Source organism: Lactuca sativa, chromosome 5 (genome assembly GCF_002870075.4).
Source record: "Lactuca sativa cultivar Salinas chromosome 5, Lsat_Salinas_v11, whole genome shotgun sequence".
NCBI classification, from domain to species: Eukaryota; Viridiplantae; Streptophyta; class Magnoliopsida; order Asterales; family Asteraceae; genus Lactuca; species Lactuca sativa.
The window spans coordinates 217,356,254-217,428,342 of NC_056627.2; the positions used below are offsets into that span (position 1 = coordinate 217,356,254).

The 72,089-nt window shown below is 37.9% G+C and overlaps 1 protein-coding gene and 1 long non-coding RNA gene across 2 annotated transcripts; one reads left to right on the plus strand and one right to left on the minus strand.

Annotated features, from left to right (window-relative positions):
* Nucleotides 1-43,585: 43,585 nt before the first annotated feature.
* LOC111895145 (protein GLUTAMINE DUMPER 2) lies at nt 43,586-44,263 on the plus strand. Its single transcript, XM_023891244.2, has one exon. It carries the CDS (start codon nt 43,681-43,683, stop codon nt 44,134-44,136), a length of 456 nt encoding a protein of 151 aa, XP_023747012.1. The 5' UTR covers nt 43,586-43,680; the 3' UTR covers nt 44,137-44,263.
* Nucleotides 44,264-67,368: 23,105 nt separating this feature from the next.
* LOC122198069 (uncharacterized) lies at nt 67,369-71,488 on the minus strand. Its single transcript, XR_006191900.2, has 3 exons — nt 71,090-71,488; nt 70,446-70,555; nt 67,369-70,337 (listed from the first exon to the last, which is right to left on the minus strand). It is a non-coding gene; the product is annotated as an uncharacterized LOC122198069 (long non-coding RNA).
* Nucleotides 71,489-72,089: the final 601 nt, after the last annotated feature.

The window sequence follows — 72,089 nt, forward strand, 5'->3', positions numbered from 1 at the left end:
GACAACCGTCAAATTCTGGTCAAGTCAAAGTCAACAAGTCAAACCGGTCAACTCAGTCAACCCTTGTATAGTAGGGTTTACGCTATGTAATTACTATACAACTCGCTATTCTAAGAAGAAATCATCAACTGAAAAGTTTGTATATCTAGATTTCCTTAACCTAAAACTGTGGTAAGTAATGAACCAAACCGGTAACACAATGTTGCACACTCATTTGGAGTGTGTAAGATCCTTAAACATGGCTTAACGGGGCTTGCGGACGTTGCGTTGCGAAGCCAAACACTCAAAAAGGTCACAAAAGAAGCCTCTCTCAATCTCTTTCACTCTATCTCTCTCCATTAAAAATCTCTCCAAGAATGTGAAATCTCTCCTAAATCCCTCTCCGTATGTGAAATCTCTCCAAGTATGTCAAATCTCTCCCAAATCTCTCTCAAAACCCCTTTTGATTTTTTTTAATCATTTGGGGCATCCCGACACTTGACTTGGTGAAAAACCCTTCGAAACGGGAAGATTCATTGGAAATTAGCCTTTTAGGTCCGAAGTCCCTCTATAAAGACCAAACTCTTCTTGAGCCGAAGCCCCAAGAATCAAGTCCGAAGCCTCCTTATGGAACCGCAACCATTGGACCGGACCAGATCTGCTGAGAATCGAGGTTGTTGAAGACAACAACGCTGATCCACACCCACAGTTGAGCACCGCACCCGACCTTCTCTTCGGACCCTCCTGATGAACCCGCCTGCGATACCTGCTCGGACCGTAGTCGGTTACCCTTCGGATCCACTTCAGCGACCAAACCCCACTTCGGACCTAAGGCTATTAAGACCGGAATCACCCTCCTGACTTCGGATTTTCCACTTTTTACCCGGTTTTTCGACCACGACTCCGTTTTAAGCCCATTCTTAATTATTTTAACGGGGGATTTTCACCCAAACTTATATTTTGAAATATAAGGTCCCATATATTCATAAATTCAGCATATTTTCAAGGAAATCCTTATTTAAGAATAAAATCCATTAAGTAAGATCTTGTGGTGGAGTGTTGACTTTGCCATAGTGTTAGACACAAGCAACCACTCCCATACCCACTCCATGACTAACCCACACCCCTCCCCACCATATGTGGTCATTGAAGAGTACTTTACCACTCATTTCTCAGCCATACTTACATTCTTAGAGCTGGAACATCCACCCTCTCACCTCACACTTCCCTCATTCTCTCATTTTCCTCCAAGGATCACACTCCAAATTCTCTCACAATTCTCTCCCAATTTCTAGACTTTCAAGGCTGATCATCAAGCTTTCCTCCACTCTTGGTAAGTATAATTCATTCTTCTTATGATTATTACACATCCTTCTACTCAAAATCATAACAATCTTACACAAACATTGTCACCTTCATGTTAGGTTCTCGGTTCCTCAAGGCATCTTCTAAGTGTTCTTGAGTTGAACACTTCTCTTCTTCAACATCCATCCACTGAAATCACATAAGGTGAGTTCATACCCCTATCTTTTCACGCTTTCTTAAGTTTCAAAGGGGGGGGGGGGGGAATACAAGTTAAAACAACAAGAACACAATTAAACTCTTCCAACATCTTTCATCAGAAAAGTTGGACTCCATTCACGGACTGTTTTGGGCAACCTAAACTTTTTAGTTTTCAAAAATCTACTAGGTGCAAATAGTTCAAGTTTTTAGCTTTAAAACGACTACATGCACATCTCCATACGATTTTCTACAATTTATGGTGATTTTTACAAAACTGCCTATCATTTCAAGAACGAATCTGGACCAGTCTGTGATTATGGACTTTTTCACACAAGTTGGAGGTCACTAAAAAATCATAATAAAATTTATGAACAAACTAGACTCATTTTCCAAACTCCCAAAATTTACGGATTTTCTTTTGGACCTCTGATAATTTTTCTATAAATTTTCTAATATCGGCAATAGAAAATGTTAACAACAGAAAATTGCTATCAATTTCATTCCACCTTGTAGCTAGTTGAGCAAGGTGTATATCATTATCTGATCATATACTATTAAATTATGTGGCTTTTTGTCTTCGTAAATAGACATGTATCAGTAGACAATTAGATTTTTACCTTCTCAAGAATGGTAAATTAGTTTAATGTTATAAACAAGGTTTACAACCATGGCATGCAAATATTGGACAAACTATGGAAGTATAGTTTATGTTGCTTTTACATTATAAACAATTATGATAAACTACAATAGGAATAGTTTATGTCTCATGTTACAACCATGTAACAAAGTCAAAAGTCCTGTAAATTGTAACTAGAGTCTCTTGTAGGGAGAACGTGATAGTTGTGTATAACTCTATATTGGGTCTGACAAACCCACACATGAGCTACATGCACATACTGGGGGATAGTCATAATGGGCAACAAATCTAACGACCTAACTTCACTCTACAAAGAATGCTGTAAAAACAAAATCTAAACACTTAAATACTATAGGAGTATTTTATGTTGCTATAGACAATATTATGATTATTATTATTCGTTAAATGCTTCTTACACCCCCATTTCTCGCGCAGACGACATGGCCAGATTTTACCTACCTGGAGACCCTTACTTCCCTAATGAGGGAAACACCGGATGGCTCGAGGCAGAACCCGACGACATGATAGAGGAGGATCCTGAGGAGGACCCGGAGGAGATTGACGAAGAAGCAGAACCTGAGGAGGAAGATGAAATGGAGGATGAAGAAGAAGAATTTGAAGAGGAAGAAGAAGAAGAGGAACCAGAGGAGGAAGTCTTCAACCCTCCTTACATCGCCAAGGTGCCTGCGAACCGCTTCGGCCACAATGGGCCTGAGCCCCGTTGGGCAACAATGATCGAGAGGTGGAGCCGACAACAACGCCAACGGTAACCATATGGCAACCAACGTGGTTACTACGACCTCAGCCATGGGGGACCGGCTGACAGATCCCTCCCCGTCATGGTCCAGCATATCACGAATTTGGGGAACCAGAGTAGGGAAATGGAAGATCAAGTTTGGAATCTCAACACTGTTATGACCGCCACCGATGCACGCACCAGGGATTTGGAAATGGACTTCTATCCAGTGGACCAACTTATCGAGGACCTTAACACTGCTCGAGCGGAGGTAAGGGAGTACCAGGAGAGGCATGCAGCTCTCGAGGAGAGAGTGATCGCGGACGAACGCCGGATTGCGGAGCTTCTGGGAGGCTCGACCTCATCTCAGGGCCACCATGGACCAGATGCCACCCGCCGCGAGTAGTGTTTGCACTTCTCATGTTTTGTTATAAAACTAGGATTTCGAGTATGCGTTGGTGGTACTCTTTCTTGTGAATAGGTTGACCCCGCGATTAAGTGATTACACTAGTCAAAGGGCTTTTGTGCTGCCAAAAATTATCCTTTACATTGATGTAATGTGTTCCCCTGTGAGGTCAAAATTTTCCCCAAAACAATATGTACTAAAAGTTTATCAATGAATTTGGCATGCATTTTATTTCGCTGAATGTTTGGCATTATATATCACTACTGAATTCATAAGTTTATTCGTATAGATTTTTACAATGAATTTGTTGCAAACATATGGATGTTGGAAAATACTTTACCTGAAAACTAATGAACTAATTTCACGACACTCGACTTATATCCATCACTAAAAGACATATACCCATTTCATCTTTGAAAATTCTATGACAGAAAAATGACACCTCGTAGATCTGCTAGACGCACTGAGAGAACGCAAACAAATTCACCCCCGCCGCCTCCCTAGTATGATCATGTTATGTTTCAGGTTGCCGTTAGAGCCGCAGTGGTAGCTGCTATGTCCCAAATCAGCACTGACGGTGCCAGGAGGACAGGGAGCGGTACTAATATCTCTACCCAAGGGGATAGCCAAGGGCGTTCGAGAGAATGTTCTTATAAAGACTTCACAAATGGCAAACCCGATTCTTTCAATGGAAGTGGGGGCGTCATCTCTTTGAAGCGGGGGCATTCGAGAGAATGTTCTTATAAAGACTTTACATAGGGTGTACCCTCACTCTAGACAACCATTCGTTCAAAATAGATCTAATGTCGTTCAAAATAAAAGTTTCAACCTCATCATTGGTATGGATTGGTTAAGTTCAAATCATGCCAAAATTTTATGTTACGAAAGGGCCGTCCGCCTTAATCTGCCAAATGGCAAAACCCTTCTCGTCAACGGCGATAAACCCAGTACAAATCTACAAATCATTTCTTGCGGCATGGCTCAAAAGTATCTCCGAAAGGAATACCATGCCTTCTTAGCCCACGTTGTAGATAAGAAACAAGGGGTGAAGGATATCAAAGACATTCTAGAAGTGTGCAACTTCCCTGACGTATTCCCAGAAGATCTGCCAGGTGTACCACTCGCACGACAAGTCGAATTCCGAATCGACTTGGTTCCCGGTGCTACCCCCGTAGCCAAAGATCCATATCGCCTCGCACCAGAAGAAATGCAAGAAGTGTCTAGTCAATTGAACGAACTATTGAGCAAGGGCTTCATCAGACCGAGCTTTTCACCCTGGGGAACACCAGTCCTATTTGTGAAAAATAAGGATGGATTCTTTCGCATGGGCATCGACTATCGGGAGTTAAACAAACTTACTGTCGAGAATTGATATTCCCTACCCCGAATCGACGATCTCTTCGACCAACTTCAGGGAGCAAGCTACTTTTCAAAAATCGACTTGAGGTCGGGTTACCATCAACTGCGAGTTCAAGAGGACAATATTCCTAAGACAACTTTCAGAATGCACTACGTCCATTACGAATTTTTGGTGATGCCCTTTGGACTAACAAACGCACCTGCGGTATTCATGGATCTAATGAATCGAGTGTGTTGAACCTTCTTAGACAAATTTGTGATCGTATTCATCGACGATATCTTGGTCTATTCGCGAAGTAAAGAAGAGCACAACCAACATCTGCGACTAGTATTGGAGACTCTAATAACTGAGAAGCTTTATGCTAAATTTTCAAAGTGCGAATTTTGGCTCCGAGAAGTGGGATTCCTTAGCCACGTAGTTAGCGAGAAAGGGATACATATGGATCCCTCAAAAATCAAAGCGATCGAAAACTGGTCAGCACCTACAACACCTACAGAAATCCGACAATTTTTAGGACTCGCTGGATACTACCGAAGATTCATACAAAACTTCTCCAAGATCGCTAAACCACTCACCACATTTACTCAAAAAGTTATGATGTTTAAGTGGGGAGATAAACAAGAAGCTGCCTTCCAAACATTAAAACAAGCCCTATGTAGTGTACCGGTCTTGTCTCTCCCAGAAGTAACCGAGGACTTCATGGTGTATTGTGATGCTTCAAATCAAGGTCTCGGATGTGTGCTCATGCAAAGAGGGAAGGTCATCGCTTACGCGTCAAGGCAACTTAAGACACACGAGATTAATTATACTACTCACGACCTTGAACTGGGAGCAGTAGTGTTCGCCCTAAAGATCTGGAGGCACTACCTCTACGGCACAAAGTGCACCATCTTCACCGATCACAAAAGTCTCCAACATATCCTCAACCAAAAAGAGCGCAACATGCAGCAAAGAAGATGGGTAGAGCTGTTGAACGACTGCGAGTGTGAAATTCACTATCATCCGGGCATGGCAAATGTTGTAGCCGATGCCCTAAGCAGAAAGGAATATTCGAGTCGCCGGGTGAAGTCATTAACAATGACGATCCATTCACACCTGCTCACACAAATCAAGGAAGCTCAACTTGAAGCCTTGAAACCAGAAAACATGGCAGGTGAGGCATTGAGAGGGATGGATTAAAACCTAGAAATTAAGGAAGATGGAGCTCGTTACCTCATGAACCGGATCTGGACACCGAAGGTTGGCGGGTTCCGAGACGTTGTCATGAATGAAGCACACAAGAGTCGATATTCCACCCATCCAGGCTTGGAGATGATGTACCTAGACCTCAAGAAGTCGTATTGGTGGCCGAACATGAAAGTTGAGATTGCTACTTATGTGGGTAAGTGTCTGACTTGCGCCAAGGTCAAGGTGGAATACCAGAAACCGTCATGACTACACCAATAGCCTAATATACAGGAATGGAAGTGGGAACGAATAACCATGGACTTCATAACCAAGCTTCCTAAAACATCAGGCGAACTTGATACCATATGGGTAATCGTCAATAGACTGACCAAGTTAGCCCACTTTCTACAAATGAAAGAGACCGACAAGATGGAGAAACTGACAAAGTTGTACTTCAAGGAAATCGTGAGATTGCATGGGGTACCAAAGTCCGTTATCTCAGATCGGGATAGTTGATTTACCTCAAGATTGTGGCAATCACTTCAGAAATCCTTGGGAACTAAGTTGGACATGAGTACAACTTATCACCCACAAACCGATGGACAGAGCGAGGGAACCATACAAACGCTAGAAGACATGTTGAGAGCCTGTCTGATAAATTTTGGTAAAGCATGGGATACCCATTTACCACTTATCGAATTCTCCTACAATAACAACTATCACACTAGCATCAAAGTAGCCCCACTCGAAGCTCTTTATGGTCGCAAGTGCCGATCACCCCTGTGTTGGGCAAAAGTTGGGGAAACACAGCTAACTAGGGGGGATGATGTGACAACCGTCAAATTCTGGTCAAGTCATATTCAACCAATCAAACCGATCAACTCAGTTAACCCTGTATACTAGGGTTTACGCTATGTAATTACTATACAACTCGCTATTCTAATAAGAAATCATCAACTGAAAAGTTTGTATATCTAGATTTCCTTAACCTAAAATTTTGGTAAGTAATGAACCAAACCGATAAAACAATGTTTCATACTCATCTGGAGTGTGTAAGATCCTTAAACATGGCTTAACGGGGCTTGCGGACCTTGCGTTGCGAAGCCAAACACTCAAAAAGGTTACAAAAGAAGCCTCTCTCAATCTCTTTCACTCTATCTCTCTATATTAAAAATCTCTCCAAGAATGTGAAATCTCTCCCAAATCTCTCTTTGTATGTGAAATCTCTCCAAGTATGTCAAATCTTTCCCAAATCTCTCTGAAAACCCCTTTTGATTTATTTTAATTCTTTGTGGCATCCCGAAACTTGACTTGGTGAAAAACCCTTCGAAACGAGAAGATTCATTGGAAATTAGCCTTTTAGGTCCGAAGTCCCTTTATAAGGACCAAGCTCTTCTTGAGCCGAAGCCCCAAGAATCAAGTCTGAAGCCTCCTTAAGGAACCGTAGCCATTGGACCAGATCAGATCTGTTGAGAACCAACGCTTCTAAAAACCGCAGCGCTGATCCGCACCCGTAGTTGAGCACAGCACCCGACCTTCGCGTCGGACCCTCCTGGCGGACCCGCCTGCGGCACCTGCTCGGACAGCAGTCTGTTACCCTTCGGATTCACTTCAGTGACCAAACCCCACTTCGGACCTAAGGCTGTTAAGACCGGAATCACCCTCCTGACTTCCGATTTTCCACTTTTTACCTGGTTTTTCGACCACAACCCCGTTTTAAGCTCGTTTTTAATTATTTTAACGGGGGATTTTCACCCAAACGTATATTTTGACATATAACGTCCCATATACTCATAAATTTAGCATATTTTCAAGGAAATCCTTATTTAAAAAAAAATCCATTAAGTAAGATCTTGTGGTGGAGTGTTGACTTTGCCATAGTGTTAGACACAAGCAACCATCCCCATACCCACTCCATGACTAACCCACACCCCTCCCCACCATACCTGGTCATTCAAGAGTACTTTCCCACTCATTTCTCAGAGATACTTACATTCTTAGAGCTGGAACATCCACCCTCTCACCTTACACTTCCCTCAGTCTCTCATTTTCCTCCAAGGATCACACTCCAAATTCTTTCCCAATTTCGAGACTTCCAAGGTTGATCATCAAGCTTTCCTCCACTCTTGGTAAGTATAATTCATTCTTCTTATGATTATTACACATCCTTCTACTCAAAATCAAAAGAATCTTACACAAACATTGTCACCTTCGTGTTAGGTTCTCGGTTCCTCAAGGCATCTTCTAAGTGTTCTTGAGTTGAACACTTCTCTTCATCAACATCCATCCACTGAAATCACATAAGGTGAGTTTATACCCCTATCTTTTCACGTTTTCTTAAGTTTCAAGGGGGGGGATACAAGTTAAAACAACAAGAACACAACTAAACTATTCCAACAGCTTTCATCAGAAAAGTTGGACTCCATTCACGGACTGTTTTGGGCAAACTAAACGTTTTAGTTTTCAAAAATCTAATAGGTGAAAATAGTTCAAGTTTTTAGCTTTAAAACGACTACTTTCACATCTCCATACGATTTTCTACAATTTATGGTGATTTTTACAAAACTGCCTATCATTTCAAGAACGAATTTGGACCAGTCTGTGACTATGGACTTTTTCACACAAGTTGGAGGTCACTAAAAAATCATAATAAAATTTATGAACAAAATAGACTCATTTTCCAAACTCCCAGAATTTACGGATTTTGATTTGGACCTCTGATAATTTTCTATAAATTTTCTAATATCAGCAAAAGAAAATGTTAACAACAGAAAAATGCTATCAATTTCATTCCACCTTGTAACTAGTTGAGCAAGGTGTATATCATTATCTGATCATATATTATTAAATTATATGCCATTTTGTCATGGTAAATAGACATTCATCAGTAGACAATTAGATTTTTACCTTCTCAAGAATGGTAAATTAGTTTAATGTTATAAACAAAGTTTACAACCATGGCATGCAAATATTGGACAAACTATGGGAGTATAGTTTATGTTGCTTTTACATTATAAACAATTATGATAAACTACAATAGGAATAGTTTATGTCTCGTTACATTTCAAACTCTTTACTAAAGGTTCTCAGTTCACGTAAATATGTTAATGAATAAATTTGTGAGACACTCGCTTCGTGTTACAACCATGTAACAAAGTCAAAAGTCCTGTAAATTGTAACCAGAGTCTCTTGTAGGGAGAACGTGATAGTTGTGTATAGATTTATATTGGGTCTGACAAACCCACACCTGAGCTACATGCAACAGCTAGACCGGCAGGTCTGAGGTGACAAGTGTCATTTAACTTGTGACGCCTGAAGAACGTCGTATTACGAGGCTGTCTGAGTCATAGTATGTTCATAATAACTCACATGTGGTATTAACAAACATAAGATTTATAGGTTTTTACTTTTAAATTTAACGAGTTTATGTCGATTTAAACTTGCACAAATTTCCTTAAGTATGGTAAAATACTTCTACATTTCGTTCTTGGCTTTTAAGATTACAATGCATTACGTAAGAAAATATGGGATTTCTCTTGAACAAACATTACTTTTACAAGGAAAGGATTTTAGTATCACCTTCAAAAGCTTATGAGCTCACCAACCTTGTGTTGACACTTTTTCAAAACCACTTGCATTCTCAGGAAATCCATAAACAGGTAATCAAGTGCTTTTGTGGATGGGACGTTAAGGCGTCAAACATTTCATTTTTGTCAACATAATGTAATTGAATTGGAAACATGTAAACTCATACAATGATGTAACTATTTCAATTATATTTATGTTGGTTGTGTTTACTTTAATAACTATTACAATTGTTGTTATGATACTATACACGAAGTCCTCCACCCCCGGACGTTTCCGCCATCCTTGGTCTGGGGGTGTGACATGTTTGGTGGTCACAACTGGTGGATCAACCGAAAGTGAAAATAAGGAGCCGAACCTAACTGAGGACAAATGCTTTGCAACCAAGCCCGTGATCGAGAATATCAACGACTGTGATTGGCTGATCAAAAAGGTACACTCCATCCTTGAATCACTTAAAGTTCCAGTAACAGATTATGGAGAAGAATTGAATGAATTAAAATTTAAATTTTCTAACTTAAGTGGTAGTCTCATACAAACTCGCTTAGCAAATTCTAACCTAACTGACCAACTCAGCAGGGTGTCTTCAAAAAGCGAGGAGAAAAGGATGTGGATTGAGCTGAAGGAGGCGGAGTTAAATAGGGCTAGGGATGAAAGTATTTATTTGCAACGAGACAATTTAAAAATTTTGAAAAAATGGAATGTTTTTTGTTTAATTGCTAAGCGCTTATATACTAATATTGCTCAATTGCATTTAAGTTGCATTGAACTCAACCCTTTTCTGTACGATTTGTATATGCTACAAGTGGTTCAGTGTTTGAAGTATTCACCTCTGGTTCTAGCCCTAACACAGGTGGAATCCGTCCCAATGTCACTCCTATCGCAAGTCTACACTACCGCTTTGTATGATAAGATCAAGGAGAGGATCTACTTCCAAATCTTCTCTCACAAGGCTTCGATTTCAAAAGGGAGATTTTGTTCACTATTGCAACTTGTTGTGGATTCGTCTGTGATCTCACCGGACTTCATCACCACTACTCAACTATTCTCGATGCTCTATGAGATGGGCTACACTGATGTGATTACCACAGTTATGAAGGTCAAGAAGTCATGCTTACCGCCCAAATGGAATGGATTGCTTACTCTTCTCATCAAGAGTTTGGCAGAGAGGCGTGGTGGGTCTGATGGTACCAGCAAGGGTTATCTGACCCTTCTATACGGTCTTTACAATGGTATTAATCTCGACTATGGGTCGATTATCTGGTCACAAGTGGTGCAAATCCTCAACACTTCAACGAGGCACTCTGAAATTTCATGTGGTCGATTCTGGACTCTCATTACATGAAGGGCGATTGATACTTTGCAGATTCTAGTAATGAAGGATGCCCTAGTCGCTTCTAGGGCTACGTTTCACACCAAGAAAATCATCAAAGTTCCCTCACAATGGCTCTATACCTGAGACAACGTACAGGTGTGTCTCAGTCGAGAGTAAGGTCATGGATGATTATCGCAAGATTGATCTCAAGGCACCGAGAGTCTTATCTCCTGATCAGCAGGCCGCCTTGGATGCTGTGGAGAAGCCTGGAAATCGAGGAAAAAGGACTACTACCAAGAAAGGGACAACCAAGGATAATCAGTCTAAGTTAAAGAAGCGAAAGTCTGAGAAAAAGGGATTCTTCTAAGCCAAAGAAGATTAACTAGATAGAAAAGAAATTCAAGAGTCCCTCTCCTTCCAGTTCAAACAAAGATGAGGAGGATGAAGAATAAGAAATTCATCATGTATCACCGTGAGGTAACACCCCTCCCCGATCCCCCACTCCAACCGAACCTTTTCATGCCAAACTTCCAACGCCACCTCCATCACCGAAACAAACAGTTCCTATTTTGGTTGCTCCTGTTCCCCCACTTACCACACCTCAAACAACAACTTCTATTCCACCATCACCACCAGTTAATACCATTCCTATCTCTACAATTCCAATCCCTCATCCTATTATTTCCCAATCAACTTCCACTACTATCCCAGAACCGACAGTAAGACTCAATGTATCTGATACGTGGGCGACTACTGAAACCGAACCTCCAGTTACTTCCAAACCACTTTCACCCTCACTTTCAACCGATTCCGGTGCCACTCTCGGTGGTGATAATGATGAGTTTGATTCGATCTACTACAGTCCCTATAGGCTTCCTACAGATGATGATGATGAAGCTCTAGTCACACGCAAACAATTGCAGAGCATTGATGAGAAACTTGATAAACTGCTTCATGCCAACAAGTCCTACAATGATGTTGTACTCAAAGCTTTCTTGGATATTGCTCTTTAGTAATATACTAAGTCAATTGACAAATCCACACAGGTTGTTAACGAGTCTACTTCTTCTTGTAAGAAGGCCACTACTGACGTTGCATAAATTGTTCACAGTACTCAGATCTTTCTTGAGTCACTCAATGGGCATGCTGATACCAGTGCAGACAAGGTGATTGCTTTTGTGGATTCTTTATCCAATTCCATTCAAGCGGAGCACACAAAGTTTGAGATTGTTCGTTCTTCAATACAAGCAGAGAACACTTCACTTATCAGTTCTGTGAATTCTCGGTTTGAATCTTTTCATGCTGATTTAGCAAAGGAGAGTGCTCTAAAGGAAGATCTTGCATGCCAAGCCTCCACAATTGAAGTTCAAAAGTTACAGCTCGCTCAAGCTGAAAAGGAAATTTCTTTGTTGAAGACGGAGAGAGATGTCTTTCGTAGCTGTGCTGGGAATGTCAAGGATATGCTGACCAATCTCCTTGGTGCTTATGATCTTATCCTTATTTTGACTATAAGGAATCATCTAACTTCAAAACTTCTTCCTGCCCTTGCATTTTTACACGAGACAAAGGGTGTTTCGGAGAGATTCATATCTCCAAAACAAGGGGGAGAAGGTGCTCAACCGAAGGTTATTGTGCAAATCAAAACTGAATCTGCCCAACCGAAAGTCAATGTTACAACCAAACCGAAGGTTAATGAAGCTTCGGGTTCTGGTTCTCAAGCTAAAATGAAGGGTAATGATGATGATAGTGATGACGAAGAAGAAGAGACTATTGTTGAGGCCCTTAGACGAAAGAAGGGGGACAAAGAGTTGGATGAAACCTTGAGAGTAGAAAGGGAGGTTGAGGAAAAGGAGAGGAACAAGGAAGAAGAAGAAGCTTTAAACTACAAGAAGGCCTTGTTTCCCCTCTGGACAAAAGAAACACTTATCAATGAGGCAATAGATTTTCCAAGCGTCTACTGGCTGGAACCTGTCGCTTCCTTTGATTGTGACAATTCTAAGGACTCACAGTTCGATATGTCGATAACACGAAAGGCATTCACGTTTCATTGTTTTGATTCGACTGTTGAAGTTCCTTTCCCTCATCCAAAAGTTGATCATGAGCTTATCGACTTTATCTGAAGTATGGTCAACCGCAGTACTTGACATGGTGCGCACAGAAGATAGTTACTGTCAAGGTACTAAAACCTTTTCCTGCTGGGAAGTTCATAAATGTTAATTTCAAAATCACACGAGGATCAGCAAACTCGGTGTTGATTATTTCCCTGGCAGATCTTCCGAATTTAAATCCTCATGAATGGATCCTATTGTATAACATTCTGCTCACCAATCCGAAAGAATATGAACCAATACTAGATCATTTGAAGAGGATGTTGGCCTCTTACATCCATGAGGTTGCTGCTATGGATCAGGAGATATCGAAAGTGATGAACAAGAAACCGACTGTCAAGCCAACACCAAAACTAGGAGATGTGAACAAAATGAAGATGGGCCAAATCGATTCTACACATCTTACGATGATGTTCACAAGAGGTGAGGCCAATCACTTTTGTCCGCTCTTGCTGATAATCATTTATTCTCAACTGACTGCTTGGAGTACATTATCAATATTATCCATCGGTGTAAGCAGAATTCAGAAGCAGACAAGAAGAACTTCACGAACATGCTTCGGTTGTACATTAAGTTTCGTCATCATCTATTGGCCATTATACCGAAGGTGTTCAAGACAATCAAAAAGTCTTCTGCAGCTCAACCGAAGTGAGCTTTCAGCTCCATTGACACAAAGGGGAGATTGTAGAGTCTTGTTATGTTGCGTCATGGACTTGTGTTTTGTATCTGGATTGGGCCTGTCCATCCGCGATTATCTAGTAGGGTTATACTATAAATAATGCATGCATGTATGCATTAGATACGATCGTGATTATCATTAATTATTGTTGTGTAACTCTAAGCACCTCTACAGTCGAAGTTCTTATTCGAGCTCTTCTGAGGTGTTGAAGTTTTAATCATACTACATATTTAAAGCCATTCTTGTGTTCATAATTACGTTCTTAATTGTTTGTCTGCATAGAATCTATCGATCCTAATAGAACATTATTCTAATAAGATGGAATATATGCATTCCAAAAAAATTGTTCATTTTGATCTAACTGTGACAATTTGTTGGTTTATATGTGTTATCCACAACCACTTTCTTGTACATTGATATCCATAATAATCTCAAATACATCTTTGTGTTAACATGATCTTTTCGTGCATTTATATTTCAAATGTTTTGTTTGTTGGGTATATTCTTGATAATACAAATTCTTTAAGAATATTCAAAACAATTCTGCAAGAATAGTTTATTCTGTAAGAATATTATTGTTGTATTCTGATAGAATTGTAGTTACTTATTTGTATGTTTAATGTGCAGTTGTTACAAGTTTATCACTACAAATACTTGGCAATGAATTTCTAGTAGAAATGGCTTGAAGAATGGCTTGAAGACCTGATGGGAGAGGCTTGAATAATGAATTAAAGAATGATCACACTTATTGTTTAAGAATGTTGTTATTTTTTAAGAATTATACTTGTTATTCTTTCAGAATGTTTGTTATTATTCAATGAGTCACAATCATACAATGTAATAATGTGGTATATTATTAGTTTAAGAATCGATTTTGTGTAGTCTTTTAGAATATATTGACTAGTTTATGGTTGGCATTGTGTCATTCTGACATAATAAAATAGAAAAATATATTTACTAGTTTATGGTTAAAATTCTATAATTCTGACAGAATAAAATCTAATTTTTAATTTTCAATTAATTTAAAATATTCAGATTTTTAAAAATAAAGGAATTAATTATCCCTAAAAATCAAACATTTTCTTTTCTTAATATAAGTTAATTGACTAAAACGCCCTTATGCTCAAATTTATGTGATTATATGGTACATGTTATCCTATTCTACTATCATAGACCCTCAGATCATTGACATTTGATTATATTTCATCCAATGGTACAGATCTGTGCATTCCGGCACACAATAGTTACTACAAACCAAATAACCTAACCCTATATATATATATATATATATATATATATATATATATATATATATATATATATATATACATATATATATATATATATATATATATATATATATATATATATATATTGTTGAATCTCAATTTTCTTTGGTATATAAAGTAAGGCGTAAAATGGTAGAAGTTTATATCGTTGTGGTCCGAACCTGAGAAACGAATCAAAACATCTGGTGTTCTCCTGGTTGCTAACCCCGGAGAACGCTCTGAATCCAAATTCAGATGCACGATATAGGATTTTGGAATTAATGGAATAAAATGGGAGAAAAAAACATTCTCTATCATTGTCGAGTCCAAAACCACTTTTATACCTTTGCGGGTGGGGAAATTGTGATGAAGACGGGCCAAATAGGGACGTGTCTCGTCGCCATCAATGTGCCCATTGCTAAAGGTACAAAATTAGTTTAGAATATCTCGGGAATCTTCTCAACTTGTTTATGCATGTTGTAGCAAACTTTTGGTCCGTTCAGATTGTTGTTTATCATTTCCCATGACCCTTTGATCTGAAACATTCACTCAGTTGTTCGCAACTACTCTAACTATTCCAGTAGTTCGGGTGGAGTCCCATGGGTTCGGCATTTTCATTTGTACAACACATTGGCTCAGGTATTGGTTCATTGTTTCACCCTCGGCCTATTTAAACCAAGTGTTCTTGAGGTGAAATACATATGGGATTACTTAGTAGTCATTTCAAACATTTGATGTGACCGTTCTGCCTCCCTATTACTTATTATTACCTATTTAAACCAAGTGCTCTTGAGGTGACATACATAGGATTACTTAGTACTCATGTCAAACATTTGATGTGACCATTCTGCCTCCCTATTACTACCCCTTATTTCGAAATCACAAACTGCTCCCTTATTTATCAGGCATGTTTGAGTCGTTCTCCCAAATACTTCTTGATTCCTGTCACATTCTTTGTTCTCTTATTTCTCCTTTTTGGTATCTTTTCTCTCACTAAGAAGTGGAAATCATAATTATTCTTTGTATATGTGTCTGCTTTTGCAGTACCTATGCAATTTGAGGGTCTTCTCGGTCATGAGCATGACTCGACACCTAAACTTCCTAGTGATGATCATTCCCTAATTGATCATCTTGTTGCGAACTACGTGAAGTGGTCTGATCCTGACGATTCCACCATAGAACTTGCTTGATTCTAGGGAGCACCATATATTAGTGATAGGCCTCACATTTCTATCATTCACAGCCAGTCCAATACACTTCTCGAACATCTGCACTGGAAGTATCACGCTTCCTCCTCCAAATTTTATGAGGGCCCCAAAACTAGGTTCGGCACCCTCTACATTGCAATCTAAGTCTATCCTTGACTCTAGTGATAAACATGATACTAATGAACCTGCTATGATATTATCTTCTCCCTCTAAAAATAAAAAAACAAAAGACTGATCATTTCCGTGGTAAGCCTCCTATCTCTACTTCTTCCAAACCATTTGCAAAGCCAGACACGCCCTTGAAGCACAAAAAGGGTGTTTCTTTGTTGTAAGGAAAGGGTTCTAGTGAAGGTGAAGAAACTTCTTTGTAGAGACCATCTGTAGGTCGAGTAGGCGACCCAACGGCTGTGATATTTCCTTAAACGCGCCTGATCCGTTCGTGCTTCGAAGACTACCAGTCCCCTGGTAATCAGCAAAGCGCATGAAAGATCGATTCCCTTTAATCCGATTGTGGATGTATCCAATCCATCTTCTGAGTTCGACGTCGTGATCCCTCACTGTACGAATACCCTGTTCAAACTGATCTGATTGTGGATGTATCCAATCCATCTCCTACTCTGATGTCTTTGGCGTCCTCTATAACCTCTTTCCTGCATCCTTTTGTTACAACTTCTTTTACCAACAAGCCTGGTCTCAATAAAATGACCGACGAGGATGGGACATATAAGTTTCGCTCCTATATTCTCGAGCGGCTTGATTAGATGAATGAAGTTTCTTTGCGCCTTAAGGCTCGCGCTACTGCTACCACTGCTAAGAGTATGGAGTTTGATAGGTTGTTAGAATGCCTAGATAAACTTAAGTCCATCTATAAGCTTCTTAATAGGGAGAAGACAAAGTTAAAGAAAGAAAACATTGATTTATCTTCCTCCAATAAATAATTGTCACTGGATTTGAGTGAGTTTGCTTTTACCTTGGAGGAAATGCATATCCAAGATCTAGATTTACAAGCATAACAGGAAGATGCGCGTAATCGTGAAGCCTCTTCCTTCTAAAACTCTGGAAATGATTACCTAGCTATTTGCAGGCTTGAAGATGCATTTTACATAGAAAGGTATCTGCCATTCCCATATCTTGTTCTCAAAAGGATGTTTGTATCAAGCAGCTAGAAGACAAACTTGTTGATCTTCTTTCATCTTTGAAAGAAAAAGATTTGTGCCTCAAATAATTAGAAAGGGATAATGCATCGGCCAAGGAGGGCGTTCTTCTTCATCAACAAATTGTTGGGCAACACTCTCTCGATCTTCAGTGGCTATTGAAATAAGGGCCCCGATTCGTTTGGGTGTTACTATATTCAGAAGAGTTTCACTAGGTCAATGCCTCTCGTCAAGAAAATACCATTCAGCTTGGTCAGCATCAGGCTTGTACTGAAATGGTGGCTCAATATATAAAAATCATGGTCGGTCATCATCTTCCATACTCCTTCATAAATGCCACTGAGTTAGTTCTCCAACGGTTCTCTGAATTAACCAACATTGAACACGTAATAAGATGCTCAAGGGTGAAGGTTTGAACTAAAGTTACCTAAAGAATCATTTGGAAGAGGTTGATTCCCCTTCCGCTGAGTCAGATGAATTATCTTATGTGCTTGTAGCTTCTTTTACCTTTTGTTTTACTTTGGGATGGAACATCTGTATCGTCTTTGACTATTGTAGTGAATGAATCTTCTTTGCTAAACTTCTTACTTTTGGTTGTAAAGTTATTTGCAATTTTTTTGTTGCTTTCATTCATCTTTTCTTTTCGCCAAATGTCTTATTAATACCAATTGTGGGTTTTCTTTCGCTCTTAATCTACTTTCCGACACCAACATTTAATTCGGGATCACGGTGTCGATATCATGACACTTTCTGGGACTGTATTGAGATAGCCGGATAGTGACAATCTTGTATGTAACCGAACCATGATGGCTGAACCCTAATGTACTTATATATAATCGGGCTATGACATTTAAACCATGGTAGCCTATAGTGATTGAACCATGGTAATGTTATACATAGTCGTACCATGGTGTCTTAATCATGGTGGCTTGTATGTTAAAACCATTATGGCTGGACCATGGTGATCATGTTCATTGCCGAACCCTGGTGTTTAAACCATAAATTCTTTTATGATCGAACCATGGTGGTCTGACCATAGTGATTATTTAAGTAGTCGAACCATGTTGTTTCACCATGGTGGCTTGTATGACTGAACCATGGTAGACGAACCATGGTGATCTTATACATAGTGGAACCATGGTGTGTAACCATAGAGGCTATGTTTCATCGAACCATGGTGGCTAGACAATGGTGATCTTATACATAGCCGAACCATGGTTTTTAACCATGGGATTTTGTATGATCAAACCAAAGTGAGCAGAGCATGGTGATTTTATACATAGCCGAAGCATGTTGTTTAACCATGGAGTCTAGTATGATCGAACCATGGTGGTTGGACCATGGAGATCTTATACATCGTCGAACCATGGCGTTTAACCATGGAGGCTTGTGCGACAAAACGAGTTTTTGTGTTATGCATAATGTGTTAACTGAAATTTAGGTAGACAAAGTTTCGATACAAATTCATATTAATCATGAAAGCGTACAATTACATGATGGTGACTCCCATAAGAACTGCTCTTTGCATAGTTTCCAACAATATAACAACCATTAGTGGTCCTTCCATAGTTTCCAAGACATAAAAACCATTCCTTCAAGCTTCGACCACCCAATATGGTCCTTACTAGTTAGGACCTAGCTTTCCTTCACCTTCTTTTCCTACTAGCTTTCTTCTTCCTCAACACATGATCTCCTGCTATATATGCTCGCCCTCAAGCTCGTTTGTTGTAATATCATTATGTTAATGCTTTCTATGCTGCTTATTGTATGGCTGCATCATTCCACTTCTCTTCCAATTGTTCCAAATTAATATGTAGGCTTGCATTGTTGGAATCCATGCGATGGTTGGAAGTCTGTTAGAGATGGTAACTTGGATTGGAATTATTTCCATGGTTCCATAAACAAGGTTGAACTATGTTTCCTTAGTAGGTGTCCAAGCTGTTATTTGGTACGACCATAGGACATTTTGCATCTCATCAGCCCAATATCTTTGCGACTTCCCCAACCTCTTTTTGATGCCTTTAACAATGGTTTCGTTGGTTTCTTCCACTTGCCTATTTTCTTTGGGATGGGCTACCGATGTGATGTTTTTCTTGATGCTTGTATCCTGACACCATTTTTTTAATGGATTAGCTACAAACTGATTCCTATTATCATTGACAATGATGTATGGCAAACCGAACCGACAAACTATATACTTCCATACGAAACTAATGTCTTTCTACCATGTGATCATCGCCACATTTGATTCTTAGGGGGCTTCGGGGAATGGACCCAACATGTTGATGCCCCACTAAAGGAAATACTAGGGGACGGTCATGCTCGTCATTGCAGTAGATGGTAGGTTCGATACATTTTGAATAAACTTGACAAATGTGAGACTTTTGGACCACCTCTTTTGTGTGTGTCGTCATTTTCGGCCAAAAGTACCCCGCTAAAAGGACCTTCTAAATGAATGCCCTGGCCCCCTTATGGGCTCCACATTCACCTGCGTGTGTCTCATGTATTACATGTCCAACCTCCTTTTTTTCCAAGCACATGAGCCAGTGTGTGAAGTAACCTTTTGATACAACCATCCTCCAATGTTGGTATAATTGGAAGCGTTAACCCTAATTTTACATGCTTCTTTTTTGCATGAGGGTAGGATTCCTTTTTGTAGGTGTTTAATGAAGGGTACCATCCAAGAATCCCATTCATCATCTAGCTCACATACTTGTTCCACTCTTTCCTCAATGCTCCTTCACGGTAATACATCCACAAGGACCCTCTTTGACAGGTGGTGGTATACCACCGACGCAAATTTTCTTAAGGCATATGCATCTTTGTCTTTTGTCTTTTCCTGGAACATCTCCGTTAATTCTTTCACCTATGACAAATACTTCTTGATATACTCCTTTTTTTGCCTCGTATATGTCGTTAACCTTATTTTCCACCAACATAGAATCCCCGAATGCCTTTATCTTTGTCACGTTCATGTTTATCGCCAATTGCAATCCGACCAGGAGGGCCTCGTATTCGGCTTCATTATTGAAACATCTAAAATTGACATATCATGCATAAATGACCCGATCCCTTATTGGGATTACTAAGACTACACCTGCCCCTTGAACCTTCATGGTTGGTGGCCCCATCACTGTGCAGACTCCAGTGATCACTTCCTTCAGTTTCCATCATTTTAGTGCTCTATTGTGTTTTTCTCCCGTTATTTGAGGTTTTAATGACACAAGCGCTCGTCTTTTCCTTTTCGTCTGTCATTTCCGTTAGGAAGTCCACTAATGCTTGGGCCTTAATGCTCACTCTTTGCTTATACACAATATCCTACTCTCCTAACTCTATTTTCCATTTTTTTTCATTCGTCCAAAGCATTCTGGTTGCACTAATATATGTATTATGGGTTGAATAGTTAGAACAGATATTAAATGGGCTTGGAAGTACCACCGTAACCTTTTTGCCATGTATACTATGGAGAAGATCGGTTTTTCAATTAAAGAATAATTTAGTTTTGCACATTGCAATACATGACTATCAAAGTAGACATTGATTTGTTTTTCTTTCTTTCCACTATGAGAACGACGCAAATTGCTTCCATATTCGTGGATAAGTAGATGATCAATAGCTTATTTAGCCTAAGGCTTGCCAATGTGGGTAGCTTCCTGAGGTGTTCCTTCAACTTAAGGATAGATTCTTCGGCCTCTTTCGTCCATGTTATATTATTCTAACCTGCATGATTTTTAGCTCTTGATAGAAAAGGAACGATCGGTCCACAAACTTGGTTAAAAACCCTCATAGCGCCGCCAATTTGCCATTCAGTCTTTGAACATCCTTAACTGAGTGTGGATTTTTTAGATCCTGAAGTGCTTTTACTTTGTTGGGTTTTGCTTGAAGCAATATGGCCTAAGATTTTTCCTCTTTGTGCACCGAACACACACTTCTTGGGGTTGAGCTTCATGCTTGTTTCCTGAAGCCGACCATCGTTTCCTTTATATCCTTTAATAACTCCTTGTCCCCTGAGCTTTTCATGACCATATCGTCGACATATACCTCCATCTTCCATCCTATCTGCTTCTCGAAAACCTTGTCGATCATCCTTTGGTATGTGTCCTCTGTATTTCGTAATTTGAAAGGAATCTTTGTGTAGCAGAGTGTTCCCTTCTCTAAATGAAATGCAGTTTTACCCTCGTATTCTTTCAACATATAAATTTGGGGGTATGCCTTATAGGCATCTAGGAAGGAGTTCCATATATCCTTATAGTTCTACTCTATTCGGGAAAAGGATAGTTGTGCTTTGGGCAGACCTTGTTTAAATTGGTGAAGTCTACGTATATCCTTGTAGTTCTGTCTCCTTTTCTCACTAGGATAGTATTGTTGATCCACTTCGGGAATTGAGTTTCCTGTACCACCCCCGCTTGTACCAAATCTGCTACCTAGTTATTGATGATTTCTTTTTGTTCTTGTGCCATTAGCCACTTCTTTTACGTTTTAGGAGGGAATTTTGGGTTGATTTTCAACTTTTGCTCTACTATTGTCCTCAGAATGCTTGTCATATATTTTGGATTCTAGGAAAATACATCAACGTATGCTTGTAAAACATTCTTTATTCCTTCCTTCACGACTTTGGGTAGAGCTGAGCCTATCCTTACTGTTTAGTCTTCATGCTCCAAGTTGATTACCACTTTCTGTTATGTAGTCGAAGCGCTTCTATCTGCAACAGGTTCTTCCCTACTTCAATCATGCTCTACCATATGACTTTTATTAAAAGGATGTAAAGGAATGCTCCTTATGGTAATTATACCATGATCTAATGGTAGCTTAAGTAGGACGTGTACCATCGAAGAAACCTCCTGTAACTGCCACATCCCCATCCTACTGAGGAGCATGTGGTAAGGGAATGAGCTTTTATTATAATGAAGTCCACTAGCATGGTCTTAGTCTGGATACTTTCATAATCTGCCACCATAAAAGGAAGAAAGACCTTACCCTCTAGCGACACCGATTGTCCGAAAAATCCAACAAATGATGAGTTGGCTAGTCTTCTGAACCTTTCTACATCTTCTAGCAGTCATTCTAAGATGTGCTCGTATAGTATATACACCGTGCTACCACTGTCAAGATCCACCATGTGTATTAATGCTTTTCCTATTGACACCTTGATTATAAGTAGCTCTTTTCCTTTGTGGTCGGGAGGATCTGGCTATTGTGAGAAAAATCAAGGTTCATCAATCTTCTTTTTTTACTGGCATCATCCTGTCATTCGACTACAACATGAGTACTTTGCTTTCATACACCATATTTTCCTTTTTACTATCTTGTGCTTCATTTGGTCGATCCGTTTCCCGCTTCTCTTTTTCTCTTTCTCCTTTAAAGCTCTCAAAATCCGTAGTAGTGTGCCCGAACATATTTTGAAAGTCACAATATTGTTTTGAGTCTCGAGCATACCTTTTGGTGCCTTTCTCAGGTTGGCTCCCTTTTTCTCTCTTCGATTTCTGCTTTGTGTATTTCCAAAGCAGCTTGCTTGTGTGGGAGCGTACCTATCTTTCTGTTCGGCTACATATGAGCCTCTTTCTTCGTACTTCTTTTCTTAACGCTCTCATCCTCCTCCCTTAGGAACATATTGACTTTTCTTATCATTTCCTCCAAGTCAACCCATTATCTTCCTACTAACATCCTAAATATCCTACCTTCCTGTAGTCCATACGTAAAGGTTGCGATAATCATATGATCATCTCTAGTTAGCATTCTACAACTGCAACGCCCTATTTTAAACCTTTTCCAGTGCAGGGTGGTGAGAAATCAATGGGTATTAGGTGACTTAGAACCCTTGAAGAATCGATTTTGGGCTCATTTGGAGGTGATGATGTTGTTTGTATGATTCGAGTAATCGGTTTTTGTTTTGGAGCCTAAGGGTATCGGTAAAGGAGTTGGTTTGGTCCTTCTCTAAAATTTGGATTTAATCTCGGTTGGTTTTTAAGCTATATAAATTTGATAGAAGTGTAGGGCTTCTCGTTACCTTACCGTGGATATAAAGAACGCCGAAAACAGATAAAGGATGCAAAAGTTACTACCATTTGAAGTTAGAGGAGTTTTGGGCAAATCGCGTACGTACGCATGGCGTGCCAAGTGGGAATGCATGACGTTCAAAAGGAAAATGGATGCGGGACAGATTGGGAATGCAGAACGTTCGCTTGGCAGATTCAAAAGTTCATTTTTAGGGTTTGGTCCCTTTATAAGCATCTTTATTGACCCAAACATTTTCAATTCTTTAGCCTTCATCCTATATAATCCTAAGAACGAAACCCTAAGCCTCTTGCTTGCATTTTGAGCTTACGTTGAGCATTTTGGTGTTATTTGGGTGATTTTGAAGAAGAAGGTGTTTAGAGAAGAATCAAGGGATTAAGGAGAGCTTGTAGATCTAGAGGTTTTGCATCATTTCCAGTCTATTGAAGGTATAAAGCTCTAACCTTGCTCATTTCAGGTTTAGATCTAAGTTTTTGTGGATTTTAGTTCCTTTTTAGTTCCATGGTTGAGTTCTTGTGGTTATAATCACTCCAGAAGTTTGAGTTGCTTCTTTTGGATGTAAAATATGTCTTAGACTCATAAAGCTTGCACCTTTAGAGTTGTAGAAGCCCATGCATGAGATTAAGCCCCTTTTATGGAAGCAGATTGCTATATCTTGAAGTTGGGACTTTTGGTGGCTGGCAAAGCTACCAAGTCAGTGACTTTATGGTTCTAGAGGTTCTAAAAGACTTCGATCTACGTTTTGGCTATATGGTTTAAGCTTTAAGTGCTAAATGAACGCTTTTTGGAATCTGGGCACGAACGCGCTACGTAAGGTCCGAGAACGTCCTGCATTCCGGCTGGGACTCACAATCTGGACCGGTGAGGAACGCCCAACATTCCATAAGGGAACGCCCTGCTTTCGATCCAGCAGTGAGCTTCCTTGGGCCAATTTCTTGGACTTTTTTACTTTGGGCCTTTTGGTCCATTTTAGATCAGTTATTAGACTAGGGAAATTTTTGTGCTTTAGGATAAGTAACATATGGGTTGGGCCCAATTTGGAAAATTGGGCCGTTAGTGGGCCTTGTGGAACGGTTTGGTTTTTGGAGTTGGGCCTCAGTTTTGGTTCAATATGGTTAGGGTTAAAATGGTCATTTTACCCCAAGTATGGATTATGGATCATGGTTTGGAACCCAATTGCTAATTGGGTGATATTATTGGTAGCTCGAGGAGTCGTTAGGGCTGCAGCTGGGGAGTTCTTTCTGTGAGCTTCAGCATTCGAAATAAGTCTCCCTTCGTAGAACTTGTGGGTCGAAGGCACCAATACCGGCCCACTATTTTTGATATGGATTAGTAATTGTCTTTGTGATAATTTATAAGGTGGTATGTATTATTTGATGCCTATGTGTGATATACATGATTGATATGGTAGTGGTAAGGGTGAAATAGACACCGTAATCGGTTGGAATAAAACCGCTGGGTAGGTCGGAGACCCAAGCATGCCTAACAGGGGTAGGTCGAACACCCTGGTATGTCTAACATGGGTACGTTAAGCATCTAGGTATGCTAAGCAGGGTAGGTCGGGCACCCAGATATGCTCGGTAGTATCCGTTTAGAAATAGGCCAAAAGAGTAGGCCAGCACCCAGATATGCTTGGCAGTATATTTTTTATGTATGGTATTTGATATTTGGGGAACTCACGAAGCATTATGCTTATGGTTTTCAGTTTTGGTGTCAGGTACCCCGATTTTCAAATGAAAGAGCTCGGTACGATCTCACTACACACAGCCATGGTTTCCGCAATATGAGGTCTTTGGGAAATAAACGCTGATGATTGTTTTATTTAAAATGATTTTGGTTGTTAGGCACAAGTTATAGTAATGTTTTAATTATAATAAAACTAGAATTTTTATCTTGGATTTTTGGGGTGTTACATGTTGGTATCAGATCCTTAGTTTGAGGGATTCGGGCATGCTCTCGGGTGTGCCTGAACTCAAACTGAGGGTTTGTTGAAATTTTTTATAAACTAAACATTTAACTAAAAAGGAATTTCTAATGAAGAAAGCGGTGTGATGCATGCAATCGGCCGAGCTCAACTAAGTGGTTCCCATAATATCAATATGTGTTTCTTATGATTATATGATATGATTCACATGCTAGATTATAGTTAAGGATCTAGGAGAGATGCCTTTGTACGCTTGTATGAGCTTTTATATTTGCATGCTAGTACTGATCAGTCTGTGGTAGGATGGCATGTTTAGGATATGCCTAATTGTTTGAGCTTTAAGAATATCACGGTAGTATGACTTTGAGATCAATTGATAGAATGGCTTGTTTAGTGTGTGCTGGTTAGATTTTCCGTTTCCTGAATGTTGCTTGCTTTGTGCTTTGTGAGACTCTTAGTGATGTGAATCATCTAGTAAGTGAATATGTTAAGTCACATGTGACACATGTTAAATAATCTCAGAGTGATGGATTTGGCCCTATTATGCAGCTCTTGTCCATTTTAGGGTCGAGTCTTTTAATCGAAGAATTATCTTATCTTTGTTGCATGTGACTATATTCATGAAGTAGCTAGTTGAAATTGGTGGGAGTCTTTAGCAGCTGAGGGCTGGGTGGGGTCGGGAACCTAGGGGACCCTAGGATATGCTTTAGTAAGTTTAGGTGTATTGGTTTGAGGAAGTGACTTAGAGGAACTTGGTTTGTTGCTGAGGAAAGTATGGATAGTTGTGGAAGGTAGTATTAGGGCCGTACTACTAAAAGCATAGGATCCATACTCAAATTTGTGACAGTCCTGTAAAATCTAAACAAGTTTGTGGAAGGAGGATTCTTCGGTATGTTTGATCAGTGCCATGTTGTATGTCAGTTTGGTGATGAGCACTCAGGATGGTGGTTTTGGTTTTGGCTCTAATTTGGGTTCTGGCTCAGGTGCGGATATTGAGCTGATTAGCGGGTGGCTGTGGAAGTTCATCTCATCGGAGATTTCTCGCTGTATTTTAGAGATGTTGGAAGAACGCTTGGGCGCGTTCCGTGCGGAGGTTATGGCTATCATTAGAGCCCGCACTCTTTATTTTTGGGAGTTTTGTGCTTGTGGAGCTCCTATATTCCATGGGGAGAGGGACCCCATTGTTAGTAAGAGGTGGTTAGAAAATATGGATAACACATTCAGGATGATTTTCTGCCCTGAGGAGGCAAAGGTCAGATATGTTTCCTGCCTATTGAATGATTAGGCATGTGATTGGTAGGAAGAGGTTGGTAGTGAGTTGGGCGATGATGTTGTTGTTGCTATGTCATGGGATGACTTCTCGAGGTTTCGAGCTGAGTTTGCACCGAAGATTGAGGTGTAGAAGTTGGTGCGAGAGTTTCTGGATCTCCGCCAGACGACTGAAACTGTGGCAGAGATCACTGCCAGGTTCTGGGAAATGGCTTGCTTGGTACCGTAGTATGCAGCAAATGAGAAGATGAAGAAAGTGAGGTATCATCATATGTTGTCGGATGATATTAGGGAGTTTGTGAGTATTTCCGGGTGCGAGACCCCGAATGATTTGATTTCTAGAGCCCGAGAGCGGGAGATTGATCTGGAGCACATTGGGAAGAGGGGTCAGATCATTTGCATGCATTGAAGGGTCTCGGGAAGAGATCCGAGATTTCTGATCAGTTGTCGAGAGGCCAGTAGGGTCGGGTTCAGTGCAGCACGTGCAGGAAACTGCACGATGGAGTTTGTCATCCCTGGGGTTTGCACTAGTACAAGTGTGGCAGGTTTGGTCGTTTCAACAGGGACTGTCCTCAGGGGGAAAGCTCGTTATGTTTTCACTGCGATTAGGTGAGCCACATGAAGTCCGATTGTCCAAGGTTGAGGAGAGGAGCATTGACTGCGCCCGCTTCGGATACTTTGAGGATCACCGATGGACGAGAGGGTAGGGCAGGATCCCCAGCGAAGAGGATTCGAACTTTCTAGTGACATACATGGGAGATTAGGACTCCAGCAGGCGATGTTGCGGGTATGTATCTTTTTCTTTCTTCTTGGTTTTATCTATGTTTTGTTGATTGGAATCTTACATCGGTTAGGGTAAGAGTATCTTTGTTTTATTTCTCTGCTGATGTTTGGGTTCTATCTTCAAGGAATGTTATATACCATTTGCATGCCATGAGTTATTAGTGGTTTAGTGAAGGGTCGTTTCTCTTATAGCAGGTTTGGAGTGTTCAGTGTTATCTTGGTTGTAGTCGAGATCAGTTCACAGGAATTGTGTGGAAGGTTTTTGGTCAGCATACAGTGTGTTAGTTGTCCAATATCGCCAGGATTCAGTGGTTTTAGAATTGTGCTTGGATTGGCTTTTGGGGTTGGCAAGGGAAGTGGTTTGCTGCTAAGGTTTTGGTTGGAGCATCCATCTTTTGGACTTCAAGATTTGAGTGGGATGTCATTTTAAGTATCTGGGGTTGTCAGTATTGTTGGGACTCAAGAAGTGTTCAGTTGGTCTTAAGGAGTTGTGCGCTCTTTTGGGATGGTTTGTGATGGAACACTAGCATTAGTAAGCACTGGTTGTCATCAGATCGATCATTGGAAGGTAAGAATGGTTGGGGATCCTTCAATTTTCATGAGTTGTGAGAGCTTAGCGAATGAAAGTGGGGGAGAATCGTTCAGGTACTCAAGGGCAGAAGTACTTGTGAAACTAGGATGAGTTTCACATCCCCGTCAATGAGGAAGGCTACCCAAGTGGCAGTCTGGATTAACGATCGTGTGAGTTGGGAATTCAGGAAACTTCCCGAATTTCGGTACCAGTCATGACTCGTGTTCAGCTTGGGTGTGTGGTCAAGTACATGCCCGACTGGGGATATGTTCGAATTGAAATATTAGCGGTAAGGAATTGGGTGGCAGTTAGTGTGGAAGTGTTGTAAGACTGTAGGGTGACCCGTAGTTTACACCGATCCCTGTACAGCATTGAGATTGTCACAATCCATGAGTTGCTCATGGATTCTCCAGATGGTTTAGGCTAGGGTAGGCATGTCCGCAAGACTGTGGGAGGGCCACAACAGGGTTGGAATAAGGAAATGATAGGTCGTGGGAAATCGGGTATAATGTATTACTATCGTTGATTTTGTAGCATCAGTTTAGCATTAGGTTTGGTAAGGAGATGGTTCGGGTAATTGTTGCCAGTTGAGGTTTTCTTTCGGAAGTCGCGTGGGACGACTGTGTGGGCGTCTTTTGCTCGACATTCAAGAAGGAACCCGGTATTTCAGATAGTTCATAGAACAGTTGGGACCAGGGAGGTCTCAGCTGCTTTTGGAAACAAACTACTAGGCAGCAAGATGTTTCAGATAGTGTTAGTGATTTGGGATTCATGTGTGCGAAATAACTCATTATTTGGGAAATGCTATATCACTTGTAGTTTGGATTAAATAATATCAGAGAAAGTGATTTGACTATGTTGTGCAATTGTCGTCTGAGTCTAACCGTTGCAGGGATAGTCTTTTACTCGAAGGATTATCCTAGCCTTCTGTCAAGTATAGGTGTTATGCATCTAGTTATGGTCAGTGACCTTGTTCCCAGTGGTAGCATCAAGATAATAAAGGTTGGAAGTGTTCTGTTTAGTCTGGTATTCAAGGTGGAATCTGCTCAGTAATGGTTTAGTGTGGGCATTCTGTCTAGGGTTCAGACCAACTTGAGACTTTAAGTTTGGGAATGAAGAAGTGGTTTTATGCATCGGTTTTTGGAAACTATTGTCGGTGGATCAAAGAGTTCATCCAAGGGTTTCTCTTTTTCGGGTTGGAAGTTTCTACGTGGGTTCGACTGTCTCCGGAAGGTTGTTTATGCTCAGAACCTACAGTTGTGTTCCTCAGGTGGTTTGTTTTGATATGGGTGTTAATAAGGAATGATTTCGAGGACGGAATCTAATTTAAGTGGGGGATAGTTGTAACTCCCTGTTTCGAATCGTTGTCATGTGGTGAGAAAGGAATGGGTATTAGCTGACTTAGAAACCTTGAAGAATCGACTTTGGGCTCATTTGGAGGTGGATGATGTAGTTTGGATGATCCGAGTATTCGGTTTGTGTTTTGGAGCTCACGGGTATCTGTAAAGGCGTTGGTTCGGGACTTTTCTAAATTTTGGATTTAAGCTTGGTTGGTTTTCAGGCTATATAAAGTTGATATAAGTGTAGTGCTTCTGGTTACCTTTCCGTGGATATAAAGAATGTCGAAAATGGATAAACGACACAAAAGTTATGACCATTTCAAGTTAGAGGGTTTTGAGGCCAACCGGGTACGCGTGGCGTACCAAGTGGGAACGCATGGCGTTCAAAATGAAAATAGATGCAAGACAGATTGGGAACGCAGGGCATTCGCTGGGCAGATTCAAAAGCTCGTTTTTAGGGTCTGGTCCATTTATAAGCATCATTATGGATGCAAACCTTTTCCATACTTCAGCTTCCTTCCTATCTAATCCTAAGAACGAAACCCTAAGCCTCTTGCATGGACTGTGAGCTTACCTTGAGGATTTTGGTGTTATTTGGGTGATTTTGAAGAAGAAGGTGTTTAGAGAAGAAGCAAGGGATTGAGGAGAACTTGTAGATCTAGAGGTTTTGTATCATTTCCAGTCTATTGAAGGTATAAAGCTCTAACCTTGCTCATTTGAGGTTTAGATTTAAGTTTATGTGGATTTTAGTTCCTTTTTGGTCCCGTGGTTTGAGATCTTGTGGTTATAATCACTCTAGAAGTTTGATTTTCTTCTTTTGGATGTTAATGATGTCTTAGACTCATAACGCTTTCACCTTTGAAGTTGTGGAAGTAGATTGTTATATCTTGAAGTTGGGACTTTTTGGGGCATTCAATGCCACCAATTCAGTGACTTTATTGTTCTAGAGGTTCTAAAAGACTTGGATCTATGTTTTGGTGGTATGGCTTAAGGATTAAGAACTTAATGGCCGCTTTTTGGAATCTACGCACTAACACACTGCGTAAGGTCCGGGAAAGCCTTGTTTTCCGACTGGGACTCGCGATTTGGACTGGTGAAGAACACCTAACATTCCTCAAGGGAACGCGTTGTGTTCGATCCGGCAGTGGGCTTCCTTGGGCCATTTTCTTGGACTTTGTTACTTTGGGCCTTTTGGGCCATTTGAGATCAATTAGTGGACTACAGAAATTTTTGGGCTTTAGGATAAGGCCCATACAGGTTGGGCCTAATTTTGAAAATTGGGCCATTAGTGGGCCTTGTGGAACGGTATGGTTTTTGGACTTGCGCCTCAATTTTGGTTCTATATGGGTTAAGGGTAAAATGGTCACATATATAAACACACACGCACATCAAAGAGTAAGTTTGTTATAACCACCCCAAGGACTTTACCCCATGAGTAGGCTCCGATTATCAATTTAGACAAGAGCATGAGATGAGAGGATTTATCCATGAATGAGAGAACCATCTTGGTGAGGATGGAAAATGTTTGAGGATAATGGATATTCGTGTTTGAATGAAGAATGATATCCTCCTAATGGTGAAGGGCTTGTTCTATTTATAGGGCTAGATCAATTTCAATTAGGTTTGGACTTGAGTTAGCCCAATTCAGTCCCAACCAACTAAGGGCTAGGTTGTGCTACCATGAGATGTTGTTAAGCAATGCGGTCCTACTGCTGCCAAGTAGTGTTGTCAAGCAGTAACTGAGTCGTACTACCAAGCAGTTGGTGAGCTAGAGTGTTGGCATACAGGTCTAGCAACTAGTCGTATCCTTATTGACACCCACCCCCTACGGCCCCGGTCTGATATGATTGGTACATCTCTAGTTACATCAAACTAGATGTAATTACATAAGTCATACATTATCAAGTCCCCCAGCTCGTTATGATTGGTTTGTGAAGAATCGTGGCAGATTAACCTCTCCTACGAAAACCATAGTTTAATATAATAGATCTCGAGGTAGACTTAGATAAATGTAGTGTAGGGTTCACATCATAATTCCTTTATGTTTGGTAGGAATAATATAGAATTGATGTGAAGAAACTAGATCTGACAATTTGATACACAACATAAGTTTTTTATATATGTATTTTAGAAATCCGTGTTTCGTGTTTATTCATGCTGACACGAATATTAAATTCACATTTTGTGTCTTACGTTTGTTAAACACAAATTTAATTCTTTAATCATGTATAGACACAAACTAAATTTGTGTTGACATGCGACATATATAAACACACAACATTTGACATATTTAAACTTTTATATAAACGTATAAGCACACAAAACATGACATGTATAAACATGTATATACATGTGTAAACACATATAGACATATATAAATATGTACGGCACAAATTAAATACGTATTCACTTATGTTTTCGTGTAACTAATTAGAAAACGTGTATATTCGTGTGAGTCATGTGACACACTAATTACTTACATGTCGTGTTTGTGTTTGACACCCAAGACATATTTTTATAATTGGTGTGGTGTTCGTCTTTTCCAAATTCGTGCTGTGTAAATTCAAGTCCGACACGTATATGTGATACACAAGCACAAATTGATAGGTCTAGATGCATTGTAGTTCTTGCCATGAGGTGAGGCTGTCGTGATTATAAAAGAACAAGGTTGCTATGATAAGCAAAGATGTTGTAATCATGCACCAATGATACTCATGAGATAAAGTTTTTGCTTTTTTATCGTATGTTAATCGAATGACACCAATAATAATATTTAGAGTCATTTGCATGAGCTTCACGAATCGTCTTCATAATATTGTTGTACAAGTTGTATATAACTATTATCCCTCCAGTATGATGAGTTTGATGTGAATACTATATAGATAGTTGTCTCAGAATAAAGTGGATAGGGAAATATGATCTATAGTAGGGTTGTTTTTAAGATAATAAGCAACAATTATGTCGCAGAGATAATATATAGCATGGTTGTTATCAAGATAATACTATACAATGGTATCCCACAAGATAAAGATTTTATAGTGAGTTGAAACATGAGAAATTGTTGGTGATCATCTGAGCCGAGAAAAGATAAGGTTCGTTGTCTTTATTCATATTTGTAGGAGTGGAACATCAAATGTGTGGTGCTAAGCATGGTTTAGTATTGATATGTTTGATTTATGATGTGTGTATTTCCCTGACGTATATCCCACAACTCAGGATTGATCTTAGCAACCAAAAATTTTGAACATGTTACACGGGAGAGCATTGCATGAAACAGATAGGGCTTTGCATCCAATGATCATGAAGACATAATGCGGGAGAGAATCTTGTGAAACAAATCAGGCTTATCATTCGGTGATCTTGAAAATGTTATGTGGGAGAGGATCATATGGAACAGATCGAGCTTAGCAACCAACAATTCCATAGACGTCATATGGGAAAGCATTGCATGGAATAGATTAGGATTAACAACTGACGATTGGGAGGACGTCACATATGAGAGCATCATGTCAAACAGATCGGGCTTAACATTTGATGAACGTGAAGATGTCAAGTGGGAGAGCATTGCGTGGAACATATCGGGGTTAATAACAAAAGATTGTGAAGACATCACGCAAGAGAGCATCACGTCGAACTGATCGGGCTAAGTAGTTGGTGATCGTGAAAACATCACATGGTAGAGCATCATGTGGAACAGATCATGCTTACCAGTTGCGGATCATAAATGTCACACTTGAGTGCATTGTGTGGAACATATGAACTTTAGCAATCAACGATCGTGAAGATGTCAAGTCGAACATATTGAGCTTTGTAGCCGACGATCGTGAAGACATCACGCGAGAGAGCTTCATTTGGAACAAAATAGGTTGGAGGCCAAGGTTTCCTACCTTTGATCCTTTATGTAGGAACATTCTAGTGAATTGTAGTTAGGCTATGAAGCTAAATAAAACAAGGTAAAGGTTATGAACCTTTGTAGAATGGGGCTGAAAAGCCTTCCGTGAACCATGAAGTTGGGTTGTTGAGCCAAACAACTCAAGGTAAAGGTTATGAACCCTTGAAAATTTACACAATGGGAGTAAAAATCTTGCAATCATATTGTATTCTTTGGGTGATCAGTCTAGGTAGAAATATAATGGTAACTAGTGTAAAGAGTCGGGCAGCAAGGCTACTCAGAGACTGGGCAGCAAGGTTGCTAAGAAATGTCCAATAAAGTTGTTGAGAGTCAAGATGCATGGTTGTTGAGAGACCGAGCAGTGAGGATGCTGAGACGTGGACACTAGGGTTGCTGAGAAGGGTTGAGCATCCGAGTTGCTTAGAAGAGTTAGGCAGCCGAGTTGCTGAGAGTTGGGCAGCAGGGCTGATGAAAAGAGTTGGGCAGCCGGACTGCAAGGCTACGATTAAGAGTTGGACAACGAGGTCTTCTGGTAAGAGTTGTGCAATAAGTCTATTAGAAATAGATATCGAGTAAGGATTCTAAGAGCAATATAGTCAGGTTGTTGCCAAGAGAGCTGGACAGCCACTCTTCTTGCAAGAGTTGTGCAACAAAGATACTTATTCATTCCAAAGTAATAATGTGCAGTACCATCTCATCTTGTAGCTTAGCTTTGCCCTCAACATAAAGATAATACTTCTGCATAGTTTCATGTCAACCCTTCCCCCATGGAAAAGGTTAGAATGAGAATGATGTGTGTATGGGGTTGGTTTGTATGTTTTAACAACGGTTGCTTGTTTTTTGTCGATTCGTCCAAAAGGATGTGAACACTTGTGTATGAGAACATCATCATTTTTCGAGGATTTCTTCCATGAATGACAATGTTTAGTACAAGAGTCGCCATGATTTGTTGTGTTTTTCCGGTGATTTGTGGCTACAAAGAAATGTTTTGGCGGTTTTACTTCAAACATGGTTGTTTGGAGATTGGTATTCGGTTGAACCACATCATTTTTGTTCGAATTATTTTTTCTGGTAGAGGTGGAGGTGGCAAGTGGTAGCATGTGTGTCGTTCTAAAGGAGATGAAGTTTTGACTTCATGATCAATTGGCTTGTGTTTGTATGTTTGTGCCTCATTCGTTTGTAAATCTACCTCATCTAATAAAAGAGTAGTTGTTTATGCCACGTGTCATTTTCTCATGCACTTGAACAAATGGAATTTTCTGGATTTTTTTAATTTATTTAATATTCCACTTCTCATTTCATAATTTATCAAATAATAGTAATAAATAATAAATTTAATTAATCCTTTCATTCCATTAATAATTCCATAATTTAAAGAAAATATATGTTGTCTTGCCATTTGATTTGCTAATATCATGCTCTTCATCGTTTCCATAAAATCAACATTCACTTAATTTTAGGTAATCATAATAATCGTTCAAGAAACTTGAATCATCAAGAATCTCACCAATTGTTTCTCCCCTAAATCTCAACATATATCTCTTCAGATCCACCATTTCACTTCCTCCATCATTGCTACAATCTCACATTATCCTTGTGAAGAAAACCGGAAATCTTTCTAATAACAAAGTTGAAAGGTCTAACATGATGAAACGAAGCTGAACCGGAGCTCTTATCCACTCGTACACACACTTTGTTTGATTTTAGGGTTTTCTACTTCTTAGATAACAAGCACATGTAATAATTCCTCTGATGTGCCAATCAGTTTTCACTGTCTCCGGGGAGAGAACAAACAAGTAGCAGTCACTAAATTGGGTATATATGGATTGATATTATTTGTTTTTGAAAGATCCATCACCTTTAGTAAACATCAACATGCCATCAGACTAGAAAAGTGATCAAGTTTAGATTGTGTAGTTGTTTTGTAGTCTTTTTCATTAATCAATGTATCAGTTCATCCAACTTTAATTTAATCTAATTTCATATGTTGAAATGGAAGTTGGAAGTTGAAATCAACATATAGTCAATGGATGGATCATATAATCCTTCTTTGGGATACCTATATTTTCTCTAGTAACCTTCTTCTTGATTCTTCCATGACCTAAATTTTTTATCCTTTCTCATCTTAATTGTACTTAAGGACTAATTGATAGGTACATGTTTTTATAGGTATTTGATTCATCAAAAAATTTAAAGAAATATGTTTTAGGTTAAAAGGTCTATCTGATGTTGCAAAAGAACTCTGTATACAGGTTTGTAAAACCGTTTTTAATGTTAGGTGCTTGAGAAATGAAAATTAGATAATTAAATAGAATTACTTCATTGTTTGTGTGATCGCAGGTTCAAGAAGCTACACATGGAAGTGTTTTTATGGTTGTCGCATAGGTAGTTGGGTTTAACGGGCATTAATCAGAGCTTCACAAAAGGATTCTATGAAAAACATGTACATGATCTATCAAAAATATGTACACGATCTGGGTCAAACCTTCTTCTTCTTCTAATATTTTGGATTTTGTCTTCATTTCTTCAAACATGCCCATGCCCTTATTGATTTTGCCCATGTTCTTTTTTGTTTTTATTAATAAGCACATTTTTCTGATTGTTAGTTGAAAATACAGTTTGGAAATATACTTTTAGTTTGAAGTCTTAACTAGAATTTCAAACTAGATATTTTCTTCAAATATAATTTCACTTGAATCAAGTGTTTGACTTTGAGCTAGAAACCCAATTTTATAACTTTGAAACTCAAATTGAATGGGCTATTTATTAAAAACAGCAAAGCGGGGCCACCAAGATTGGTAATATGGCAATAAATAGTTAAATTTATATTAATCATCTATGACAATTTCATAATTTAATGAACAATTTGAGGCTGATTTAGACTAAATTTTATAATTATTTAGTCGATTTTAATTGATTGAATGATATGTTGTATCATGGTTAGTCGTATTTATGTTAAGATAATACTACAGAAGAGTTATAGTGATGAAGACCAAATTATTTAATGATTATGTAATCTTGATTTTTGGGTATATCCACGTTGAATAACCCCATTCTAGTCTTTTAATATTTGAATATTTTTTATTAATTATCATTATAAGGGAATAAGATATATTCGGGATATTGAAGGTTTTTTTGGTTATGTTGGCTGCCCTCCCATTTCACTGCCTTTGCTGGTCCATATTAGATACTAAAATGTTAATGATGAGTTGACTGTTGAAAGTGTTTTTCTTTTGCTAGCTCCTGGTGTAGTTTTTCGGTTGTTTTTATTTCATTTCTTAGTTTTTTGGTGCTTCTTCTGTTCTAATTAGTTGTATATGTGATATTGTTCAGTCTGAATTTTTTATATGTGTCATTGTTCAAGATAGCACTTAATTGGGAAAAACACATGGACTAAAACTATTTTTTCCTGCTATTTTGGATGGAGTGTATGATCTATATTATTTTCTTATGAACCAAGAGTCAAACTCCTAGGCCCATCAAGAACCTGAAGAGGACCTAGTAGATGTATACATCCAGTCAAAGTTTAACCGTGTTTGGTCAAACTCCTGTGTATGAATCATTTACTAGAAGATATAAAGTGGAAAGAAATCGCCTTATGAACATCCAAGTATGACTGTAGTAGGGGTGGGTGAGTTGTTGTAGTTTAGATTAGATATTGATTATGAAGATTATTTGACTAAAATTATTGAAGTTGTTATTGTCATTTTGTGCTTTTGATATATGTGGCGTTAGTTTATTCTTGAATGAAGTTAGCTTGATGAAAATGGAATAAGTTTAATTTTGGAATTACGTTCCTATTTGAGACTTAAACACTTGGACTATGAATTATTAGAACAAGGAATGAATTCTCTAAGAACTTGAAGCAATCATATTGTTATTACATTGTGATGTTGGACTTAGTTACCAACTAGAAGTAGCAGATAATTGAGGAAATGTGGTTATGGAATTTAATGTTAGAAAATATTGAAAATAGTAAAAAAAAAACACATTTTGTATATTAATTTGAATCGATAATTAGAACTTGTAGAAAAATAATCTGTAAACTAATACATATTTTAAAATCATTGATTTATGATGATGACTGTGAAGTATTAGTATTATTTTAATTTGCAAACTGTGGTTTCCACAGGTTATAAACTAGTGTCATTATAAACAATAGAGTTAATGCTATAAAAGCCTTTTTTCGAAATATTTGGTTTTACCCATTTGGAAATTTTTTGTTCACTAAAGCCGAAAATTTACACACACACACACACACACACACACACACACACACACACACATATATATATATATATATATATATATATATATATATATATATATATATATATATATATATATATATATTGCATTTTAGCTCTTTCAAAGGGTTACCCAGTTGCCAACCAGATACCCATACACATGGCGCTCTAAATCGACGCTGACTAGGAAAAATAGCCTGACATGTTGCCATGTCAGCGTATTATTGTGTTTAACTCGAAAATAAAGAATTTTGGCAAAAAGAGGATGGGATTTTGAGTCTGGATTCACACATTTTTTCATCCAATTCTCTCAAACCAGGGCTCTAATACCAACTTGAAACACTCCAAAAATCAAGACAAAATTTTTATTTTTAAAACCACATCAAAATCCATAAATCATACAATCATAGTATCCAAAAGTCAAAATCATCAGTCAGAGTATCCCAAAATCATAAGTCAATAAATATCGAGGATGATGTGCACAATCATACCTTCGCCTTTCCCTTATGTTCAGATGTACCTGAAACAATATAGTCAAACTCTATGCCAATGCTTAATGAGTTTCCCCCAAAAATACCGCACACAACCAAACTGTCCAAACAGATAACAACATGCATATATGACCCTTTAGCTTGAGTGGACCACCTAGTAAGGCCTACGGTCTTCCTGGACCGCCACGCAAGGCCTACAGTCTATTAGGACCACCCCGGGTATCTTGGTCTTCAGCACAAAGCAGGACCGAATAAACCAGACCCATCATAATTTGTCGACATATGCAAAAGTATGGGACAAAAGGGACATAAAGGGACGTAAACCAATTAGACTAAAAGGACATAATTGGTTCACTAAAGCCGAAAATTTACAACATACGATATTCATACCCAATTAGACCAAGAGTATGGGACAAAAGTGACATATACCTGAAGACTAACTAGATCTATTAAAAAACTTCATCAAGTTCTGAACTTTATACCTCTTATAAAATGCTTATGAGATGCATGTCCCAGATCCACAAGGCTTGAAGCTTTCCAAGTGCTCTCAAATGGAATCATTCCTTCAAAGATGAACACAAAACACTCAAAAGAGCTGAAAACTCACAAATAAGATTAAGGTTTCAAGGTTGCTAATCAAAGGGAATGCATGTTGATAATAAAAGGCCTCAAGGGGGTTAGAGCCTTTAAGTAGGACTCAAAACCACTAAATTAGGGTTTGTGCCATGAGCAACTACACAATGTGTAGCTTGACCTACATAGGGCATAGTTCATTAAACCCTGAATCTAATCTTCCTCCTACATGCCGCATAGGGACTACATTACGCGCTGCCTAATGGCCAAACCCCCCCCCCCCTGTCCCCAACTAATTAGATTTTATGTAAGGAAAGAAGTTTACCTGTAGGACTGGGTGTTACAGATAAGGATGGATCCTTGCCATACTAAACTTAATAAAGTCTTTTATCTACTCCTATGGTTGTGTTTGTATTCAAAGTACAAATGATATTGTTTAAGATATAATTCCAAAATAATAAAAGAGGATAATTTCTACCAATTAGAATTTAAACCATATCCAGTGAGGTCTACTTCATCATTTGTCAAATCATGAATTAGGATTTTACTGTAATAAAAATAAAGCTTAGGATTTTCATGTCAAATCATTGAAAGTATTGGGACTTTAGTGTATATATCCATCTTTTTGGTTAGAAACTCAATGGTATGATAGTCTGTAAGCATAAGAGTTATTGAAACATGTTCTGGTCAGTAAGATCCTATTGAAATCTTTAATGTTTGCTTCTTGTTAAATAGTTTGTTTAATCTCAACAAACTGACATTAAAAAAAATGGATATAATGATGAAATAAAGAAAAAAAATTATGGGTTTGCTGTCTTTTTGCAGTCCTAAAATTTGAGAACTAAGAAATCGAAAATAACGAAATTGCCCTTCTTATCCCTTCTCTACATTCACACCCTTTTGACTAGACGTGTATTGTTTGTGTTTGTACAATCTGTCCCCACTTTTCAGTCATTGCGCTGCGAAAATACACTAAAGTCCCAATATTTTCAACTATTTGACAAAAAAACTTTTAAACTTTATTTTTTTTACAGTAAAGTCCTAATTCACGATTTGACAAAAAAGTCATAAACTTTATTTATTTTTTTTTTACAGTAAATTCCTAATTACCGACTAACCGGAAAAAAGGTAAACATGTCAAAAATTGCCGATAATTAAGACTTTACTTTCAAAAAAAATAATGTTTAGGACTTTCTTGTAAAATGGATGAAAATATTGGGACTTTAGTGTATAAATCCCTCAAAATATATATGGATTTTCTTACAAAAGGAAACCATCCATATTTTCCAAGAACAAATATTACACTAAATAATATAATAATCAAACCAAACTTACAAAAACAACTATGATACCAATTATTAGGTTTTATTCAAAATTGTTTTCCCAAAAACAACAACGAAAGCATGAAAATAATGAATAAACTTAAAACACTTTTTAAAACACAAAGTTTCATTTTGCAAAGCATGGAAAGATTAAATAAATCATAGAAGGAAAAGTGTTACAATTTTTGAAGACTTTAATTCTCATGTAAAATATAAGTTGATGAATTGATGCATGATGCTCCAAAGGAGATAGCTCAACTTATAACCACTTAGTTCATGCAACAATTTGCAAGAAAGAAAAGAGGGAAAGAGGAAACCAAAACAACAAATTTGGCAGCCCTTTAATTAGATAAAAGTGTATGAAATACTAGCAAGTATTTTTTTTCTCATGTCTTCCTTATATACTTCCACTAATGAACTAATTCAATGGTAGACATTAAATGAAAGTATGGAGCCTTATGACAACAATGGTGATAACACACAAGCTTAACCTCTAGTGGAGGTAGGAGGTTTTGACAAGAAAGCAAGACAAAGAGTGTATTGCACCCTTTCTTACAAACAAGCTACTTGCAAGTCCAACTAGATGGTTACTCAAAGTGTCCATTTAACTATACATGACTTATATATTCATGCCATAGTAATATTACTAGTTTTCTTGTTTTCTATGAAAAATACCAATGAGCAAAGAGCATAAGCCAAACGATGTTGAGTGGTTTTCTAGGTAACCATTTTGAAACATGATCCTAACATGCGGGGGTTGGGGGTGATGTTGGTGAAAGATATATATACCCAAGAGTCATTATAGAACGATATTTGTTAATGACATATGATCCTATAAGGCCACACATTATAGCGAGTTACTACTAATTAATTATTCATTAAAGTAATTTGATTCTATATTTATGTCATATGAATATAACTAGTTTTCTTGTTCTCCTTTATTATTATTTCCTATAAACAATAATTCTCAATTACTTGTTAAAAATATAATTTTCATAAAATAATAATTCTCCAATTAAAACATAAGCATTCATAATACTTATTAATAATCAAATTACTTTAATAAATGTTCAATTCCTAGTAACTTGTTTTACGTGTGATCCTATAGGATCATATGTCATTAGCAAATATCATTCTATAATGACTGTTGTGTATAAAGATCTTTCACCAACATCACCCCAGCCTCCATACGTTGGGACCATGTTTCGAAATGGTTACCTAGAAAATCACTCGACACCGTTGGGACCAAGTGCCAAATAAGGTGCGAACCTTGGTTTAGGTTACTATCCCTTTACCCCCACTACATGTATTCCACATTATTAATTAATTCATTATTAACTCACACATTACATTTATATATTTTCTCCTCTTCTATCCATTATTATCTAACCATGCATGCTAATCAATTCATTATATCATGACATATTACATTCCAAATCATACCATCAAAACATGTAAACATAGTACACATTTCAAGCAATTTACTTTACTAACATGGATTTCATAATTCATAGAAGTATATATTTTCTAGAATCACATAATACATAAATATCATATTATATCATCAAAATACATTCCTCACTTCTAGCATGATCTTAACATCATCCTTTCATCCATATCATCTCATCACATTAACTAGCAGGAAAATTCAACCTAGGTAATTTATTCAAAACAAATTAACATCAATTCATAGTACATATAACTCATACAAACATTTCATGACATGGCATACCAATTCCTAGACTAATCGAGTGGTATCAAAACACACAAATCTCCAACATATGTATCCATTCGCCACAAATAATGACTCACCTCAAATCCAAGTTATTTGAAGAAATGATCTAAAGAAGGTACTCTCCATGAAACCACTAAGCATGCTAAAATAAAGCGTGAAAGCTTTTTCAGTTCCAGACAACCCCACCGCAACCGTAGTAAAAACACACCGTGTTTTTGTCCCTAGGTCATAAATCTAAAATCTCCACTTCCAATCATCGTGCCATGGTGGCAAGCGTGTTGCGTCATGACTACGCTTTCAGTTATAAAATAATATATGATCACATATCCTCTCTGGTCTGATTTTGGTCTATTCAACACCCGTTTGGGATGATTATAACCCTCAGAGAACATGACTACGTGTTCAAGGAGGCTAAAACACTTAAGGACCAATCTAACACCCTTTACCATGAATTTTAGCATCGTTAATGGATTATTCAAGAGTGTGACATGCAAGGAAAGAAAGAACACACAAAGAAGAAGCAGTAACCTTCTAGAATTTCTAGATGTTGTAAGGGATGAAGCAAAGAGTAAAGCAATCCAAGAAACAACACAAGAACTCTAACACAAAGGCAAAAAATCTTAACTTCAACTCCAACTACTCTAAAAATAGCATACACTCAAGAATCTCTCTTACTCTAGGGTTTGTTGGCTACAAATGAGATAGGTTTATTAGATTTGAGGGTTATCTATGCTTTAGTAGCCCCATAAACTTCAAACTAAACCCTAAAAGTATGAGAAAATGACCACTAAGTCCATATACATGACCAAGAATAAGTTTCTTTAACGAGATAAGAGGTTAATTTAACGAAAGAGTGTCAAGAAAACTAACCTCGATGATGGAATGGGGAATTTGGGTAGTTACAAACCTAAATGTTGATCTATTGAAGCATAATTTGAAACCCCAAAATGTTTGAATCATAAGACAAAAACATAAAAGATATAAGTGAACCCTACAAGATACAAGACTTAAAAGCAAGCTTTAGTGAGAAAAGGATATCAAATAAAGACTTTCCTCGCTTGGTCCTCGTTTTTTTCAATCAATATCTCTATAAGAAAACATAGATACGTTGATTACATTGCTTTGAGTCCCAAAATACGGTTTTCAAGTTTATTTTCATCTTTGATCCTCAATCTAGGAAATAATTTACTCTATCAGCCTAGTTCTTCTCCCTAATTTGACTAAAAATGTTTAAATACGAATCCCATTTAGTCTAAATTCCACACATTCACTTAATACCAACAACATTCATGGAACTTCTTGTAAATTTAGGGAAACAAAGGAGGAATCATCAATTTAAAAAAGAAAGAAAAAAATGAGTAAAAAGGGTTTCTGGGTTTGTGTTTTTACCTTCATCTGGGACATGCTATTTTACAACTGATTCTTTGACATTCCAACGATATTCTTCGATAAACCATCTCTAGAAACCCAATGACGGCCATTATCTGGAAATTTTATGGTTTGTTTTTTTTTTCGGGTGACTTTGATTAGGTTACAACTTAGGGCTCTTTCGTTAGAATTGTGAGAAGATGGAGTGGGTAGAGACTCGATAGCACATACATGGGAAGGGGTTTACGTTGAAAGAATTAGGGGAGGGAGAGTATACTGTTAACTTGTTTGGACAAAGATATAACAAGTTTGGTTGCCTATCGCCACTCTTCAGGTTGTGTGGGTCTAGTCTCAAGTTCGATTGGTGATTTTTGAGCTTCACCGGTGGTAGGCATAAAGAATGGTAGTTTCAAAATTGTATACTAGCTTGGTCAAATTAGACAGGACTCGAAAAAATGATGGTGGGGTACCAAATTTGATAGGCAGGGCATCAAAAATTGATGGCGGGATACCGAAAACTAATAGATGGTATTTTTTTTACATAAAATACATATAACTCGGTTCTTCACTTTAAACCGGATCATATTACATTTTCTTTTATAAAATCTGGTTTTTATATAATATAACCCAGTTTAGAAAAGGTGCTATATGATGGGTCTTATATATGGTTTTGTAGCAGTGTGTGTTACATTAAAAGTAAAAACAACTGAATTAAAATATGACAAATGAGAAAAAAGTTTTTTATGTTTTTTTCAGATATATTTAACTTTGTAACAACTAATTGTTATAAAAAGACTTCTAGAAAATTGGTCATTCTATTTGTGATGTTTGTTGAAATTAGATTTTTGATGACATAAATAGTGAAATGCTAATATATAAAGGTGAGGCAAGTTAAATGACGTCAATTCTCTATTTATTTCTATTTCCCCGCTATAAAAACAGGTTGATCGAAACTACTCTGTCCTCTTTCTACTCGTCCTTACACAATCAACTCTCCTCATTTTCCTCATTTCCACCTTCAACCTAATCACACTACAACAAAATAATGGCCGCCGTTTCTTCACTAGCTCCGTCGTCACCGGTAGCTCCTCAACCATCACCATGGCACTCACCAGTACCCTATCTCTTCGGCGGCCTTGCTGCCATGATGGGTCTCATTGCTTTTGCTCTCTTGGTTCTCGCATGCTCTTACTGGAAGCTCTCCGACCACCTTGAAAACGGCGACAGGGACATTGAATCCGGAGATGGAAACACGGATGCCACCACTCCTCCTGAAAATAACACCAACCAAGAGGCGTCTGATATGCAAGAGAAGTATTTCGTAATCATGGCCGGAGAAGCTAAGCCTACGTTTTTAGCCACACCGAGTTCTAGCAGAACCACCTCGTTTGGTAGTAGCAGTTGGCGGAGCAATTCAACGGCGTTAACGGAGGGATCATCATCTTCGGTAGTGGAGATGTCGGTGGAGGTGAAACATATCAGCAGCGTGGAGAACAACTAGTCTTCTGCTGATCACTTCTGTTAATATTGTTGAATATAAAATTTTGTTGTAGTGATTGTGGGTTGAATGGTAGGTCCAGTAGTTTGTTCATCGTTTTGTTCAGAAATGCACATACAAATTTGTGACACCTTTCAAGATCCTCAAACCTTCGCATATGACTCATAAATTAGTGATTTTTTTATTATTCTGCTATAATTGTCGTATGTGATCTTTTGTTTACCAACTCCATGATGTTCAAGTCGATTCAAATTTTCTACATAAAAGATAATCTTTTGACAATGTATCAGTAATGGTGTTTTAAAAGGTTAGTTGTTGGATTAAGTGTTTAAATTTTTTTAGATTATCAACATCTACTTGAATTGGAAAAGTTTACTTGCACTCAACTTTATCAAATCATTGAGGGGCTATAATTTTTACTTTATTTTGTAGGCTTTTTTTGAAGGTTTTTTCACAATATTAATTCTTTTACCAAAAAAGTAGTAATAATAATAACAATCATTTTAGGACATAAGTACAACTTTATTTCGGGTATGTTTGGGTCCAAAGGAGGATGATTTCATGTGAGTTGGGTCAAGTAATCAATGTCACTTATCCATATCATACGTTACTCTTTTATGTGAACTTAAGTAATCAAAGTATTCACGAAATAAAACCTTTGTATAAATCTGTCATGCTATGGGTGTGTGTTGTGTACAAATATAAATCATGGCCCACGATATCTGCACGAAATTGTGTGGGTGGCGTCTTTTTTTTTTTTTTTTTTTTTTTTTTTTTTTTGAGTTTGAGGGTAAGTCTTACGTGATTTAGATATACGTAGAAATATCTGATCTCATCTGCATCTTGTATACTTAATAATACATGTCAAATACTCGATCACTAAATCTAATTTATATATTTATTCAAGTAATTCAAGTATAACTTTTAAAAAAGAAATATGCAGATTACCTTTATTATCTTAGATATTATTTCCTATATTAGCTGTTTTTTTTTGTTTTTACAACTTTTTACCCAATTTAAATAATCATAAAAGAAAATGGATTTTAAAACGTAAGAAATATTGATAAGTTAATTATTATTGGATTTGAAGACAATGTTCTGCGTTATCTGTTGTTGTCTATTATATATTTTGGTATTCCTAGTCATTACCTCCTTTACCAATGTCCTTTTCCTTCTTTATAGTTTTGGAGTTACGTTTTCAATCAACTGAATTTGAACAAGTTGAAACAATGATGGTTTTCGCTTTGATTTGTGGGTCGTACTACTATATAAATCCAAACAACTGAAAAGAGAAAAGACTATCCTAGCATGTCCTTTCCAACTTAGGTAATGTGATACTTGCGGAAAACTACGAATACATGAACTTTATCAACAAGTATTTAGTTCAAATTATATCGAGTATAATGTATAAGATAGGTGTGTAAATGCATATGAGTGTGAGGGATTTTTTCATTTCACGGGATAGTCGCTCTTTAAAAGTATCATTTGGTTGATCGAATGCGAAAAACACACAATGCATTGGTTAATTGAATGCAACAAAATTGAACGAATATTTTGTGTTTGTTGGATGTATATGTTCATTTGTTGGTCCCTTTTTTTTTGTCACTACACGAAATCAGCGAAATAGAAACGATGTGTTTAGCGGCCACACTATCTATAGTGGAGGCATTTGATGATGTCGCCGCTATTGATTGTGTCACCATTAAAGATGTAACTGCTATTGATGATAAACCGCAATCTGTGTGCTCCATTCCAGCAATATCCATGACCGTTGATTGGGTTCCTAAGTCCACCCAGAAGCCTTTTGGTGCTGTTATTGTAACTTTACCAAACCCACTACCTTGCCCAAGGTCTTCGTCTGCCTATCTAATATCATGATCGATCGCTCAACATGATTCCGGTGCTCGTCCAGTAAATGCCATCCAACGGGACTACCGCAAAATCATCTATTAAACATTTTATCAACTAAGAAACATGAAAAATGCTATGAAACTAACTAAGCTCCTTGGGCAGATCCAACAGGTAGGCGACCTTGTTTACTCTGGTAATCACTCGGAAAGGCCAATAAATATGGGGCCCAGCTTGCCCCGCTTCCAGAATTGGATGAAACCCTTCCATGGTGATACCTTCAGAAGCACAAAATCTCTTACGTGTAACTCAAGATCGGACCAACACCGATCTGCTAACTCTTTTGCTGGATCTGAGAGGTCTGTAGTCCCCCACGTACATACTAAATCAACTATGTGGTCTTGAGCACCACCTCATTGCTTCCCATAACTCTATGATTGACCTTTTGTAGGGAAATATAGGGTTTATGGTAGAGATTTGGATACCAACTAGGATCTTGATATCACTTTCCGAACTGATATTTCTTCCCTATGTCTGAGTTACAAGAAATTCAGTCTAGGTTAATCCAAGTGGGCACTTACGTTTCTAGACACAGAAAATGTAAGCCAATATGCTGGAGGATTCTGTGAAAGTATGATGAAAAACAAGAGCTTAAGATCATAACCCTCTTCTGTAGAGGAAGAGATGTTTATATATTAAACAAGATTAGGGCTTCATTAGGGTTGAGTCGTCATTAGTTGCTTTGGAAGCAAGTAATGTTAATCCGAATTTAATGAGGATTTAGGGTTACCAAAACTAACAAGTTTCGTTAGTTTTACCATAGCGGGACCCCAGCCAGGGGCTCTGCCCCTTGGACCCCGCTATGGGCGCTACCCCTAGACCCCGCTAAAGGGATGTTGTCCCTTTGGAAACCCTGGACCCAGGGGCGCGGTCCCTGCACCCCCAACTAGTCGTTGAACTGGCTTCTAATTCGATCTTATATATGCGTGTACTCCGCACAACTCCGTACATATATTAGAGTACAAATTATGAAGCCCCTTAACTCATATGTTAGTCCAGTTACTTAAAATGACATGGTAACACTAAAATCATCAACAATCCTCCCCCATTTTAGTGTAACCCTTGAACAAACATATCCTTATCAAAACAAACAAAACTAGTACATAATGAAAATATTGAAACGATTGAATTTCCACTTAATATCATACATTTGCCAATACTTGGGAATCAGGGTGTTCTAAGAATTGAACACATCAACCCATTTAAATACTAGAAATTAAATTACATACTACTTTATTGAATTTCTAGCATAATACAACTTGACACTATTATAAAGTCGTGTGTCCCAATCCTCTCATGATCATATCAAGGTCAAGTCCACAACCTCTTGAAATGCGGCTACACTTCACAACCACGTAGGTAACTCCTTTCCATGTATCTGCACATACATTTATCAAATGAATTATTCAGATGTTAAACTTCAACCTGCCTAACTTGCAGAACCGAACACATACCTGGGATGAATACTTCATGTGTTCCAATCTATAATTATGAGCTTTCCATGTTGAATTCAACTCCTAGCATTATATTAGGAGGGAATTGGATGTCTCATCATTATAGAATTATATGCACTTTAATCCCATCCCGATTATAGTCTTGTGCACTAAGTCTCTTGTTAGACCTTTAGTCAAGGGATCTGCCAAATATTGTTGCGATTTCACAAACTCAACCGAAATCACACCATTCATGGTTAGTTCTCTAATCATACTATTTCTAACACCTAGGTGTCTAGACTTGCCATTATAAACTTGGCTATATGCCTTAGCCAAAGCGGATGCACTATCACAAAGAATAGAAATAAGTACTATCAATTTAGACCACAAAGGAATCTCATAGACTAAATTCCTTAGCCACTCTGCTTTTTTACCAGCAGCTGGTAACGCAACAAACTCAGATTCCATTGTCGAGTTTGTAATGCAAGATTGCTTCTTGGAAGCCCAAGAAATGACACCTCCCCCAAGCAAGAATACCCAACCAGAAGTTAAGGAATTGTCCTCCATGTTGGTAATCAAACTTGCATCTGAATGACCTTCTAAAACCGAAGGACTCCCCAAGTAACTCAAACCATAATTCAAAGTTTCCTTGAGATACTTAAACACTCTATTCACTACTTGCCAATGTTGAACACTAGGATTGCTAGTTTACCTGCTCAACTTATCCACAACAAAAGCAATATCAGCTATGGTACATGGCATACATCAAGCTACCAATAGCCTTAGAGTATTCCAATTTTGAAATGGGAACGCCATTATTTGGCATTAATTTCACACTTGGATCCATAGGAGTACTCGCAGGAGAAAATTTTGTATAATTAAACCGCTTGAGAATTTTCTCAATATAATGACTTTGATTCATTATCAATCCTTTGTTCATCCTCTTAATTCTTATTCCAAGAATTACATCAGCCTCTCTTAAATCTTTCATGGAAAACTTGGTTGATAACAATTTCTTTGTTTCATCCACTTGATTTTGGTCAGTACCAAAAATCAACATGTCATCTACACATAAGCAAATGATCACTCCAACTGTAGTAGCATCATTAAATCTACTATAAACACATTTGTCACATTGGTTTTTCTTGAAACCAAAAGACAAAATCACCTCATCAAATTTTCGATGCCATTGTTTAGGCGCTTGTTTCAGCCCATACAAAGATTTGACAAGTTTACAAACCATATGCTCTTTACCGGGCATAATGAAACCTTCTGGTTGTTTCATGTAAACTTCCTTGGCAAGATCACCATTTGAAAAGGCTTTTTTCACATCCATTTGGTGAATAACCAGGTTGTGGATACTTGCCAATGCAACCAACAACCTAATAGTAGAAATACGTGCAACTGGAGCATACATATCAAAATAGTCAATACCTGGTTTTCGTCTAAAATCTTGAATGACTCACCGGGGTTTGAATTTGTCAATAGTCCCATTAACATTCATTTTGTTTTTGAAAATCCATTTGCAACCAAGAGGTTTAGAACCCGGAGGCAAATCAGACAACACCCATGTGTTGTTCTCAAGAATTGATGACATTTCATCATCAATTGCCTCCTTCCAAAAGGCACTATCATGAGACTCTATGGCCTCTTGATAAGTCTTAGGATCATCTTCAATAATATATCAATAAGAGTATTCAAGATTAATTTCATCCCCTAAACCTTCCACCAAGTACAGTTGGAAGTCGGATCCGAAATTTTTTGCAATTTGGCCTCTTTTGCTTTTATGAATATCTTGTGGTTCTTGCACGATACCACCATCTTGACTTTCTGAATTTTGCTCTTTATTAGCACTAAAAGTTAGATCCTTAGGCCTTTGAATTGATGAAAACCTCATCTAATCAAAAATTGCATCCCGCGATTCGATAACAGTGTTAATTGAAACCGAATCATTAGGTTCTATTACATAGAACCTATATGCCTTGCAATGTTCAGCATATCCAATGAATATGCAATCAATTCCACGTTCTCCCAAATTTATCTTTTTGGGCTTGATAAGTTTTACAACTGCCCGACATCCCCAAACCCGAAAATAACTCAAATTCGGCATTTTCTTTAACCAAAATTCATATGGGATTGTTTTGTTCTTTTTATTTGGAACCCTATTCAACAAATAACAGGCCGTTAACATGGCCTCTCCCCAGAATCCTTCACTTAATCCCATGTAAAACAACATCAAGTTTACCATTTCCTTTAACACTCGATTTTTTCGTTCAGCACTACCATTCTGTTGGGGCGTGTAAGGTGTCGTGGTCTCATGAATGATACCCACTGATTGGGAGTATATGGGATCCATATATTCACCTCCCCTATCAGTCCTAAGACATTTAACCGGAATGCCCAATTGAAATTCCACCTCGTTTTTGTATATTTTGAATTTATCTAAGGCTTCATCCTTAGAATGCAACAAATACACATAGCAAAACCGAGTGTAGTCGTCAATAAAAGTGGCCACATACTTTTTATTTCCCAAAGATGGAATGGAGTAGAAATCACACAGGTCACTGTGTACAAGTTCCAAAACAGCTAAATTTCTAGTGACACTAGGAAATGGTTGTTTTGTCACTTTTGTAAGCATTCATGTTTTACATTTATTAGATGTCATATCAAAGGCTAGAATTAATCCATCTTTTGACATCTCATGCATCCTTCTAAAGTTGACATGACCTAACCTTACATGCCAAAGCATAGATTTATCAACATTAGAAGCAGAAGATATAAATGCAGAATTTTGAACAGGTAATAATTTCTCAAAAATATTTAAATGAAACATTTTATTATTTAAATATCCAAAGCCAATAAACATTCCACCCTTAGACAAAACAAACTTATCGGACTCAATAACCTATTTATAGCCATCAGAATTCAAACAACTAGAGCTAACAAGATTCTTGCAAATCTTGGGAACAAATAAAACATCAAATAACCTAATTGTATTTCCAGAAGTAAAGTCAAGTGTAAAGCCCGTGTTTCTAGGCTAGGCATTAATATTGACATAATGGTCTAGGTTAACCTTTGTAACTCATTTAGAAGAGATGAAAAGGAATTATGTGAATATTATGTGAATTATTTGTTTTCTTCTTAATTATTAGGGCTTAATTAATTAAGAATAAAAAATAAGCGTCAAAATTAAAGTGTGAGATAAGCCCGATATCTTTACATAAAGTTGTAGTGGTCGAAACAAGGATTTCGGGGATATAAAGAATACCAAAATCCCAGTTATAACGAAGAAGTTATGACATGTCGAAGTTTCGCGACAAAACCGGCAGGGTGCTGAATGTCGTAAAAAGTGAGTTTTCGATAAACCACTTTTTAGCCTTAGTGATCTAAACAAAAGTCATAGTATTCGTTAAACCAAGAAGTACGATAAAAAGAACGCCCAAATCTGACTTCGTATGAGGAAGTTCTGATTTTTCGAAGTTTCAGCTTAACAGTAGACAGCTAAAAACTCGAATTTTAGATCGAGCGATTTTTAGGCGACACAACCTAAACGAGAATTGAAGGTCTCGTCATTAGGAGCACAACGGTAAAAAGTCTGACGAAAACGGACGTCGGATGAAGAAGTTATGAATTTTTAACGGATTTCCTGTCTCGGTCTGTTAAAAATAATAATATAAAATTTAAATTCAAAATTAGCCGACGAAGTCTAGACGGAAGTTGTAGAGCGTAATTTTAGCTACGTGTGCATATAAAGAACGTCAAAAACGGAGCTCGTATGCGAAAGTTATGAATTTAAGAAGATTTTGGCACAAAATTCGAGAAATTTCGCATAGATAGGCTTCACCCGGAAGTGCCACGTCACCCTCGCCTCGCATGTGCCACGTATCCGAATTTTGCTGAGTCACCGAAGCCACCTGGCGAGACATGTCGCCTGCCCTCGCATCCGAAGTCCGGTCCACTAGAGGTCCGACGCGTCTTCCACTCCTCGTGTCCGAGCCTCACAGAAGGAGCCACGTTCGAAGCCTCAGACTAGACCGCGGTCCAATCAGAAGGCGACAGCGAGCCCCTCACAGGTGCGACCCATGCGCAGCCCACGTGCGAGCCCTCCCCTGCGAGCTTCGGATCTGCGACGCGTGGCCTCTTCTCAGCCCTTGGATAAGAACCCTCGCCCCTATATATAGAAGGGTGCGAGACCTCCCGGGTAACTTTGAAAATTTGTCAATTTTAACCCCTAAACCCATATTTTCTTCATCTTAACATCCCGCAAAGCCCCGGTATCGTTTGTAAAGCCCAGAATACTCCACGAAGTGCTCGAGAAGCCCGGAAAATTTATCTTTTCGGTTTCGAAGCCCGACATTTACAAAGCCCGGTTTCTCAATAAAACTCCCGGTTTTATTAAAAACGATCGTTTTAGGAAACGAATTCCTGCCCGATTATCATCAAACCATGTGATTGTATAGTCGCTTTCATTTTACACATAGATATGAAGTATTTACCTTATAATACGTGCTATGTGTAGATATATTAATTGTTTATTTGAGGTAACTGTTGAGTTGATGTTTTATACAAGTTTTAAACTGTATAAGTATTTTATCTACAAATATGTTGGGTAGAAAATGGGAAGATAGTGATGTGTGATAAAATAAAAATTGAGGAGAGGCCTCGATGAGTTTTGAGATCCAGTCATCTAGCAGAGTTTGAATGACGACCACGGACTTTCTAGACAGTCTAGTGGGAAACATTAGCAGGTCCGCAACCTGTAGGTGTTAATGAACTGAGAGTATTCATTCGCTGTACTCCATCCCCCTCATGGATGCCTTTAGGACATGTATGGCTGGGGAAACCCCTTAGCAGTAGTATCCATCCCGATGATATTCTTTAGGCTAGGTCCCTTGTGATAAGTGTTTAGGGACATAAAGTAAGGATAACGGGAATGGGTAATCAGTGTTATTGTTGATTGATGAACTTAGTAAGTTTATTATTATTATGGGTTGAAAACCCTATATGCTCACCAGGCTCCCAAACCTGACCCACTCAGCTTTTTATGTTACAGGTAGTGGACCTCGAGCATAGTCGGAGGTCAATGAGGGATTTTTGGATTATAGGCCAGTAGTTGTAAATAACTGTTGAAAGGCTTATAATATCTTGTTTATGCTTTTGATCTGTATCGGAACATGACATCCCGAGGTTTTGATATGAAATGAAACTATACATTTCTTAAAGAAAGTTTTGATAAACTTTTATCATGTTTTGTTTTGTGAACAAATTCCGCAACATCTTTTAAAAAGATTTCTCTGATTTTATTATAAAAAGCATAAATTAAATCGGTCTTTTCTGGCCGAGAAATTAGGGGATGTCACAGTTGGTATCAGAGCATTAGTTTAAGCGAACTAAGAAATTGTAGAATTTCTAGACTTAAACTTAGAATGCTAAGTGATGATTGTGAGATGAGTGTCTACCATATTTTAGACACGAGCACTAGTTTATTTTAGGAAAGATGCCTAAAATGCCATGATGTGCTAAATGTTATATGTTTGCCATATATGCCATTATTGTTCGGATCTATGGTCTGTTGCCGACCGGATCTGGAAACCTTATGTGTGTAGGATTCTAACCGTATGATTACGAGATTAGAACTAACATGTAAACGTTTCGGAGAGATAAGGGAATTTAAATACCTATCGAGGGTAAACACCTAAATTCGCCTTATTCGGTATATAGATTGTAATGGCAAGAACTCGTAGTGGAGTTGCAAATGCAAATGGAAACAGGGATCAAGAGCCTCAACCTCAAGTAGTTGAGCAAGTACCTGTTGTAGGAGCTACACCTGAGCCAATGACGATGGCTGGGGTACAAGCAATGATGCAAATGATGTTAGATCGCCAGATGGAAGAGACAAGGCGATTCCTACAATAACATAGAGAAGAGACTACAATGCCTGTTGAACAACCCGTATTGAATGAAGGGCAATCAGTAAGAGGGAAGTACAGTGGGACTCTTGGTCAAGCCAACCCACCGATAGTTAGACAAAACAACCAGGATGGAGGAGTTGATGGACGCGGATGCAAATACAAAGATTTCATGGCATCTAAACCGTCGTGTCTATCTGGAAGTCCGACACCGGTGGAAGTCATGAATTGGATCTCTGAAATGGAGACGATGTTTGAAAGTTGTGAGTGCAGAAACAAACAAGAGACCGCACTTGCAATTCCTCTATTAAGGTCTGGTGTGTTGAACTGGTGGAAGTTACTAGCTAATTCGATGCCCAAGGGAGAAGCTAGTAAGATGTCTTGGGAAGACTTTCTACTACAACTAAAACTACAATACTGCTCTGAGCAGGATCTTCTGGAAATTAATAATGAGTTCCAGAATTTAAAGAAGGGAAAGATGAGCGTTACTAAATACACTGCTAGTTTTACTGAAAAGATGAAGCTTGTTCCTTACCTAGTTCCAACTGAACTATCTAAGATCAACAAGTTCGCCCTTGGATTACCAGCAGACTTTGGTCCGATGGTTAAGCAAGCAACCACTTTGAAAGCCGTCATCTGGGCTGCTAAGAACGTTGAGGTTCAGATCAGAGAGAAGGGTCTAGAGAGGACGGAAGTTGGTGAAAAGAGAAAATTTGAAAGAACTTCAGGTTCCAGCAAGAGAAGCAAATTTTCTAAGTTTAAGAAGTTTGGAGGAGGAGGAGGTGAAGTGAAGTAGTGTGAGAAGTGCAAGAAAAAGCACTCAGGGAAATGTAGTGAGGAGGTGACTTTCTTCAAATATGGAAAGACTGGGCATTATGCCAACGTGTGTCCATCCGACAAGAGGGTATGTTTTGAGTGCCATGAAGAAGGGCATGTTTTTAAAGACTGTCCAAAGAGGAAGGATGCTACAAAGCCCAATCTACCACCAAAGCCGAAGGCGAGAGCCTTTCAGATGACACTTGAGGCTGCGAAAGAAGAAGATCAAGTTATAAAGTAGTAGTGTGAATAGTAACAAGTGGTTAGGCCTAATAGAAGCATAGTATAGGGTAAACTTGAACCTTTGTGTAATCGTTTCAAGGAAATAATATAAACCCTGGTTTTGTCATATGATGAATTGAATGACTATGTGAAATTCTTGTATGGTGATTTGGAGAACTACGAGACAAAACTTGGGACGAGTATGAGTAGGTGCGACTGGTAGTAGAGGCCTATACTACCGGAAGCACAGGACTCGTACTTGGATCAGGGAAAGTCACAAGGTTACCGAGGAGCTATTATTTGATTCCGTCTTGTTCTAGTCTGTCGTTACCATCGTTTCGGTAATGACTAAGAAGATGATTGTTATTCCGACCTTAGAGCTCATATTGAATCGAGTCCGACTAAGATGAGTATGTTATGTGGTTCAGAGAACCAAGTTCGATGTAGCATTTGACTTAAGCCAGAAGATTGAAGTGAAAGATGATTAAAGCGATCAACAGAAGTATCGCACTCATTGTTAAGGAAGTTGATATTTAGGAATAATACATGTTGAACTGTTATTGTATCACATTAGAACATGAAGGAAGGTGTAGTTTGTTCCGAAAGTTGTCCCAAGGAGATCTGAGTCTAAGTAGTGCAGTATACAATGAGAGATCATTAGAACATGACCCATTGGTCTGTTACAATAAACGAACGAAAGTACTTATTCCAATAAAAAGAAGGAGTCCTCAATAAGGATTTATTCTATAACTCGAAGGTTACGATTGAATGTCCTATGGATTTATCCAAGGCTTTTCTTCGATCGCGACTCCATTGACAGCTTTGACCCACAAAGGAGCTGTCTATACTTGGAATGAGAAGCATAGGAAGCTTTGAGAAGTTAAAGAAGTCGTCATGTGAAGCACCGACTCTTTCGTCGCCTAACGGAGTTGATGACTTCACAGTTTAAAGTGATGCCTCTGGAGTTGGGCTAGGTTGTGTTATGACCCAAAGGGATAAAGTGATAGCGTGTACATTGAGGGAATTAAAGGAGCATGAAAAGAACTACCCCACTCACGATTTGGAGTTGGCAGCGGTAGTATTCGCCCTAAAGATATGGAGGCATTATCTTTATGGCACAAAGTGTAAACCTTGAAAAGAGAAGGCCAAGAGCGTTGAGAATTGAAGTTGTCTCAACAATTGTGGAAAGTATAAAGAAAGCTCAAGAGGAAGCTTTAGAGAAAAATGACCGAAAGGAAGAACGTTTGGGCAAAACGTTAGTGTTCGGTACAAACAACCTAGGGTTAAAGGTATTCCAAGATAGGATTTGGGTACCTAAGACGGGCGGAGTAAGAGATCTTCTGATGGAAGAAGCTCACAAGACCATGTACTCGATTCATCCCGGCAGCACAAAAATGTATAAGGATCCAAAACACTATTACTAGTGGCCCACTATGAAGCTCGATGTTGCTAAGTATGTGGCCGAGTGTGTAACTTGTGCTATGGTTAAGGCACAACATTAGAAATCGTATGAGAGTTTAGAACCTTTACCCATACCCATGGGTAAATGGGAAGACATCACTATGGATTTTGTGACTAAACTGCCCAGAACAAGGAACGATCACGACATGATTTCGGTGGTCGTTGATCGCTTCACAAAGAGTGCGCATTTCATAGCAGCCAAAGAGAAATGGTCTATGGATAAACTTGCAAATTCTTATGTGAAGGAAATTTTGAGGCTTCACGGTGTTCCGCTAACGATTGTATCCGATCATGACAGCCGTTTTACCTCAAAGTTTTAGAGGAGTCTACAAGAGGAATTGGGTACCAAGTTCTGTTTGAGTACAGCTTACCATCCGCAAACCGATGGTCAGAGCGAACAAACGATTCAAACATTGGAGGATATGCTGAGAGCATGTATCCTAGAACTCCAAGGTAACTGGGATGAATACTTACCTCTAGTAGAATTTTCCTATAATAATAGTTTTCACTCAAGCATTAAGATAGCACCTTATCATGCTTTGTATGGGGAAAAGTGTCGAACGTCATCATGTTGGCTGGAAGCTGGGGAAAAGCAGTTTATGGGACCTGAAATATTCCATCAGATTGCCAAAAAGTTGTAAGTGACTAGGAAAAAAGATGTTAGCTGCTCAAAAGAGTTATGCTGACGAGAAAAGACAACCGATATCATTCGAAGTTGGAGATTCGGTTTCACTTAAAGTCTCGTCGTGGAAGGGACTTATAAGATTTGGTAGAAGGGGAAAGTTGAGTCCAAAGTTTATTGGACCATTTAAAGTTCTTAAGAGGATCGGGAATCAAGCTTACAAGCTAGAATTACCAGAAGAACTAGAGAGTATTCATAACACCTTTCATGTGTGTTATTTGAGAAAGTTCACGGGAGGTGCGCCCGACATAATTCCCATTTCTGAATTAAGGTTGGATGAAAACAAGAGGTTAATTGGAGAACCTGACACAATCGTTAACCGTAAGACTAAGAAGTTGTAACGTAAGACAGTCGATTTAGTGCATGTACGTTGGAAACATATAAATGGGCCAAATCCCACCTAGGAGACGGAGAGTGACATAGTGAGTCGCTACCCGTAGTTGTTTGTCGTTGTGTGATTCCGGGGACGGAATCATCCTAAGGTGGAGAGAGTTGTAAAGCCCGTGTTTCTAGGCTAGGCATTAATATTGACATAATGGTCTAGGTTAACCTTTGTAACTCATTTAGAAGAAATGAAAAGGAATTTTGTGAATATTATGTGAATTATGTGTTTTCTGCTTAATTATTAGGGCTTAATTGATTAAGAATAAAAAATAAGCGTCAACATTAAAGTGTGAGATAAGCCCGATATCTTTACATAAAGTTGTAGTGGTCGAACAAGGATTTTGAGGATATAAAGAATACCAAAATCCGAGTTATAACGAAGAAGTTATGACCTGTCGAAGTTTCCCGACAAAACCGGTACGGTGCTGAATGTCGTAAAAACTGAGTTTTCGATAAACTACTTTTTAGCCTTAGTGATCTAAACGAAAGTTGTAGTATTCATTAAACCGAGAAGTTCGATAAAAAGAACGCCGAAATCTGACTTCGTATGAGGAAGTTAGGATTTTTCGAAGTTTCAGCTTAGCAGTAGACAGCTAAAAACTCGAATTTTAGATCGAGCGATTTTTAGCCGACACAACCTAAACGAGAATTGAAGGTCTCGTCATTCGGAGCACAATGGTAAAAATTCTGACGAAAACGGATGTCGGATGAAGAAGTTATGAATTTTTAATGGATTTCCTGTCCCGGTCTGTTAAAAATAATAATATAAAATTTAAATTCAAAATTAGCCGACGAAGTCTAAACGGAAGTTGTAGAGCGTAATTTTAGCTACGCGTGCATATAAAGAACGTCAAAAACGGAGATTGTATGCGAAAGTTATGAATTTTAGAAGATTTTGGCACAAAATTCGAGAAATTTCGCATAGATAGGCTTCACCCAGAAGTGCCACATCACCCTCGCCTCGCATGTGCCACGTATTCGAATTTTGCTGAGTCACCGAAGCCACCTGGCGAGACGTGTCGCCTGCCCTCGCATCCGATGTCCGGTCCACTAGAGGTCCGACGCGTGTTCCACTCCTAGTGTCCGAGCCTCGCAGAAGGAGCCACGTCCGAAGCCTCAGACTAGACCGCGGTCCAATCAGAAGGCGACAGGGAGCCCATCGCAGGTGCGAGCCATGTGCGATCCATGCGCAGCCCACGTGCAAGCCCTCCCCTGCGAGCTTCGGATCTGCGACGCGTGGCCTCTTCTCAGCCCTTGGATCAGAAGCCTCGCCCCTATATATAGAAGGGTACGAGACCTCCCGGGTAACTTTGAAAATTTGTCAATGTTAACCCCTAAACCCATATTTTCTTCATCTTAACATCCGACAAAGCCCCGATATCGATTGTAAAGCCCGGAATACTCCACGAAGTGCCCGAGAAGCCCGGAAAATTTATCTTTTCGGTTTCGAAGCCCGACTTTTACAAAGCCCGGTTTCTCAATAAAACTCCCGGTTTTATTAAAAACGATCGTTTTAGGAAACGAATTCCTGCCCGATTATCATCAAACCATGTGAGTGTATAGTCACTTTCATTTTACACATAGATATTAAGTATTTACCTTATAATACGTGCTATGTGTAGATATATTAATTGTTTATTTGAGGTAACTGTTGAGTTGATGTTTTAAACAAGTTTTAAATTGTATAAGTATTTTATCTACAAATATGTTGGGTAGAACACGGGTAGATAGTGATGTGTGATAAAATAAAAATTGAGGAGAGGCCTCGATTAGTTTTGAGATCCAGTCATCTAGTGGAATATGGATGACGACCACGGACTTTCTAGACAGTCTAGTGGGAAACATTAGCAGGTCCGCAACCTGTAGGTGTTAATGAACTGAGAGTATTCATTCGCTGTACTCCATCCCCCTCATGGTTGCCTTTAGGACATGTATGGCTGGGGAAACCCCTTAGCAGCAGTGTCCATCCCGATGATATTCTTTAGGCTAGGTCCCTTGTGATAAGTGTTTAGGGACATAAAGTAAGGATAACGGGAATGGGTAATCAGGGTTATTGTTGATTGATGAACTTAGTAAGTTTATTATTATTGTGGGTTGAAAACCCTATATGCTGACCAGGCTCCCAAGCCTGACCCACTCAGCTTTTTATGTTACAGGTAGTGGACCCCGAGCATAGTCGAAGGACAATGAGGGATTTTTGGATTATAGGCCAGTAGTTGTAAATAACTGTTGAAAGGCTTATAATATCTTGTTTATGCTTTTCATCTGTATGGGAACATGACATCCCGAGGTTTTGATATGAAATGAAACTATACATTTCTTAAAGAAAGCTTTGATAAACTTTTATCATGTTTTGTTTTGGGAACAAATTCCACAACATCTTTTAAAAAGATTTCTCTGATTTTATTATAAAAAGCATAAATTAAATCGGTCTTTTCTGGCCGAGAAATTAGGGGGTGTCAAATCAAGACACACGACACCTAAACCACAAATAGGAATAAAAGAATCGTCTACCATTTTCAACACCGTCCCATATTCAAGCAGAATAAATGTTTCAAACATCCGTTTATCCTTGCATACATGGTTCGTTGCTCTGGAGTCGATCCACCAAGAAACATCATCATCCTGCACATAGAATGATTTAGGGATAAATGATACATAATAAACATAAGTTTGATTAGAATTCTCAAAGTTAGTCAAAAACTAACCTCCTTTAACTTGGGCCGAAGATCCGTTCACTTTCCCATTGTCTCCACTGATTCCAACACCATTGTTACACCTCCAACAAACCAGATCCTTTCTCTTTTTATTGGAGTTGCTTGGGACATGTTCATGCTTACATTTGCCGTGTCCTTTGTGATTCTGGTTCCTTGGTTTGTTTTCAACCATATGAATCGAGGCTGTCCAGGTTCAACTTTTCCTTTGGGTTTTTCAGATTTGTCACTTTCCTTCGCACGAAGAGATTCTTCAATACGAATGTGACTAACAAGTTGAACCAATGATAGTTCCTCCTTTTGATGTTTCAAGTTATGTTTGAAGTCTTTCCAGGACGGAGGCAATTTGTCAATGATAGTGGACACAACAATGGATTCATCCATATTAGTACGGTGCAGTTTAAACTGACCCTATATGCCAAGGAGTTCATTGTACTATTCAGTGACAGACCTTGAATCTTCCATCTTATAATTATTAAAGTCACTGACCAGAAACTTCTTGCTAGAAGCATCCTCGGTAATGTATTTCAGTTCAAGAATGTCCCACAACTCCATGGCACACAAGGTTTCACTATGGATATCAAATAAATCATCAGACATACCATTTAGAATGTGACATTTGCAGATGTAGTCATCATTGTCCCACTTCTGTCTCCTTCTTGTCTCTTCAGTCGTCTCAGCAACACTTTCTGCAGGCTCTGCTGGTCTTTGAGTAGTCAGCGCGTATGTTGTTTTCAGAGTGGTCAACATGAAGTGCATCTTTTTCTTCTAACGCCTAAAGTCGACGCCTTCAAACTTCTTCGGCTTAGCAAACTTTGTGGTCGTCTCACGGATTGAGTCACCCATCTCCAGAAACAAGAGATATCAGTTCGAATGTAGGGAAATATAGGGTTTGTGGTGCAGATCTAGATACCAACTAGGATCTTTCGGGTTTTAGACATAAGAACAATCCTATGTGCTCATACAAACCCTAATGCTTGGATCTAGGTTTCTCTATTGTACATGCTTTGAATCCAAGACTAATAAACTTAGATCTAACATATTATAAACTGAATTAGGGTATATAGAATTACCTTTGATTGTTATATAGCAATAACAATCAATTCCTTGTTTGGATTGGCTTTGGAAAGCTTAGTGCCTCAAGTGCTGCACCTCTAATGGAGTCACAAACACCTTATGCAACTTGGATGAAGAGGAGAAGAAAGGAGGCTGCCAAAAACGACTAGAAACCCTAGCTAATCAGTTCCACACGTTTTTGGGGCCTAAAGGGTCCTTTATATACTTGTGTGGGCTGCTAGGGTTTCAGTCAAAACCCTAATGGACAGCTTAAACTCTAAACAGCCCATGGAGCCTTCTGGATAAGGCCATGGATGAAAATATGATGGGCTCCCATCATAATTTCGTTCACCCCTTGTTCCTTTAGCATTCCTTAGCCCAATAACTCAATTATCCAATAATTGCAGTCCAGTCCCCTAAATTTAATTAATCTCTTTTAGCCACAAAATTAACTCTTAATTAATTCTTGACTAATATTAATTAAACAATATGATTTACCCTTTAATATATTATTCTCATAATATATTAATAAATCATATTTAAACCTCTCTCTCCTTAATTCATCCTACATATTGCTATGATGAAGGCAACCCAAAAGGACCATGCTCATAATCGGGTCAAGTACATACCAAAATAGTTATGGACTTAGACACTAATCCAATAGTCTCCCACTTGGATAAGTCTAATAACTATTTTCTGTATGACTTCAGAACCTAATCAGCAATCGTAGCTTTCAAAAGCCGCTGTCAACTCTGATCTTATCAGATAGCGTGTCCTCTAGATAAGGGATTATTTATTCCTCCATTCTCAAGATATCGTATAGACAAAAGACATGAATTTCAATCATTCTCTCTATACTGTTTCCCGACTTCCGATTTATGACGACTGACAACAGACTACAATTGAACACATCAACTTAGTCCCGGCTTGGCCAAGCGCTTAGGTGTCATCACTAAATCATCGAGAGGCCCACATATATCGCTTTTATCCCACTTTGGATAAAAAGAATGGATAAACTTCGACTCAAATGCTCGCTTGAATTTACTGATCGAATCACACACAACAATAAGTTTTATAACACCAAGTTACTGGTGCGTTTACTTATTGTCAATGTGCAACCGACCAACAAATAACAACTCACACGTCTCGGTTTCAAGAATATACAATATTATCGTCTCACTAATCACTCGTGATAAAACCATGAAGTGATCCAAATGAGCGTGGGTTTAGTCTAATACTCTAATCTTATCAAAGCACTCATGAACTCTGCAGCAAACTTGTGCTATGTCTAAACCTTTCAGACAATCTACAGACTCTTAATGACAGTCTTCCTTCATACTTACTTCCAACGTATGACCGACTGTGGATGTTTGAATAACCTAGTTATTCTGGAATTCAAAACATGCAAATTGAAACATAACAATAATACTTAATCCTATATGGCCTCAAACTTGTGAGAGTAAATAAAACACTTCTATTTAACCACCATATTGATTAATCATTATCATCGTTTACTGTTTCAGAAAATCAACTTATTACTCAAATTACAACAATAGCTATCCCATGCATAAAGCATGCACACTATGTTTCATATGGTCCTTACTTTGTGAAATAGATTAATTGAAAAAGCTTTTCAATGATGCTCATTTCACAATTCCCAATCCTTATCATTAGTGTAAGAACACAAGATTCTTTGCTACTATTAGAATATGCTAGATTCTAACATCTTATGCAACGATCCTTTCGTAAAGTCATAGCACAAAAGTCACCAAGACTTGGCTAATGAAATTATGAAGTACTCTATCGGACATTGTTACAAGACAATTCCATAGACGAGAAGTCTCACATTCAAAGTACATTCATTTGAACATCCTTCCTGCATAAAAGTTTCTAATCTAGGCATAGAATCTCAATATCCAACTCCCAATATGGAAACATTTCCACATTTGCCATATGACAACTCATTCTTAATAGAATCTTATCTATTCATAATAATTTCGATATGGTCCATCCAATACCATACTTCTAACTACTCACAAGCGACCAATCCTCAGCGAACTTTTGATCATCCTTTGATAGTTGTTTAATTATTTTAGTCAAAATCAATTCTAGTCCTTTTTCCCTCTTAGTGCGCTAGACATTTGGAAAATTTTAGAATGGTAAAATATTATAGCATTTGCAATCGATCCTATACCCGAAGCGTATGAGACACGATGCATAATGTCTTACATAAAGATATGATACTTTACCAATCTTTTGCCATAATATTTTATGTGTCATCTTCTCACAATTTGAACTATGAAGAAGGATGCCGTAATCATAATCAAAATTTGAGAACACACAATGTATCCTTTAACTGAAAATATTAAAATTTCTCAATCTAAGCAAAGTATAATATTCTCTCCCTTAATTATAGCAAAGCAGCTTTTCAACCCATTCAATTTTGCAAATTGAATCTTTGTTTTTCTATAATTAATATTGCTAACTTGCAATACTTGCCATAATAATCATACAATCATAACACTTATGCTCCCACTATCATGATGATTATTACCATATAAGCATAACACTTATGCTCCCACTAGCTTTGACATGTATTCAGAAAACAAATGAACTTTCAGAAAACAATGCCTATTGAATTTCTGAAATTCATATTTCTAATACCAGATGCTTCGATAAGCCTTTATCTAGGCTTCTTAACCTTATACACCTTTGTCTTAGATAGCTCATATGTGTGTTTAAACAATTCATAACTTATGTTACTAAGTTCCAAATGTTGAAACTAATTGCCAAATCTCATAATTCGAACTATGGAAAGGGATGCCGTAACCATAATCGAATTTTGAGAATACAATTTTCACAATCGCTATCTTCTTAAAATCTCTTTTAGTGAAAGCATTTCCTCACAGTCATTTTCATGAAGGAGGGAATCTTATGACACTTATATTTTATGGTGTATGAGTTCCGATCCATGTGAATTTCCCAAAACCAAGGTTTGCGACAAATCCAAACTCATATGGACTGAACTTTCTTAATCTTGATTTCTTCCCTTATGGTAACACAAGTGCCCATCATGTCTTCCAAGTAGTTTAGTAACTTGTCCTTACATATCAATGTACTTTCCATCGACTAAGGGTCTAGTATGCATTCAAATGAGAACTCATAGAACTCACATACGCAATTAACTCAATTGGAATGGCACAAAAACAAAATAATGTCAGCACGATAGGTTGCAAACCTCAAGTCGTGTGCTAGTGATGATCGATAAGGTATATTCTTGATTTGTTCTTGAAACCTTTCAAGACCATTAAGACTCCCACTGACTCCTTGACATATAAGATTCTCTTGTCAAGAAACATTTCTTGACAAAGCAAATATTCAAGAGTTAGTGTAGTTCTTATCAAGACAAAACACTTCACAAATTGGTCCTAGTTGGTCTCTGTCTTATCCAAGACATCACAACTTACCAATTTCTAATGTGCAAGAATAAGAAAATTTTTCCAAATTCCACATTTGATGAGTGTTATAAACCTACTTAAGACTTGTCACTCAATGTCACAATCTTGGAGTATGACTCTAAGACTTGATATTGGAACGAAGTATGATTGACTCTTTGATTTAACCATTTCTACAATTCTCGATTCCTCTTCTTAGACATGCAAATGCACTAAGACTCACTTAGAGGATCAATTGAGATATGGTTCTTAATCATTAAGACTTCATCATAAAACGCAGTAAAAGGTACTCTCCCTTCTTCTTAGAATGGAGAAACTTTTATCTTTCTGCCTTCTTGATTCTTCTTATTCGTTCTGCTATTGATTGAAACTATTTCAGTTAACTCAGAATTATACTCAATCTTATAAGTATAACCATATTTACTAAACTTTAGTAAATCATGACAAATATCTTTGTCACTCTTATGGTAGACTTGATCAACGCACAACATAGTGTACATGATCTCCTAGTCCTTCAATTGACACTTTGCCAAAGAATTAGTCTAAGTTTCCCAAATGTGAAAGTTTTTCATTCATCATACAATACACATTGCATGATTCCAAGTTTCTGTCCAATTGAAACTTGGGCGATGAGAAACTCTCCCTATTTGGTAAACATTTGATATTTTCACAAATAACATAATTAGGAATCAAATCCATTTTGCTAATAATAGAAGTACACAAACATCAATTTTTCACATATTTCATTGCAAGGATAAACAAATAAGATAAAAACCAAAAATTTATTTTATTCATAAAACCAGCGGAAAACATGTCCTTACAATGCAAAATTCAAATGAAAAACTATGTAATCATATACTCCTAACAATTCTATCATAACTCCCTAAGCTCAAAATCTGATCTTCGAATTCATGCGATCGAAATCCATTTCTTCGTGATCAGACTCATCTTGCTCTTCCATCAAACTTCCTCTCTTTTCTCTAATCCTGCAAAACATGCCAATGTAATCTTATCACATTATGAATAAAGAATAGGAATTTAAATGGAGTTAGATAGTGGATTTTATACCTGAAGTGGAGCCATACTTATCGACTCTCCTATCTCTTAGATTCTTCAGGTCCTTCGGGCAGCTTCGTATCCATTGCCCCTTCTCTTGGCAGCAGGAATAGGTGGTGTCCATGGAAGCATGGTTGGTTGAGTTATCAGACAAATATGCTCCATTACTTCACCAAATCATTTATGATTCAGCAGCAATAAGCATGTAAGTCAAGTCAATGAGGGTTGCGTCAAGTTTCATCATATAATACTCTCTTATGAACTTATCATATGATTCAGGGAGTGACTGAAGAACCCAGTCCACAACCAACGTATTTGAGATAGACGCACCCAACATAATCAACCTATCAATGTGTGATTTCATCCCTAGGATGTGAGCACACACGGGTTTGCCATCTTGATGTTCCATTTCCAATAGGGACTCGGTGATCTTGAACCTTTCAAATCTTCGATCATTAGGGTTAGGGAGAACAACGGGAGGAAGAGGAGGAAGTGAAATCAAGCTAGTCCACAGTGACCCTTCACTTTGAATCAAGCTTTCACTTTCATTAGGAACACCTTTTCCTTGGGATTCGGGAATACCACGGTTAGAGTCAGACATCTTCAAAACGGGAGAAAATTCAAGTTAAGTTGATTGAGTCCTTAATAAAACACCCAAATGAGTTATTAAGGCTAGGATCTAACACAATATTCTACAACCTAGAAAATGGATGTCGTAATCTAGTTGCAAAATATTTGAAGGTAGGTAAATGACGATTTACCAATTTCCACCATGAAAAACGAAAAGGAAGATTAAGTTTTAAATGAATTGAAACTCCTAGATCTTTTGAGATTCATTGAAATTTTCAATGGCATGTTTAATCTCGATTATGCCCTACTATTTGTGACTGGGATGCCGAGGATCACAAATAAGGTGTGAATAACCATACAAATCACGTGGTGCACCCAATTCTACAATAACCTAATCAATGTGCCGGTTAGCCACACACGCTCCATTGATCTATGACAAAGATCGAGTCACCCTTCGCTACCAATGTCATCTCCAAATTAGTGTGCCGGTTAACCACACATGCTCCACTAACGTTTGACAGGGGTACAAAGTGTAATTCTATGGATGAGCATACAATTTCACATTTTTCCTAAAGTAACTATGATTTGGGAATTTGAAAAAGCATTTAGTTACTTTGTACTTCATTATACTTATAATGGAAGGTTTCTGTCCTATCCTACCCGTTCGGCTAACGACCCTCCACTAGTCAAGAGTGCGGTGGGTAAGAGTGGATACCCATTCAATCGCCATTTTATAGGCAATTTCCTTAAACACCCATTATAGACCAGCTTCGTGAATGAGGCCTACTAACGGTAAGACTGACTGATTACTCATAAATATATAATATTAGACTTTTAATGTTATATATAATATAGGGTGTATTTTACACTTTTAAAATAGTAGATGGTTTAATTTAGTAAATTATACTTTTAATTTAATTAAATGTAAACCAAAAATTTGTGGATTTATTAAATCACTTTTAATTATACATGTTAATTAATTAATAAAACCATAAGGGTGAGATTTGAACTTTTTCAAATTACTAGGGTTTTAGAATTTAACATTTCAAAATTTAAACTTTTAATCAACTTTTAAATTCCAAAACTTGGGCAAGTTTTGAAACATTTCAAAACATTAGGGATCAAATAACAAATAATTCAAATTAAACAATTAATTTCATAATTATCTACATTTGACCTAATCTTATTTTAATCATTAGATAATTACCAAATAACTTTAAATAGTCCATATTTATCACATAAACAACCAATATTTAAAAGATTTGAAATTATCTATTGTTTTGGCAAGGATAAACATATAATTAAAATAAAATTCGGATTTTAACTTCATAAAACAAATTAAGCATCAAGTCCAAGTCAAAACAGCAGCCAAAACCCGAAAATCCCTCTGTCTGACCCCTGGACTCGCCGAGTCAGGGACTGGACTCGCCGAGTCAGACAGACTCGGCGAGTTCATCCACTGACTCGCCAAGTCAGGTCGGGCAGAGGCCAAAAATTCGTTTTTCAGTAAATAATTCAACATAGCATCACATACAACTGAAACCAATCAAGGCTCTGATACCACTGATGGGTTTTAGACATAAGAACAATCATATGTGCTCATACAAACCCTAATGTTTGGATCTAGGTTTCTCTATTGTACATGCTTTGAATCCAAGACTAATAAACTTAGATCTAACATATTATAAACTGAATTAGGGTATATAGAATTACCTTTGATTGTTATATAGCAATAACAATCAATTCCTTGCTTGGATTGGCTTTGGAAAGCTTAGTGCCTCAAGTGTTGCACCTCTAATGGAGTCACAAACACCTTATGCAACTTGGATGAAGAGGAGAAGAAAGGAGGCTGCCAAAAACGACTAGAAACCCTAAAGAATCAGTTCCACACGTTTTTGGGGCCTAAAGGGTTCTTTATATACTTGTGTGGGCTGCTAGGGTTTCAGTCAAAACCCTAATGGACAGCTTAAACTCTAAGCAGCCCATGGAGCCTTCTGGATAAGGCCATGGACGAAAATATGATGGGCTCGCATCATAATTTCGTTCACCCCTTGTTCCTTTAGCATTCCTTAGCCTAATAACTCAATTATCCAATAATTGCAGTCGAGTCCTCTAAATTTAATTAATCTCTTTTAGCCACAAAATTAATTCTTAATTAATTCTTGACTAATATTAATTAAACAATATGATTTCCCCTTTAATATATTATTCTCATAATATATTAATAAATCATATTTAAACCTCTGTCTCCTTAATTCATCCTACATATTGCTATGGTGAAGGCAACCCAAAAGGACCATGCTCATAGTCGGGTCAAGTACATACCAAAATAGTTATGGACTTAGACACTAATCCAACAGGATCGTGATATCACTTTCTGAACTGATATTTCTACCCTATGTCTGGGTTATAAGAAATTCAGCCTAGGATAATCCAAGTGGACACTTATGATTTTAGGCACAGAAAACGTAAGTCAATATGCTAGAGGATTCTGTTAAAGTATGATGAAAAATGAGAGCTTAAGTTCGTAACCCTCTTCTGTAGAGGAAGAGTTGTTTATATATTAAACAAGATTAGGGTTTTATTAAGGTTGGGTCGTCATTAGTTTCTTTGGAAGCAAGTAATATTAATCCGGATTTAATGAGGATTTAGGGTTACCAAAACTAACGAGTTTCGTTAGTTTTATATTGATTTTGAATCGGTTTTTATTTTTTTAGACCGGTTTCGGTTATAATTTCGGTTTGTTTGAAGTAAAATTTAATTGGAAAACGGTGTTAAGACCAATTCGGTTATATTAGAAAAACCGGAATACATATATTAAAACCTATTATTAACTAGCGTTTCTGTTTTAACCTACCCGATTCTCAAAAAAATTGTTCGGTTTTTTTCTTTCACTTAAAAAACGATTTGAAATACACACATCTAACGGGGGAGCGCAAGCGAAAAATGATATTGTTTTTCACGCGAATAAGCATCAAGCGAGACAAGGAGCATCAGTTAACTTTCAATCAGTTACGGTTCATTTCTTTTCGTCAAAGCCGGTTAACTATTAGTAATTGGGATTAACCAAGCATAATCCTTTTTTATTCATTAGTTATGCTTTGCATTGAAACCAACATTAAAAAAAATAGATTAAATGTGATACATAGTTACAGAGCAGAGCAACACTAAATGTGACTAATCAAGACTTGTATAAAGAGTAATAACAAGAGATTGACTATAGGCAACTAAATTAGACTACGAACTTTGATGAGATGGGCTAAGCTGTAAAGCTACATAAGATGCTTAATGAGTTTATCCAAAGCTTTGTGCATGAAAAGGAAGGAACCCAAACTCAGGGGATTTACATCCACACACAGAGAAACATTGATCTAAAATTGTAAATTAGCACATCACATGAAAGATGCCACAAAAAAACACCACGCCACAATTACCCAATGGAACACACACACACACACAAAATAAAATAATAATAAATAAATAAAATAAAACACCACCTTGATTGATTTTCTTTATTAGAGTCATTTCGTTATATATTTAGCCTTAGGGGTAGAATGGTCTTTTTGGTATTATGGTTGTTATTAGCTGTTTGGTTTTGTGGGAGCACTAACCTTGTCCCGGTTCTGTTTTTGGGACCGCTTCCCTGAGTTTTGTTGAGTATTTATCCCCCTATATGTTTTTGTTTTGATTAGCTAAGAATTATTATGAATTGAACTTTGTTCTTTCTTGGAGATCCCCACATCTCGAAAGCTGGGAATTATCTTAATATCATCTCGTAATTCTGTTAGATCAAGGGTTAAAATGCCTGGAGTATATGATAGATTCAACAAGGGTCTATCATAAAAAGCAATTGAAGTACATTTGACTTTGAATGAAGTAAATAAGCATCCAGTAGCAGTTTGATGTTTGCATAAGAATATGTGGAAAAATCTTTGATTTTAAAGAGGTGCGAACATGTTACTTGTGCTAAAAGTCAAAATTATCATAAGTCTCTTGAAAAAATAATGGTTTAATAAAGTTTTAAAAAGGATTACATAATCAGAACAATTTCCAACATATATTTCCCATAGGCATGATTCCAAATCTTGATGGACTACCACATAAGCAAAATAACATAAATTTTATTTAAAAAAATACATGTGAATATGTGAAGAACACTATGCTATGCTTATATATGTACAAAAATGATCAAAATCTGATGTACCTTTTAAAATTAGAGAAGTTGAAGATATTAGAGAAATTGAAGATATTAGAACATAACAATGTGAAGGACACTATGCTATGCTCATATATGCTAAAAAGAAGCTACCCACAAAACGCTTGAAATAACTCTTCATTTGCGGTTCTATACTAAGAGTAGATTAACAATCCATTACTTCATTATATTATTTAAGTTAATCTAACAAAAGGTTAATAACATTTCTGGTAGTTCTACTAGGAGATAGCAATATGTGGACATCGATAAGCACCAAATTGAGATTATCTCATTGCTAATGATGTGTGGATCTCACTTATCATCTACTCATCAATATAATCATCTAACGAACATAAAAAAACAAAGGAAGAAGAAGAAATTAGCAATTCCTCAATCTGAAATCCACCTAAATCCGTAAAACCATAATAAAAAATGTAAATTTGGAACATACCTAGGGTTTGAAGCGAAAAGCATTTCCACACCCACCATTAAAGTCAAAAACCTCACTGAACAAAAACATACAACTCAATCTACAAAATAGCCCCATATATGCTCATACCCCTGCATACACAAGACATAAAATCTGTCAAGATGCAAAGAAAATCCCAAAAGCATTCAAGTTATAGTTGGAAAGACCCAAACTCATAAAAACCCAAAATCAAAAAGTAAAATCTTTCTTATTTTTGTTGACATACCATATCTATAGACAACCTCCAACAAATAAAAAAACAAGCTTACATTTAGTTTCTAAGTCCTAATGAGTCATGAAGTATGATCAGAAGTAATAAACCAGGTGAGTGATGAGAGGAAACTCTCATAAACTATGGACACTTAATAATTTATAAGATTAATTTGCCTCTATCATGAACTACGGATGCTAAAATTTATTTTTAGTTCTCAAATTATAAACAAAAAAGAACTCTGACTAACATTTGTTCACTTAGAGATACAGTTAGTTGCGGTATCTCTAGGGTTCTGTTGAAGCAAGAATGACGAAGGGTGTGACAAAGAAATAATAATGGTTCTAGGGTTAGGAGGTGGTGGTGATTGATTTCTAGGAAGCACAAAAAGATGTAATAAAAATGAAAAGCGAACCTGATTAGGTTTTTTTTTCTGGAAGCAACTGGGGTGAAAGGGAGACATCGCTTTTGTTGTGGAAGGTGGTGTAGTGGTTCAAATTGATGGTGGTGAAGATGGCGATGGAACACATCTGAAGCATGTCGGGAGTGGTGGATGGTGGTGGGTGTTGGATTTTGTGGTTAGGATTTTCCAAGGAAAAAATGTGGGTAGGAGGCCATGAGAGAGTTAGGATTTTCCTAGTAGGGAAGGAGGCGAGATTGTTGATATAGGTGAGGATATCAGGTAGTGTGGTTCTTAAGGACGCTCATATTGACCGATTCATAGTGGTTCTTAGTAGCTTGTTGACAGAATAAGATTTCCAAGCATAAAAGGATTGTACAAATCGCATTATATATTGTACCTCTTAAAATTCAGCAAAACATGCTAAATGCTTATTAAGGTGTGTGTGTGTGTATATATATATATATATATATATATATATATATATATATATATATAGAGAGAGAGAGAGAGAGAGAGAGAGTGAGAGAGAGACAAAGAGAGAGAGAGAGAGAGAGAGAGAAAAAGATGTAAGAAAATATGTGAAGAAAATGAAAGAAATGAACTCCTCTTGATACTAGTCGAAGAGACACGTCGCATTCTCCAAAGGCGCTTTGTGCCCTATGTGTTCTTTATTGACTGGTGACACGTGTTGAAAAGTTGTTTGATCACGTTGCCTTATCGGATGTCGCCTCCATCCTTTCCACGTGTCAACTTTTAGATGGACCACATGTTGGAATTTTGTAGTGCCACATCATTATGTCGGTTGGGAGAAGTGGTTGTCACCTTTCCTACGTGGTGTGCTCACGGGCTGCCACATTATCATAGACAGGTAATGTCACACCACCAAACCGGAACGGCGGAAACGTTCGGGCATGGGTGACATCATTACCGTATCACAAGAATTGTTTAATAGTAATCAAAGAAACAACAACCATTGTATTAATAACATAGTATTTACATTGTTTTCAAAACA

Bases quoted from the DNA above. Each gene is read 5' to 3' on its own strand.
- LOC111895145 (XM_023891244.2), top strand. From the start codon at position 43,681: ATGGCCGCCGTTTCTTCACTAGCTCCGTCGTCACCGGTAGCTCCTCAA.